The following is a 72,089-nucleotide window of genomic DNA, read 5'->3' on the forward strand; positions in this document are numbered from 1 at the left end:
TAAAGGAAAAGAATGCAGTTGCTGAAGTTGCGAGCCATGAAAAAGATTCAACAGAAGATAGAAACTAATTCATTATACGTTTTACGTCGACCAATACTTAAAGTAACTTTCAAGATAACAGTAAAAGCAAGATGTGTAGGTGAATCCACTACTAGAAAACTGACATATTTCGTCCAAGGCATACCGACCGAAATCGGTCGGAAACAAAACCGACCGAAATCGGTCGAAAATTGCTAAATTGATCGCGAAAGTCAACAAAATTATTTTTGACAAAAAATAAAATAAAAATTACGATCGATTTCGGTCGGAAATTGGTCAATATTTGACCAACACCTGGTCATACTTGTATATAATGTACAAAAATAATTTTTTATTAAAGTTTTTCCAAATTTCCGATTCGGTCGGAAATTTTGAAATTATTATTTCCCGCCCAAGACAATTGATTTTTAATATAACAAAAATTATATATATTTAATTAACCAACCAAAATAAGTTATAATTAAATATTTTCGACCGACTTCGGTCGGAAAAACGATTTTAAGATAATTAAAATATAAATTTAATAATATTACCGACCGGAATCGGTCGGTTTTTGTCACCCTTTATATAAATAGCTTTTAAATAAATAATATTTAATACTTATTTGATATATATATATATATATATAAAAGCTATATTCGATATAAGAAAAACTATATTCGATATTAAATATTGAATATTAAAATTTAGGATCTTAAATCAATTAAATATTATGTACACACACACGCATATATATAATATTTAATACTTATTTGATATATATATATATATATATAAAAGCTATATTCGATATAAGAAAAACTATATTCGATATTAAATATTGAATATTAAAATTTAGGATCTTAAATCAATTAAATATTATGTACACACACACGTATATATATATATATATATATATATATATATATATATATATATATATATATATATATATATATATACTATACTATACTATTGTGATGACCCAAAATATCATCTTTAAATTTAATAAGTAATTTTGTGTTCTAAGACCTCGTAAAACACCATTTATCATTCCTCGACTTACGTTCCCATTCCGTAAAATTTTTCGAAAAGTTTTCATGTGAAAAATGGATTAAAATGTGAAATAGAGCTTTAAAACTCAACTGAGTTGACTTTAGTCAACATTTTGAATAAACGGACCCGGATAAGTATTTTAACAATTCTGGTAGGTCCGTAACGTGATTTAGGACTTGGGCGTATACCCGGAATCGAATTCCGAGGTCCCTAGCTCGAGATATGGAATTTTGATGGAAAATTAAAAGCTTGAAAGATTAATGATTTTTAAGAAATTGCTGATGTTGGATTTATTAACTTCGGGTCCGTATTTTGATTCCGGACCCCGGTGTAGTTCCACTATAATATTTATGACTTGTCTGCCAAATTTGGTGAGAATCGGAGTTGATTTGATGTGATTCGGACGTCCGGTTGTAAAAATATAAGTTTTAAAGTTTTCTTGAAAACTTGCTTTGATTTGGTGTCCGATTCGTAGTTTTAGGTGTTATTTTTGGCAATTTGATCGTGCGAGCAAGTTCGTATGAGGTTTTTGGACTTGTGTGCATGTTTGGTCTGGAGCCCCGAGAGCTCGGGTGAGTTTCGGATAGGCTACATGATGATTTTGAACTTAGAAAATATAGTTTTTTTGCAACTTCAGGCTTCTGGTATTTCCTTCATAGCGTTCGCGAATGTACTCTCGCGAACGCGAAGAGCAAACTGGGTTGGCTGAATTTTTCTTCTTCGCGAACGCAAAGCTATAGGGACTTTACCCTTCGCGAACACGACCGGCTCAACGCGAACGCGAAGCTTTAGAGACCTGGAATTCACCCTTCACCAGATGGATGTCAAGAGTGCCTTCCTCAATGGCTATTTAAAGGAAGAAGTATTTGTCAAGCAACCTCCGGGGTTTGAAAGCAAGGAAAGTCCTCATCATGTGTACAAACTTAACAAAGCACTTTATGGACTCAAGCAGGCTCCAAGAGCATGGTATGAAAGATTATTAAAGTTTTTGTTTGAGCATGACTACAAGAGAGGTAAAATTGACAATACTTTATTGTTGAAAGAAAAAGGTAAAGATCTCTTGGTAGTTCAGGTATATATTGATGATATAATCTTCGGAGCAACTACTGATAAGTTAAGTAAAGAATTTGCTAAACTAATGAGGAGTGAATTTGAAATGAGCATGATGAGTGAGCTTAATTTCTTTTTAGGCTTACAAATTAAACAAAATTCAAATGGAACTATGATCCATCAGCAGAAGTATGTAAAAGAGTTGCTTAAAAGGTTTAAAATGGAAGATTCCAAATAACTACAACTCCTTTTGCAACAACTACAAAGTTGGATATAGATGAACCTGGTTCATCTGTTGATCAGAAGTTGTATAGGGGAATGATTGGCTCATTGTTGTATCTCACTGCTAGTAAACCTGACATTATTTTCAGTGTAGGCCTTTGTGCAAGATTTCAGGCAAATCCAAAGGAATCTCACTTGATTGCTGTCAAGAGAATTTTGAGATATCTAAAAGGCACCACTGATCTCTGTCTATAGTATCTAAAAGGCAGTAATTTCAATCTAGTCGGATATGCTGATGCTGATTATGCAGGTTTTTTAGTGAATAGAAAGAGCACCTCAGGTATGGCACACTTTCTTGGCTCATGTCTTGTGTCTTGGGCTACCAAAAAGTAAAATTCAGTGGCCTTATCTACTGTTGAAGCTGAGTATGTTGCTGCTGCTTCATGTTGTGCTCAATTATTGTGGATTAAAAAATAATTAATAGACTTTGGAATTGATGTTGGTTGTATCCCCATTTTTTTGATAACACTAGTGTAATTAGTATGACCAAGAACCCGATTTATCACAAGAGAACTAAGCACATAGATGTTAGGCATCACGTTTTAAGGGATAACTATGAAAAAGGTTTGATAACTGTGGAATTTTGTGCTAGTGACAAACAAATAGCTGACATCTTCACAAAAGCCCTAAGTAGAGATCACTTTGAAAGGAACATGTTAGAATTAGAGATGATTAAGATCACCTAAAAGGACCAATTCAAAATTCACAATTAAAAAAAAATTTGGTTAGAAAATCTATAAATTGTGTATATAATTAGATTAATTTTTGCTCAGTCTCATACTTTCAATAGTATACTCTTGTGACATGTGATAAAATGACTCATTAATCTCTAATAATATTTTCTCTATTTTGGCAAATTTAGACTTATACAAGAGAATTTTCAGTGAAGAACTTGGTTCATCAAGATCACTCGGTATGTTTTCTACACTCTGCATAATTTGAAATAAGAATATTTGGATCATGAGCAGAGTCCTACTTAATTCCAAACTCTTTTGGACTTATCCGTTACAAGTGAACCAGTTCCGTTCAAAAGAGTCCCAACCGAATTGAAGTACCTAGATTCTAGGGATACATTCCAAAGTCTTTTTAAAACTGAAATTCAGTTTGATTAGACTTATAAAAGTCTGAAAAGCTATCGTTACCCCATTAATTACTCCTCCTTAAATTGACCAGCTTTAGTGTATTCCTCACTTCATCTCTTTCAAGCCGTCAAAATACTCTCAATCTTCTTTCATCTTCCAAACACAATCCAATTCGCTTCTCTTCCATACCCAAGCACAGAAATGGCTAACACCTAACCCAAGGAAATCACACCCACACTATCTATCACATCTTCAACCACACCTCTGTCTAAGAAAGGAAGAACTAAGATGCTAGCTCGCAAGACTGCGGCAGGGAGCACATTATCCAAGAAATTAAATAAACAATTGAAGGATAGCCAGGTTCAGGAACCTCAGAAATATGAAGACTCATTTAAATCTGCTACTGAGGGGGGAAAACAGTTTCTTCTAAAACTGAACAGGTATCTTCTGGCCCTAAAGTTACTCCTGAGACAATATCTGAAGTTGATATAAATTTGGAGAATAGGTTTGTGCTGGTAGGGTCTATAGCAGGTGTTGAAACTACAGAGTCTAGAGAAGTTGGTGGTAAAAATAAAAAGGGAAAAGAAAAAGAGAGCAAGGGAGTTAGGAGTGCTGTGAGGGGAAAGGGTAAAAGAGTGGTTGATTCTTCACCCACTCTTGTTAGTTTAACCAAAGACACAGGTGCAATGGTTATTTGGGCAGAAAAATCTGCTGGAGTAGAGGAGAGTATAAAGAAAATAAGGGAAGTGGGTCTGGCGAAACTGCTGAAGGGCTGGTTCAACTTGGGAAAAATAGAGATGAACTTGTTTCATCCTGGTACATCCAAGAAGGTACCAGTGAATAGCAAGGTGTGAGCCTTGGTGCAAGAAAGTGGGTCTAAGGATGCTGAGATTGAGAGGCTGAAGAAAAGGCTGGCAGAGGTGGAGACTGAGAGAGATGCTCTCAAAACTGAGCTGGCAAGAGAAAAGGAGAAGAATGATGGCATTCTTCAGAATATGCTGAAACTCCTCCAAGCCTAAAACCAAGCACCTAGTTCTTCCCAGCCTTAAGCCTCCTAGCCTAGTGTAGATCAACCAATGACCCAATTCGGGATTTTTTGTTTCTTTTGCTCATGTTTCCAGTATTTTTATTTCTTCTTATGCTTTGTGGTAGAATCTTATCAATCATTAATGAAATTCACTGTCTTTTGCTCTAACTGTTTGTTTATATTTTTTTGATGGTTAAAATTCTTAGCTTGATCTATGATGATTAACCCATGATTGCATTTGAAGTAGCTCCAGTGGCCATGAGTAAGTTTTAAAATCTGGTTATCTTATTTATTTATGCAACTTTTCGATGATGCCAAAATGGGGAAAAAATGTTGTGCTTTACACTTTGAAAAAAATTAGGTAGAGCTCCGTCCAGAGCTCGAGCAGCTGCACCTGTTGTAGAACCTCAGGTAGACCTTCAGGAGGAGGTTCCAGTTCAGAATGTACTAGTTGAACCAGTTCAGGTCTCGGAATGATTCATAGCCACTTCAGTACTTCAGGACGCTCTAGTCCGTTTGATAAGTCTTATGGAGGGCGTGGCCCAAAATGGTACATTTCTAGGGCACCAGCCATCTCACAGGATGGGGGAGGAGCACAAACTCCCACTACTCCCGCTCCGGAGCAGATGGCTCCCCAGAATCAGGCTCCAACAGCCCCGCCAGTTGGGGTAGCTCAGCCAGTTGTTGCGGCACAGATCGATGATAGGCCCACCATGTATTTTGAGGCCTTATTGAGACTGGATAAGTTTACCAAGCTCTTTCTAGTTCACTTCAGTGGTACACCTACTGAGGACCCACATGATTATCTTGAATGCTGCCATGAGGTGCTGCAGAACATGGGTATAGATGAGACCAATGGGGTTGATTTTGCTGTATTTTAGATGACGGGTTCCGCCAAGAGGTGGTGGAGAGATTATACATTAACCCGACCAGTCAGATCACCTGTACTTACATGGGAGCAGTTCTCTTAGCTATTTCTGGAAAAGTTCCTCCCTATCACATTGAGAGAGGAATTCCGCAAGCAATTTGAGCGTCTACAGCATGGCAGTATGACTGTTACTCAGTATGACTGCCGTTTTGTGGATTTGGCCCGTCATGCTCTCCTTTTACTACCTACGGAGGGAGAGAGAGTGAGGAGGTTTATTGAGGGACTCACTCACCCTATCAGACTTCAGATGGCCAAGGAGACCAGAAGTGAGATTTCTTTTCAGGCGACTGCTAATGTCGCAAGGAGGATCGAGATGGTTCTTGCACAGGAGATAGGGCAGAGGTCCGATAAGAGGTCTCATCAGTTCGATGGTTTCAGTGGTTCCTCGCCTGGAAGCAGAGGTAATTTTGGTAGGGGTCATCCTCCCAGACCGTTTCATTTAGCACTTCAAGTATCTCCCGGTGCTTCAGGGAGTCATGGTCCTATTATGCCTTACTCTGGGCAGCCAGTATTCAGTGCACATTCAGCTCCTATCAGTGCATCACCACTCCAGAGTTATTACAGGGGTTATCCGGCCTATTTAGATCAGTTTCAGCAGTCATGGCATCAAGATGAGTGTTGTGAGTGTGGGAACATTGGTCACATCAGGAGGTATTGCCATAGATTGGCGAGTAACAAATCTCGGCAAGATTCTCGTGCCATCATACCGGCACCGATTGCTTCACCTCCTGCTCAGCCAGCTAGAGGTATGGTTCAGGCAGTTAGAGGTGGAGGTCAGGCTATTAGAGGTGGAGGTTAGGCCATTAGAGGTGGAGGTCAGACTGTTAGAGGTGGAGGCCAGCCAGTCAGAGGTTGTCCTAGGGACGCAATTCAGAGTGGTGGGGCCAAACCCCGATTTTATACTTTTCCAGCTAGGCCTGAGGCCAAGTCATCTGATGCTGTGATCACAGGTATTATTCCTGTTTGCCATAGAAATGCATCGGTTCTATTTGATCCAGGATCTACTTATTCCTATGTGTCCTTCTATTTTGCTTCATATTTGGTTGTGCCTTGTGATTCTCTGAGTGCTTCTGTGTGTGTATTTACACCGGTGAGAGACTCTATTGTAGTAGATCATGTCTATCATTCGTGTGTGGTTACTATTGGTAATCTTGAGACTAGTGTGGACCTTCTACTTCTTGATATGGTAGATTTTGATGTCATCTTGGGTATGGATTGGCTGTCCCCTTATCATACTATATTGGATTGTCATGCCAAGACAGTGACCCTAGCTATGCCGGGGTTACCTCGGCTAGAGTGGAAAGGAACTCCTGGCCATTCTACCAGCAGGGTTATTTCTTATACGAAAGCTCGACGTATGGTAGAGAAAGGGTATCTAGCCTATTTGGCTTGTATTCGCGATCCCAGTGTGGATGTCCCTTCTATGAACTCAGTACTAGTTGTTCATGAATTTCCAGAAATATTTCCTGCAGATTTGCCGGGGATACCACCCGACAGAGATATTGACTTCTGTATTGATTTGGCTCCGGGCACTCAGCCCATTTCTATTCCACCATACCGTATGGCCCCGCCATAGTTGAAAGAATTAAAAGAGCAGTTACAAGAATTGCATGATCAGGGATTCATTAGACCAGCGTCTCGCCCTGGGGTGCATCAGTATTATTTGTAAAGAAGAAAGATGGCTCTATGCGGATGTGTATAGACTATCGGCAGTTGAACAAGGCCACTATCAAAAACAAATATCCGTTGACAAGAATTGATGACTTATTTGATCAGCTTCAAGGTGCCAAGGTATTTTCGAAGATCGATTTGAGGTCTGGTTACCATCAGTTGAAGATTAGGGCATCTGATATCCCTAAAACATCTTTTCGAACTCGGTATGGGCATTACGAATTCCTAGTGATGTCATTTGGGTTGACAAATGACCTAGCATCATTTATGGATTTGATGAATCGGGTGTTCAAGCCTTATTTGGATTGTTTTGTGGTTGTATTCATTGATGATATCTTGATTTACTCCAGCAGTCGAGAGGAACATGAGCAACATCTTCGAAGTGTGCTTCACACCTTGAAGAATTACCAGTTATATGCCAAGTTTTCAAAATGTGAGTTTTGGTTAGACTCAGTTGCCTTTTTGGGGCATGTTGTATCGGCAGAAGGCATAAAGGTGGATCCTAAGAAGATTGAGGCTATTCAGAATTGGCCTAGACCTACTTTAGTTATAGAGATCCGAAGTTTTCTAGGTTTAGCAGGTTATTATCGTCGGTTCGAGGAAGGGTTTTGTGATGACCCAAAATGTCATCTTTAAATTTAATAATTAATTCTGTATTTTAAGACCTCAAAAAGCGCTATTTATCATTACTCGACTTGCATGTGCAGTCCGTAAAACTTTTTCGGAAAATTTAAGATGAAAAATGAATTAAAATGTGAATTAGAATTTTAAAACTCAACTGAGTTGACTTTGGTCGATATTTTGAGCAAACGGACTCGGATCAGTATTTTGATAATTTTGGTAGGTCCGTATCGTGATTTGGGACTTAGGCGTATGCCCGGAATCAAATTCCGAGGTCCCTAGCCCGAGATATGGAATTTTAATGAAAAATTAAAAGTTTAAGTTCAAATAGTGACCGGATGTCAAATTATGTGCAAACGACCCCGGAATAGAATTTTGATGATTCCAATAGCTCCGTATGGTGATTTTGGACTTAGGAGCGTGATCGAAATTTTATTTGGAAGTCCGTAGTAGAATTAGGCTTGAAATGCCGAAAGTTGAATTTTTGGGAAGTTTGACCGAGAGGTTGACTTTTTGATATCGGGGACGAAATCCGATTCTAAAAATTTTCATAGCTCAGTTATGTCATTTATGACTTGTGTGCAAAATTTGAAGTCATTCCGAATTGACTTGATGTGTTTCGACACAAGATATAGAATTTGAAAGTTCAAAGTTCATTGATTTTGATTTGAGGTGCGATTCGTCGTTTTGATGTTGTTTGACGTAGTTTGAAGCCTCGACTAAGTTCGTATGGTATTTTGGGACATGTTGGAATAATTGGTTAAGGTCCCGAGGGTCTCGGGTGAATTTCGGAAGGTAAACGGAATGGATTTCGGACAAAGTGCTGGAAATTTCTATTTGCAGAAATTTCTGTTGCAGAAATTTCGTGCGTGGAGCCAAGTTTGAAAGCTTATATCTCGCAATGAATAAGGAATCAGAAAATGTGCAAAACATGAAAGTTGTAGTCGTTGGATTATAGGTTCCAGAAAGTTAAACTATGCATTATTTGGACATTTGTATAAAAAGTTATGATAGATTGAATGAAGGCTGGTAGAGCAGTTTCGCCAGAAATTCTGATGCATGCAGCCGACTTTGGGAGTTTATATCTCGCAATGCATAAAGAATCGGAATAATTGCAAAACATGAAAGTTGTAGTCGGTGGATTGTAGTTTCCGTAGTTTCCAGAAAGTTAAACCATTTATCATTTGGACATTTGTACATAAAGTTATGATCAATTGAAGTAAAACTGGTAGAGCTATTTCTGGTAGACTTTTAGTGACGAAAAATAGACTTTTAGTGACGGATTGGCAGAAACTTAAGGACCAAAAATGCTCATTTCATTCATTTCGTTTTGGATTTTTGGAGCACGGTTTTTGGACGATTTTCACGAAAAAATATTGGGGTAAGTGTTCCTTATCCTATATTGATTATATTTCATGATTCCATACTCATTTACATCATGAATCCGTGAATTTATGGAAGAAAAATCAAGATTTTTGCAAAATCTTCCAAAAACGAAAATTTAAGATTTGGAGGTCGAGTTGTTATCGGATTTTGGTAAAATTAGTATGGATGGACTCGTAATTGAATGGGTTGTCGGATTTTATAAGTTTCGCCGGATTCCGAGATGTGGGCCCCACGAGCATATTTTGAGCTAATTTCGGATTTTTAATGAAAATGTAAAATTTTCTTATGAAATTGATTACTATAATTTTTGTTGACTGTATCAAATTAATTATGACTAGATACGAGTTGATCGGAGTCAGAAAATCGAGAAAAAAGCATAATACTTGATTAAATTGGAGCAAGTCGAGGTAAGTGACTTGTCTAACCTTGTGTGGGGGAAATTTCCCCTAGAATTGGTATTGATGTGATTATTGAAATGTGCTGAAAGTCGTGTGCACAAGGTGACGAGTGTGTACACGGGTTAATTTGCGAAAGATTATATTTTTAAATTGTGTAGATCACTGTTGCGCATTTATTAAATTATTTTATCTTGTTATATTCTTCATCATTGATGTGAGATATATACTTCAAATTTGTTTGATCTTTTCTTACTAATTGTTTTACCTGTTTAGTTGAAACTTGGTTTCTTTTATTCTGTGCATTATTTGAAGGTTGATTTTCTTTAAATTAAATATTATTAATATGAAGTATTTGACATTTTTAAACTTGATATTGAAGCAACGTAGTAAAAATTTTGAAATATTATTTTCCTATATTATTTACTCCTGAATATTTTTATACTCATTGTGAGGGAGCCGTGAGCTCTTTATTGTGGAAGAATATTATTGATGAATTATTTTGACATGAGTCGTGAGCTCTTTATTGTGGAAGAATATTATTGATAAATTATTGACATGAGCCATGAGCTCTTTATTGTGGAAAAATATTATTGATGAATTATTTTGACATGAGCTGTGAGCTCTTTATTGTGGAAAACTATTATTGATGATTTATTTTGGCATGAGCCGTGGGCTCTTTATTGTAGAAAAATATTGTTGAATTATTTTGGCAAGTTAAATTATTTGAGCACTTGAGGTGCAAATTGTGATATTTTGTGATATTGATACGCATGCGGTGGTATAAGGTCTGGGTGTTGAAACGCATGCGGTGAGATAAGGGTGGCTTGATACGCGTGGCTAGTAGGGGAACTACTAGAAGTCATGCGGTGTGATAAGGGTGGCTAAAACGCAGGATGCTATTTCCGAAAAAATATTTTCTTTAAATAAATTGTGAAGGCTCCCGCGGTGATATAAGGAAATGAGATATTGTGAATTTATTTATGATTTGGGACTACGAGGCGGTACCTCGGGAGTGCCCTTGTTGAAATTGATTTATGGCCGTAGTTGCCTTTGATTATTATTGTGATTTTCATAGATATTATTTGCAATTATTTGGTGTCATTAAATGTGACATACTATTTGATTCATTTTCAATGTCATTTTATTTTACTACATTGATAAACATTTTACCATGCCATTATTATATTCCAGTAGGGCCTCACCTGACCTCGTCACTACTTTACCGAGGTTAGGCTTGGCACTTATTGGGTACCGCTGTGGTGTACTCATACTACGCTTCTGCACATCTTTTTGTGCAGATCCAGGTACATTTTACCAGCCTAGACGTCATTGAGTTACCTACGCACGGAGACTTCGAGGTATATCTGCTAGCCCTTCTATCATTTTATGTTGCTTCCTTATATTTTATCTAGACCTTGACATATAGAGACATTAAGAATAAATTCTTAGAATCTTGTGACTTATTTGTACCGGGTTTTGGGAGTTGAAATTGTTTGAATTGTAGTTTATTTATTTCAGATATTTATTATTATTCCGCATTGATAGGCTTACCTAGTCTTAGAGACTAGGTGCCATCACGACATCCTACAGAGGGAATTTGGGGTCGTGACAAGTTGGTATCAAAGCACTAGGTTCATAGGTGTTATGAGTCACAAGGAGGTTTAGTAGAGTCTTGCGGATCGGTACAGAGACGTCTGTACTTATCTTCGAGAGACTATGGAACTGTTAGGAAATATTCATTTCTTTGACTCCTTATCGTGCGACATTGATTTAGCTTGAAACATATATATTATATTCCTTTGTATCCACTCGTGTATGACATTGCGCACTCAGTATCAATTGTGTGTCGACGGTTCATAATGCCGTATATGGACTATGAGGGAGCCAGGTATGCTCAAACATTGCCTCAACGTGTGGTTCCGACTGAAGATGCGGACATATTGAGAGATCACCTAGTGAATCATGTGGGGGTGCAACGGATGTTGGCGTCTGCTTAATTTATACAAGATGTGAAGGTTATTATTGAGGACCATTGGACGTTGTGACTTATGACTTAGCGCCGAGTGGGGGGGAGTCCACTACCAATGGGTGGATTGCGAGGTCATGTATTATATCAGTTTTGGCCTGAAATGTATATATGTGGTACTGAAAGGTTCCCTAAAATTTACACATGTTTAAGACATGAGATTTTGTGGAGGATAAGGTTAGGACTTGCGGTATGTACGCCTCCTTAATAATCCTATACTTCAATATCAAAGGAGTTATAGAAACAACACTAAATTTGTAGAAGGTCTACTCAGCGTGGACGTCATTGTTGCAGATTTTGGGGTGCTTCGGAGTAAGTACACTTGTTGACGAGAGTCTGGACTATGTGGTTCATGAAAAGATTTGTCTGTATGGAGCTCTACTTTTGTGATCGTTGTGTATAAATAGGGGTAAGGGTTACCCTAAAGAAGAGTCGAAGAGTATGTTAAGAAATTGGTCAGCTCAATAGTATAGAGTCAGTATAACAAAAGAAGAAATTCGCCTTGGGAGAGATAATTCTCCACCGGTGTTCGTGGCAAGCCTATGAAGAGAGCAGACTAGCCAATGCAACACCGCCCACTTGGGTCAGTTCTGAGAAACCCTTTTGAAAGAGTTTGTTTTCTGGACTCTCTGTAATGCGTGGCGCATAGGGTTTGAACGGTTGCATCATATCACCATTGACGATGTTAAAATATGCCATCAAGTTCAATAAGTTAGCCCATCATACTCCTACGTTGCTTCCTACAACCAGAGGGCGAGTCCACAGAATCATTAAAGGACTTAATTATGATCGTAAAATTTTGTACGACTCGGGAGCTACAAGCTGATACTTCATTTATGCTAGTTGTACAAATTGCCAAGATATTAGAATGTGTTCGGGGTGAAAAATAAAAGAAAAAAAAAAGGAAACTAAGGAGACCAAGACGTCTCAAGGTTCTGGGGGATTTAGTGGATTCTACTGTGCAAGTATAAATCATTATGGAGGGGGCTCGGGCAGTCGGCCAGCCGAGTCCGCACATCGGATTACTCGGGGTGCTCCAGTAAGTTCTTTTAATGCACTACCGACATGAGTTCCTACAATGGTTATTCCAGTTATCTGCACAGACTCAATATGAGCAGCCTAACCCGCAAAAGGGTTGTTATGAATATGGTGATACTAGGCACATCATGAGAAAATTATCCCAAACATGGGAGAGACATATTTCATCAAAGCTCTCAGGCTACGTGCCCCATTGCAGTTACTACACCACCCACACGATCAGTTAAGGGTGGAGGACAGACGGGTAAAAGGTGTCCTAGAGGTGGAGACCCAGACGTTGATATATTTATTTTACGGTATGGCAGAGGTCGCTACATCAGATGGTGTCGTTACAGGTACGACCTCGATTTAATATAAAGGAATAATTTCCTTAAGTTGATTCGGTTCTCAATATCGAAACGAGTCTTCCTATTGTGCTCCACTTATGAGGGAGCTTCATAATTCTATAATTTACTTATGTGTTTACCCCTGTTGGGAGATTTTATGGAGATAACTACGCCTATCATTTCGTGTTGGTCACTAATAAGAGCTGCGAGGCTAAATGTGACTTTCTGTTACTCATTTCGGTAAATTTTGATGTAAATTCTGAATAATTAATTACAAATTATGAATTATATGCCTTACCGGTATGGGGTTCATTATGTGTTGTGATTTGGTGTAACCGAAATTATTTAAAAGGAGAAAATGGAAATTTTCAATTGGCACAATGTGCATATTACTTGTGATTCAGAACCAAGGACGAGATCCTCGCATTTTAATATAAACTGATATGTTTAAACCGGGCTACGAGCTGCGGTGGAAGTTATATAAGGACGAGATCGTTGTGAGGAAAATTCTTGTGTTTAAGTTCTCTCTTGTGAATTTTAACTTGTACTATAGTACTAATAGGGAGTCATGCCTGTTAGGCTTATTTAAAAATTCTATATGAAATTCTCTGTGCATACTTGCCAATTTTGTGTTGTAATTATTGATTTTTAACCTACGAGGTAGGTTCCCTCCTAGGTGACGTTAAAGGTGACTCGTTAATTCGGGTAAATAATTATGAGGTCTTCATGTCTCGTATCTCGTTATCATTATTGTGAAGGTTTAAAACGAGATTTTTGTTAACATGAAGTTAATTGACGTTTTTGTAATTGATTATGAATAACTATTAAGACAAGATTGACCCAGAAGAGTGCTCCGTTCATATGGGCCGAGGAATGTAAGGAGAGGTTCCAAAAGTTCAAGACAACTTTGACTACAACCCCAATGTTAGTATTACCTACAGGTTCAGGATCTTATATTGTGTATTGTGATGCGTCGCGTATTGACCTCGGCGCAGTGTTGATGCAAGACGGTAGGGTGATTGCCTACACATCCAGACAGTTAAAGGTTCATAAGAAGAATAATTCGGTCCATGACCTTGAGTTAGCAGCTATTGTTCATGCTTTGAAGATTTGGCGGCATTATTAGTATGGTGTCCATTGTGAGGTCTACACCGATCACCGAAGTCTATAGCATCTATTTAAACATATGATCTTAATTTGCGGCAACAGAGGTGGTTGGAGTTGCTTAAGGATTATGACATCACCATTCTCTATCATCTTGGGAAGGCCAATATAGTGGCTGATGCTTTGAGTCTTAAGGCGAAGAGTTTGGGCAGCTTAGCATATTTACCGGTAGCAAAGAGGCCTTTGGCCTTGGATATTCAGGCCTTGGCCAACCAGTTTGTCATATTGGATGTTTCCGAGTTAAGCCGAGTTTTGCTTGTGTGGTTTCTCAGTCTTATCTTTATGACTGTATCATGGAACGTTAGTATGATGACCCCCGTTTGCTTGTCTTTAAGGACACAGTTCAGCATGACGATGCCAAGGAAGTCACAATTGGAGATGAAAATGTATTACATATGCAGGGCAGGCTATGTGTGCCTAATATAGATGGTTTTCGTGAATTGATTCTCCAGGAGGCTCACAGTTCACGGTACTCCATACATCCGGGTGCTGCAAAGATGTAGCAGGACTTGAGGTAACATTATTTGTGGAGGAAGATGAAAAAAGACATAGTGGAGTATGTAGCTCGGTGTCTAAATTGTCAACAAGTGAAATATGAGCATCAACGACTGAATGGATTGCTTCAGAAGTTAGAGATTCCAGAATGGAAATGAGAGAGGATCACTATGGATTTCGTTGTTGGGCTCCCACGGACTCAGAGTAAGTTCAATGCAGCTTGTGTGATTGTGGATAGATTGACCAAGTCAGCTCATTGCAATCCTATGATGACTACCTACTCTTTCGAGCAGTTGGCTCGAATCTATATTCGCGAGATTGTCAGATTTCACGGTATACCGGTATTTATCATCTTTGACCGGGGTATGCAGTTTACATCACGGTTCTAGAGGGTAGTACAACATGAGTTGGGTACTCGGGTACAGTTCAGTACAACATTTCACCCTCAGACGGACGAGCAGTTCGAATGCACTATTCAGATACTGGAGGATATGCTTCGTGCGTGTGTGATAGATTTTGGGGGTGCTTGGGATCAATTCTTACCACTTGCGTATCTTGCTTACAACAACAGTTGTCAGTCAAGCATTCAGATGGCTCCGTATGAGGCCTTGTATGGTAGGTGGTGCCAGTCCCCAGTGGGTTGGTTCGAACCGGGCGAGGCTAGGCTATTGGGTACAGACTTGATTCAGGATTGACTTCGTACATCCCAATCTAGATAGAAGAGTTATGCGAATCGGAAGGTTCGTGATGTTGCAGTCATGGTTGATGAGCGGGTATTGCTCCGGGTTTTGCCTATGAAGGGTGTGATGAGGTTCGGGAAGAAGGGCAATTTGAGCCCTAGGTATATTAGGCCTTTAGAGATTCTTGAAAGAGTTGGAGAGGTGGCTTACAGACTTGCGCTGCCACCTAGTCTCTCTGCAGTTCATCTGGTATTCTATGTTTCTATGCTTCGAAAATATCATGGGGATTCGTCTCATGTGTTAGACTTCAGTTCGGTTCAGTTGGACAAGGATCTATCTTATATTGAGGAACCAGTGGCTATTTTAGATAGGCAGGTTCGAAAGCTGATGTCAAAGAACATTGCTTCCGTGAAGGTTCAGTGGAGGGGTCATCCGGTCGAGGAGGCGACTTGGTAGACCGAGCATGATATACGTAGCCGTTATCCACACTTATTCACAAGCTCAGGTACTTTTTCTAACTCCGTTCGAGGACGAACGTTTGTTTTAGAGGTAGAGAATGTAATGACCCAAAATATCATCTTTAAATTTAATAATTAATTCTGTATTTTAAGACCTCGAAAAATACTATTTATCATTACTCGACTTGCGTGTGCAGTCCGTAAAACTTTTTCGGAAAATTTAAGGTGAAAAATGAATTAAAATGTGAATTAGAACTTTAAAACTCAACTGAGTTGACTTTGGTCGATATTTTGAGCAAACAGACTCGGATCAGTGTTTTGATAATTTTGGTAGGTCCGTATCGTGATTTGGGACTTAGGCGTATGCCCGGAATCAAATTCCGAGGTCCCTAGCCCGAGATATGAAATTTTAATGAAAAATTAAAAGTTTAAGTTCAAATAGTGACCGGATGTCAAATTATGTGCAAACGACCCCAGAATAGAATTTTGATAATTCCAACAGCTCCGTATGGTGATTTTGGACTTAGGAGCGTGATCAGAATTTTATTTGGAAGTCCGTAGTAGAATTAGGCTTGAAATGCCGAAAGTTGAATTTTTGGGAAGTTTGACCGAGAGGTTGACTTTTTGATATCGGGGTCAAAATCCGATTCTGAAAATTTTCATAGCTCAGTTATATCATTTATGACTTGTGTGCAAAATTTGAAGTCATTCTGAATTGATTTGATGTGTTTCGACATAAGATATAGAATTTGAAAGTTCAAAGTTCATTGATTTTGATTTGAGGTGTGATTCGTCGTTTTGATGTTGTTTGACGTAGTTTGAAGCCTCGACTAAGTTCCTATGGTATTTTGGGACATGGATGGACTCGTAATTGAATGGGTTGTCGGATTTTATAAGTTTCGCCGGATTCCGAGATGTGGGCCCCACGATCATATTTTGAGCTAATTTCGGATTTTTAATGAAAATGTAATATTTTCTTATGAAATTGATTACTATAATTTTTGTTGACTGTATCAAATTAATTATGACTAGATACGAGTCGATCGGAGTCAGAAAATCGAGAAAAAAGCATAATACTTGATTAAATTGGAGCAAGTCGAGGTAAGTGACTTGTCTAACCTTGTGTGGGGGAAATTTCCCCTTAGAATTGGTATTGATGTGATTATTGAAATGTGCTAAAAGTCGTGTGCACAAGGTGACGAGTGTGTACACGGGTTAATTTGCGAAAGATTATATTTTTAAATTATGTAGATCACTGTTGCGCATTTATTAAATTATTTTATCTTGTTATATTCTTCATCATTGATGTGAGATATATACTTCAAAATTGTTTGATCTTTTCTTACTAATTGTTTTACCTGTTTAGTTGAAACTTGGTTTCTTTTATTCTGTGCATTATTTGAAGGTTGATTTTCTTTAAATTAAATATTATTAATATGAAGTATTTGATATTTTTAAACTTGATATTGAAGAAACGTAGTAAAAATTTTGAAATATTATTTTCCTATATTATTTACTCCTGAATATTTTTATACTCATTGTGAGGGAGCCGTGAGCTCTTTATTGTGGAAGAATATTATTGATGAATTATTTTGACATGAGCCGTGAGCTCTTTATTGTGGAAGAATATTATTGATGAATTATTTTGACATGAGCCATGAGCTCTTTATTGTGGAAAAATATTATTGATGAATTATTTTGACATGAGCTGTGAGCTCTTTATTGTGGAAAACTATTATTGATGATTTATTTTGGCATGAGCCGTGAGCTCTTTATTGTGAAAAAATATTGTTGTTGAATTATTTTGGCAAGTTAAATTATTTGAGCACTTGAGGTACAAATTGTGATATTTTGTGATATTGATACGCATGCGGTGGTATAAGGTCTGGGTGTTGAAACGCATGCGGTGAGATAAGGGTGGCTTGATACGCGTGGCTAGTAAGGAAACTACTAGAAGTCATGCGGTGTGATAAGGGTGGCTAAAACGCGGGATGTTATTTCGAAAAAAATATTTTCTTTAAATAAATTGTGAAGGCTCCCACGGTGATATAAGGAAATGAGATATTGTGAATTTATTTATGATTTGAGACTACGAGGCGGTACCTCGGGAGTGCCCTTGTTGAAATTAATTTATGGCCGTAGTTGCCTTTGATTATTATTGTGATTTTCATAAAGTTGAAGGAAATTCTTTTTTGATTTTCATGAGATATTATTTGCAATTATTTGGTGTCATTAAATGTGACATACTATTTGATTCATTTTCAATGTCATTTTATTTTACTACATTGATAAATATTTTACCATGCCATTATTATATTCCAGTAGAGCCTCACCTGACCTCGTCACTACTCTACCGAGGTTAGGCTTGGCACTTACTGGGTACCGCTGTGGTTTACTCATACTACGCTTCTGCACATCTTTTTGTGCAGATCCAGGTATATTTTACCAGCCTAGACGTCATTGAGTTACCTGCGCACGGAGACTTCGAGGTATATCTACCAGCGTCCGCAGACTCCGGAGTCCCCTTCTATCATTTTATGTTGTTTCCTTATATTTTATCTAGACCTTGATATATAGAGACATTAAGAATAAATTCTTAGAAGCTTGTGACTTATTTGTACCGGCTTTTGGGAGTTGAAATTGTTTGAATTGTAGTTTATTTATTTCAGATATTTATTATTATTCCGCATTGATCGGCTTACCTAGTCTTAGAGACTAGGTGCCATCACGATATCCTACGGAGGGAATTTGGGGTCGTGACAGGTTTTCATCTATAGCAAGCCCATTGACCAGATTGACCTAGAAAGGTATCCCATTAAGATAGTCAGACGAGTGTGAGTTGAGCTTTCAGAATCTCAAGACCGCTTTGACTACGATTTCAGTGTTGGTATTACCCACAGGTTCAGGATCATATACGATATATTGTGACGCATCTCACATTGGGCTTGGTGCAGTATTAATTCAAGATTCAAGGTAATTGCATATGCGTCGTGGCATTTGAAAGTTCACGAGAAGAATTATCCTGTTCATGACTTAGAATTGGCAGCCATTGCTCATGCGCTGAAGATTTGGAGGCATTACCTCTACGATGTCTTGTGTGAGGTATTTACTGATCATCGTAGCCTTCAGTATCTGTTCAAACAAAAAGATCTTAATTGAGGCAGAGAAGATGGTTGGAGTTGTTGATAGACTATGATATCACCATTTTGTATCACCTTGGAAAGGCCAATGTGGTGGACAATGCTTTGAGTAGAAAGGCTGTGAGTATGTGAAGGCTTGCGTATATTCCGGTTGGTGAGAGGCCATTAGCTGCAGATGGTCAGACTTTGGCTAATCAGTTCGTGAGGTTAGATGTTTCAAAACCCAATCGGGTTCTAGCTTACACAGTCGCTCGGTGTTCTTTATATGAGCGCATAAGAGAGAGGCAGTATGATGATCCTCATTTACTTATCCTTAAGGACACGGTGCAGCACAGTGATGCCAAAAAGGTTGCTGTGGGGGAAGATGGGGTTCTGTGGATGCAAGGTCGTATTTGTGTGCCTAATGTGGATGGGCTTCGTGAATTAATTCTTGAAGAAGCACACAGTTCCAGGTATTCTATTCATCCAGGTACCGCCAAAATGTATCAAGATTTGTGGCAACATTATTGGTGGAGGAGAATGAAAAAAGATATAGTTGCATATGTAGCTCGGTGTCTGAATTGTCAGCAAGTTAAGTACGAGCATCAGAGACCTGGTGGTTTGCTTAAGAAGTTAGAAATTCCTGAGTGGAAGTGGGAGCGCATCACTATAGATTTTGTTGTTAGGCTCCCACGGACTCAGAGAAAATTTGACGTAGTTTGAGTTATTGTGGACAGGTTGACCAAGTTAGCACATTTCATTCCAGTGACAGTTACCTATTCTTCAGAGAGGTTAGCTGAAATTTACATTCGTGAGATTGTCCGCCTTCACGGTGTGCCCGTGTCTATTATTTCAGATCGAGGTACGCAGTTTACCTCACATTTTTGGAGGGCTGTGCAATGTGAGTTAGGCACGCGGGTGGAGTTGAGTACAACATTTCATCCACAGACAGATGGACAGTCAGAGCGCACTATTCAGATATTGGAAGATATGCTCTGTGCTTGTGTTATAGACTTTGGAGGTTCATGGGATCATTTCTTGCCACTTGCGGAGTTTGATTATAATAATAGCTACCAGTCGAGCGTTCAGATGGCTCCATATGATGCATTCTACGGAAGGCGATGCCGATAGCCAGTTGGTTGGTTTGAACCGGGAGAGGCTCGGTTGTTGGTTATCGATTTGGTACAAGATGCCTTGGATAAGGTCAAGATTATTCAGGATCGACTTCGCACAGATCAGTCTAGGAAAAAGAGTTATGCCAACCGTAAAGTTCGTGATATTGCATTCATGGTTGGAGAAAGCATATTGCTCCGGGTTTCACCTATGAAAGGTGTAATAAGGTTCGGAAAGAAGGGCAAGTTGAGCCCTAGGTATATCGGACCCTTTGAAATTATTGAAAGGGTGGGTGAAGTAGCCTACAGGCTTGCATTATCACCTAGTTTATCAGCAGTTCATTCGGTGTTCCATGTGTCTATGCTACGAAAATATCATGGTGATCCGTCCCATGTGTTAGATTTTAGCTCAATCCAATTGGACAAAGATTTGACTTAAGAGGAAGAACTAGTGGCTATTTTAGCCCGGCAGGTCCGATAGTTGAGGTCTAAGAGTTATCCTTCAGTTCGGGTGTAATGGAGAGGTCAGCCGATAGAGGCATCTACCTGGGAGTCCGAGTCGTACATGCGGAGTAAATATCCACGCCTTTTCTCCAGTTCAAGTACTTTTTTTCTAACTCCGTTCGAGGACGAACGTTTGTTTTAGAGGTGGAGAATGTGATGACCCAAAATGTCATCTTTAAATTTAATAAGTAATTCTGTGTTCTAAGACCTCAAAAATCACCATTTATCATTCATCGACTTGCGTGAGCTGTCCGTACAATTTTTCGCGAAGTGTTTATGTGAAAAATGGATTAAAAAGTTGAAATAGAGCTTTAAAACTCAACTGAGTTGACTTTGGTCAACATTGTGAGCAAACGGACCCAGATCAGTATTTTGACAATTCCGGTAGGTTCGTATCGTGATTTGGGACTTGGGCGTATGCCCTGAATCGAATTCCGAGGTCCCTAGCCCGAGTTATGAAATTTTGATGAAAAATTAAAAGCTTGAAAGCTTAATGATTTCTAAAAAATTACTGATATTGGATTTATTGACCTCGGATCCGTATTTTGGTTCCAGAGCCCAGTATAGGTCCACTATAATATTTATGACTTGTCTGCTGAATTTGGTGAGAATCGGAGTTGATTTGACGTGTGTCGGACGTCCGGTTGTAAAAATATAAGTTTTAAAGTTTTCTTGGAAATTTTCTTTGATTTGGTGTTTGATTCGTAGTTCTTGGTATTATTTTGGCGATTTGATCGCGCGAGCAAGTTCGTATGATATTTTAGGACTTGGGTGCATGTTTGGTTTGGGGCTCCTAGGGCTCGGGTTGGTTTCGGGTGGTTAACAGATCATTTTTGGACTTGGGAAAAACTGCAGAAATCTGCTTCTGGTATCCTTCTTCGCGTTCGCGAGAGGTGGCTCGCGTTCGCGCAGAAGAAACTAGAGGCAGATGAAAATTACTCTTCGCGTTCGCGAAGAGGGGGCCGCGTTCGCGAAGGCTTAAGGTACGAAACTTTGCGTTCGCGATCGAAGCCTCGCGTTAGCGAAGGGAAAGAGGCTGGCTAGGAAAATTAGCCTTCGCGTTCGCGAAGGGCATCTCGCATTCGCGAAGGCCAAGCCCGGTAAGCATTGCATTCGCGAGGTTGCCCTCGCATTCGCGAAGAGTAAAATTGGACAACACAAATTTGTGCTTTGCGAATGCGAGGCACTGACCGCGTTCGCGAAGGGTAAAAATCCCAGAAACAGAACTTAAGTTCTGGAAATGGGGTTTCGACCCATTTTCAACTCTTTTCCATTTTTTAGCTCGGGTAAGACGAATTTTGGGCGATTTTCACGGGAAAACATTGGGGTAAGTATTCCTTATCCTATATTGACTATATTTGATGATTTTATACTTATTTATATCATGAATCCATGAATTTATGGAAGAAAAATCAGATTTTTATAAAATCTTCTAAAAACAAAAATTTAGGATTTGAAGGTCCATTTGATATCGGAATTGGATAATTTTTGGATGGTTGGACTCGTCTCGGAATGGGTGTTAGAATTTCATAAGTTTTTCGAGATTTGAGATGTGGGTCCCACTACCGAATATTTTAATGACTTTCGAATTTTTATCCGAAAAATTTATAAATTCATATGGAATTAATTCCTATGATTAGTATTGAGTATATCGAATTGTTTGTGAATAGATTTGAAACTTTTGGAGACAAATTTAAAAGGAAAAGCTGTGGTCAAGTAATTGATTGAAATTTGCAAAGCAAAATAAGTGTCGTGGTTAACCTTGACTTGAGGGAATAGAACCCTTAAATCATTTGTTATGTGAAATGCATGTGAACGACGTATAGGCGAGGTGACGGGTGTCTATACGTCGTCAAATTAATTGTTTGCATAATTACTTGAAAAATCATAAATTATTTTAAATCATGAATTAATTATTATAATAATTATTTCTCTCCTATTCTTTGCCAAATATTAATTCTTGAATTCTTGCATTAATTGTTACATGCTACTTGAATTATTTGTCTTAATTGTTATTTGACATTTATCATATTAATTATTAAACTGCCTATTTTCTCCCTGATTTCTATAATAATTTGCTATTTGACATTGTTTGTTTCATGATTAAATCATAATTATTGTATGCTTGTTGTTTTATAATTTCATATTAATTGTTGCATTTATTGGGAAAATTTCTTCTATAAGAATTGGTAAATAAATATACTGGAGGAGCGGGTTGCACGCCGCAACAGAATTGATTGAAATGAATATAGTGAAGGATCGGGTTGCATGTCGCAACATACTTATTAAAAGTCCATATTGGTGGATCGGGTTGCACGCCGCAACAGACTTATTAAAAGTCCATATTGGGGGATCGGGTTGCACGCCGCAATAAACTTATTAAAAGTCCATATTGGAGGATCGGATTGCATGCCGCAACACACTTATTTAAAAGTCAATATATATATATATATATATATATATATATATATATATGGTTGCACGCCGCAACAAACTTGATTAAAATGAATATATTGGATGAGCGGGTTGCAAGCTGCAACAGAACCAAATGTGAATATATTGTGAGAGCGGGTTGCACGCTGCAACAGAATTGAATGTGAATATATTGTGAGAGCGGGTTGCACGCTGCAACCGAATTGATGAAAATGATAATTGGTTATAACTGCTGAGTTGGCTTCAATTATTATAAATGAGTTACCTGATTTATTTCTATTATTGTTGTTGTTACTAATATTGCGTACAGGTAATGTAAGTAACCCGCCTTAGCCTCGTCACTACTTCTTCGAGGTTAGGCTCAGCACTTACCAGTATATGAGGTCGGTTGTACTGATACTACACTCTGCACTTCTTGTGCAGATTTTGGAGTTGGTCCCAACGACGTACCATAGACTTGCTCGGATTTCTGCTACCAGAGGAGACTTGAGGTATAACTGCATGGCGTCCGCAGTTCTGAAGTCCCCGTCTATATTACTTTAGCTGTGTGTTTATTTCCAGACAACTTTATTTTATTCAGACCTTTATTTGTATTTATTCTAGAAGCTCGTGCACTTGTGACACCAATTCTGGGATGGTATTTAGACACCATTATTTTTATGGATTATTCGCTATATATCAAACTTTGCTTCCGCGTTTGTTTCTTTGATTATTAATAATTTAAAAATTATTTAAAATTGGTTAATATTGTTCTAACGTTGGCTTTCCTAGCAAGTGAAATGTTAGGTGCCATCACGGTCCGAAGGTGGAAATTTTGGGTCGTGACAACTACACTATATAGTATATATACAACTAATATACATCTTATATATATATATACTATATTATTGTTGTCGATTAATTATGGTTGAATGGCAGCAGTGTAATGCTGCCATTATAGGATGGATATTGGTTATAATTGGCAGGTGGTGTAGCTTAAAAACATGCATTTTCTGCCCAGTTTTTACCCAGAAAACTGACCGAAATCAGTCGGAAATTAATTTGTTTTTGCCTAGAAATTCATAATTTTTGACCGAATTCGGTCGGAAATTTCAAAATGAAATCTCTAGTTTTTTGAAATTTTCGACCGAATTCGGTGGAAAATTATGAATTTATATTTATTTTTTTAAATAAATTAACAAATTATTACAATTTACAAATATATATATATATATATATATATATATATATATATATCTCGTTATAAGATATATATTGGTTGTATATATACTATATTATTGTTGTTGATTAATTATGGTTGAATAACAGCAGTGTAATGCTGCAATTATAGGATGGATATTGGTTGTAATTGGCAGGTGGTGTAACTTAAAAACATGCATTTTCTGCCCAGTTTTTACCCAGAAAACCGACCGAAATCGGTCGAAAATTAATTTGTTTTTGCCTAGAAATTCATAATTTTTGACCGAATTCGGTCGAAAATTTCAAAATGAAATCTCCAGTTTTTTGAAATTTCCGACCAAATTCGGTGGGAAATTATGAATTTATATTTATTTTTTAAAATAAATTAACAAATTATACATTTGCAAAAGGGTCGTCATTCTCATATGGCAGGATAGATGGAGCTATTAGAAATTAATTCATCCATTTTATTGTCATTGTTTGAACTAATTAACAGAAATATTTCGCGTAAAATAAGCAAGAATAAATATATAACTTATGTAATGGAGAAATATACAGGTAATTTCCAGAATATTATAACTTAATAATATTGTATGGATTTGCATGAATTCTAACGTAGTGGTGGTACCAAAGGTATTTAACCAAAAAAGTGATAAAAGGAAACATAAATCCATAATAAAGCTGATCTTCCTTCTTTCTTATCTTTCTCGTGTTCCACTTTTAGTTGTTTAACTTTCTTGTGACTCAAGCACAGAATTTTGCACATCCAAGTCATGTTTTCTGTTAGAAATTTGATAAAGAAATTTAAAATAAGAAAATAATCGTACAAAAATCTTATGTGTTTCATTTATTGATCTCATATATATATATATATATTATATTTTATCGATCTACAATAAAATGGCTATAAAACTAAAATTGAATATACTTGTAATAATGTATACGGTCGAAATAGATTTCGGCCTTCGTACGAATGATCGAGTTCGAAACATAATCGATCGAAGTAATACTTCGAGATGGGTTCCGAAGATGGTACAAACGAGCTTCGAGTCCGAGGGGCCGATCAATGTACAACTCGATATTATAATCAAGCTCGAATCCAAATCGAGCCATGATGCAAAGTAAAGTTGTCGAGCTTATAATCCAGAGACCGACCAACATTGACCCCGAATCAATTCATGGGTCCGAGTCAGAATCGAGCTCAAGCCGAGATCGAAAGCTCGAGTCAAGACCGAAAACTCGAGTCAATATCGAGCTTATAGACAAGAGGCATTGCAGTCCCACTAGAGGAGAGAATCTTGGCAGGAATTATAGAAAAGCTGATCTATCATAGGTCTCCCACTACGTATTTTTAATTATATCTAAAGTAAGATCCCTCTACTATAAAGGGGATAGTCATCATTTCTGTAAAAGGCAAGTTTTATGCTTACATTGTAATCCAAGCACCATATTCTCCCATAGTGAAGAATTGTTCTTTCAAGCTTCTTAAATTAATTTCACTTGTTTAGTCCTAAAATTCATCATCTTTACAACCTTATCTATTTCGTATTCTTTGCAATCCATACTTGACATTTTTATTTAACCTTACGATTTGTATTAAAATTACCCCACATATCCTTAGAACTTCATACAAATTCAACTCTATCCGTTTTTCGGGTAAACAGTTTGACGCCCACCGTAGGGCTAAGGATAACAATGGTTATTTGATACGAATCTGAAAAAATACGCCATTGTGTTTTGCGCTTGTTTCCGAAAATATCTTGGACTTCGGATTAGCAACGACTAATTATCAATCAAATGGCTTCACAATCGACAACGGAGCCGGTCTTCAAGATGAGAACAATAACTTGACACCCAGTACCCAAAGACCACTTGTAAACGCCGTTGGAGCTCGAATCGGAGCGCTGATAGATATCAATTTGCATATAGCCATTGAGGCAAACCTACATTCTGAACCCGAAAATAGCATTCATGGTGGCACTCGGTCCGCAGCTCGAGATACCCATAATGTCTAGAAAAATGACGTTAGCTTGCGTATGATTTTCGAAATATTGCAAACTCAACAGGAAGCAATAGCTCAGTTGCAAAGCCAAACCCAGCTACAAAGCAGGCCGGAGCCCAATCCACCTCGAGAAATCACCCACATAATGGAGCCAGCCATAGTGAAGTCAAATGAGCAAGAATCGGGGACTATTCCCGAAATTTCTAAATTGCTCGAGGAACTCACAATGCGAGTCGAAGCCAACGATAAAAAAGTAAAAACTTATAACTCTAGAGTCGATCAGATCCCGGGAGCTCCACCAATGATAAAAGGGTTGGATTCAAAAAAATTTTGTTCAAAAACCTTTTCCCTCGAGCGCAGCCCCGAAACCAATCCCTAAAAAATTCCGTATGCCCGAAATTCCCAAATATAATGGAACGACCGATCCCAACGAGTACGTCACTTCTTACACATGTGCCATCAAGGGGAATGATTTGGAAGATGAAATCGAATCTATGTTGTTAAAACAATTCGGAGAAACCCTCTCGAAGGGAGCAATGATTTGGTATCACAACCTACCACCAAATTCCATCGACTCGTTTGCCATGTTAGCAAATTCTTTTGTGAAAGCACATGCCGGTGCCATAAAAGTCGCAAAAAGGAAATCAGACCTCTTCAAGGTAAGACAAAAGGTTAACGAGATACTGAAGGAGTTCGTATCTCGTTTTCAAATGGAACGAATGGACCTGCCACCAGTCACGGACGATTAGGCTGTTCAAGCTTTCACTCAAGGTTTGAACGAACGAAGTTCGACGACTTCATGACGGTTAAAGCATAACCTGATCGAGTACCCAGCCATCACGTGGGCCGACGTGCACAATCGATACCAATCAATAATTAGGGTCGAAGATGACCAAATGGGGGCTGAATCCACTGTTTGAAGGGATATTAATTGAGAAAAAGGTCTGATCGGGGATCGATACCGACTGTACAATGGAAACCGCAGAATCAGCGAATCGAGACATAACCTCGAACAAAATAACAAGAGAAGTGATCAAGGTCAAGGGTCCCGGGGGCTAATGAACATAAGTAGGTTCGATAGGCTTGCCGGATCTAAGGAAGTGCCTCAGTTATCGGAATATAACTTCAGCATTGATGCATCCGCCATCGTTTCGGCCATCGGACGCATCAAAGACACTAAATGGCCTCGACCCATGCAGACCGATCCTGCCCAGAGAAATCCCAATCAAATGTGCGAATATCATGGCATCCATGGCCACAGAACGGAAGATTGCAGGCAACTAAGAGAGGAAGTAGCCCGGTTATTCAACAAAGGACACCTTCGAGAATTTTTAAGCGACAGGGCGAAGAACCATTTTAAAAACAGGGATTTCGGCAAGCAAAATGAACAAGAAGAAACAAAACACGTCATTCACATGATCATCAGCGACGCCAATACCCCTCAGGCACCGATGCTTAAACACACTAAGACATCGATTGTGAGAGAAAAGCGATCTCGAACTTAAGATTACACACCCATAGGAACTTTGTCCTTCAATAATGAAGATGCAAAAGGAGTCATACAACCTCATAACGATGCACTGGTAATATCTATACTCATGAATAAAACTAAAGTTAAGCGTGTGTTGATTGATCCAGGTAGCTCGGCCAACATCATCAGATTGAAGGTCGTAGAACAACTCGACCTGCAAGACCAGATTGTACCCGCAACCTTGGTTCTAAATGGATTCAATATGGCATGTGAAACCACTAAAGGTGAGATGATTTTACCGATAAACGTGGCCGGGAACATCCAGGAAATGTTGTTCCACGTGATCGAAGGCGATATGAGATACAACGCCCTTTTTGGAAGGCCATGGATCCACAATATGAGACCTGTACCTTCGACCCTGCACCAGGTCCTTAAATTTCCAACATCGAGAGCAGTCAAAACAGTGTACGGAGAACAACCAGCCACAAGAGAAATGTTCACCACAGAGTAAGTGAAACCAATATCCTCACCTTCGCCAGTAAAGGGATCGGGCTCAGAAAGGGAACGAGATACCAAATAGCAATCACATACATCGGCTTTGACCCGACCAGATAACCAGACGACATAAAAAGATGATGAATAGAGGATCCCTCGATCCTTCATGATTCACGATGATTCCGACGCTACCAAATCAATGATTGAGGAATTGAAGCAAGTCAAACTAATCGAGCACTAGCCCAAATGGAAGGTATACCTGGGAACGGGGTTGATCCCCGAACTCAGGAAGAAACTTATTCAATTTATTATCGATAACATTGATTGCTTTGCTTGGTCCCATTTAGATATAACAAGGATCCCACCGGACATAACGACACATCGGCTAAGCTTGGACCCTAGGTTCAGACCGGTGAAGCAAAAGAGAAGACCCCAGTCCGAGGTAAAGCATGCATTCATAAAGGACGAGGTAATCAAACTTCTCAAGATAGGGTCTATTCGGGAGGTAAAATATCCCGAATGGTTAGCCAATGTTGTTGTAGTGCCTAAAAAAGGGAACAAACTTAGAATGTGTGTGGATTATAAGGATTTGAAGAAAGCATGCCCCAGAGATTCCTTTTCGCTGCCCAACATCGGTCGCATGATCGATGCCACGGCCGACCACGAGATCCTTACTTTTCTCGATGCCTATTCCGAGTATAATCAAATCCAAATGAACTCGGAAGACCAGAAAAAGACTTCATTTGTCACCAAATATGGAACATATTGTTATAATGTGATGCCCTCGGGCTAAAAAATGCAGGAGCTACTTACCAACGCCTAGTAAATAAAATATTCGAAAAACAAATAGGTAAATCAATGGAAGTTTATATTGATGGCATGCTAGTTAAGTCCTTGCACGCAGAGGACCATTTGACCCATTTGCAGGAAACATTCGAGATTTTGAGAAAATACAACATGAAGCTCAACCCCGAAAAATGTGCTTTCGGTGTCGGTTTGGGCAAGTTCCTCGGCTTCATGGTGTCAAATCGGGGAATCAAGATTAACCTCGATAAAATCAAGGTGATCGAGGACATCACCATCGTGGACAGCGTGAAAGCAGTACAAAGGTTAACAAGACTTATTGCAGTCTTGGACTGATTCATTTCGAGGTCGTCAGATCGAAGCCATAAATATTTCTCTCTACTAAAAAAGAAGAACAATTTCGCTTGGACCACGAAATGCCAACATGCATTAGAGGAATTAAAACGATATCTATCGAGCCCGCCATTACTTTATACTCCAAAAATAGACGAAAAACGTTGTTTGTACTTGGCAGTATCCGAAATTGTAGTAAGTGATGTCCTAGTTTGAGAAGAGCAAGGTACACAATTTTCCGTTTATTATATAACTCGGACCTTAGGGGAAGCAGAAACTAGATATCCGCACCTAGAAAAATTGGCACTTGCACTGATAAGCGCCTATAGAAAATTAAGACCGTACATTCAATGTCACCCCATATGCGTATTAACCACTTACCCTCTTCGTAATATTTTGCACAAGCCCAAACTATCAGGCCGATTGGCCAAATGAGCCGTCGAACTCAGTGGGTATGATATCGAATATCAACCCCGTACGGCCATCAAGTCTCAAATTTTAGCAGACTTCGGGGCCGATTTCTCGCTAACCCTCGTACCCGAAGTCAAAAAAGAAATCTTGTTGAAATCGGGTACGTCATCGGGGGTATGAACCCTTTTTACGGATAGGGCTTCGAACGTGAAGGGGTCCGGTCTAGGCATCATTTTAAAGCCGCCCACGGGTAACACTATTAGATAATCTATCAAAACTACTAGGTTGACTAACAACGAGACCGAGTATGAGGCCATGATTGCAAGTCTCGAGCTAGCTAAAAGCTTTGGAGCAGAAGTCATTGAAGCCAAGTGTGACTCTTTGCTGGTGGTAAATCAAGTAAACAAAACCTTCGAAGTTTGAGAAGATAGAATGCAAAGGTATTTGGACAAACTACATGTCACTTTGCACTATTTCAAACAATGGACTTTACAACATATTCCACGAGAGCAAAACTGTGAGGCTGATGCACTTGCGAATTTGGGATCATCGGTCGAGGAAGGTGAGTTGAGCTCAGGGACTGTCGTTCAACTCTCGAGATCCGTGATCGAAGAAGGTCATGCCGAGATAAATTCTATGAGCTTAACTTGGGATTGGAGAAACAAGTATATTGAATACTTAAAGAACGGAAAGCTCCCATCAGACCCTAAAGATTCAAGGGCTCTACGAACCAAAGCTGCTTGATTCATGTTGGCTTCAGATGGAACTCTATACCGAAAGACATTCGATGGACCATTGGCAGTATGCTTAAGTCCGGGAGATACCGATTACATCTTACGTGAGGTGCACGAGGGTACTTGCGGGAATCACTCCGGTGCCGATTCATTAGTCCGAAAAATAATCAGGGCAGGGTATTATTGGATCGATATGGGCAAGGATGCAAAGGAATTTGTTCGAAAATGTGACAAATGTCAAAGGTTTGAACCAATGATCCATTAACCCGGAGAGCAACTTCACTCAGTCCTATCCCCATGACTATTCATGAAATGGGGAATGGATATCGTCGGCCCTTTTCCATCAACCCCATGTAAAGCTAAATTCATTTTATTTATGACTGACTATTTTTCTAAATGGGTTGAATCACAGGCGTTTGAGAAAGTAAGAGAGAAAGAGGTTATAGACTTTATCTGGGATCATATCGTGAGTCGATTCGAGATACCGACCGAAATAGTGTGTGACAATGGGAAATAATTTGTCGGCAGCAAAGTGACAAATTTTTTCGAAGACCGCAAAATAAGAAGGATATTATCAATGCCGTATCACCCCAGTGGGAATGGACATGCTGAATCAACGAATAAAATTATCATTCAAAACCTAAAGAAGAGGCTGAACGATGCTAAAGGAAAATGGAGAGAAGTCCTACCCGAAGTCCTTTGGGCATATTGAACAACATCAAAATCTAGTACAGGGGAAACCCCGTTCTCCTTAGTATATGGCTCCGAAGCCTTGATACCAGTCGAAGTCGGCGAACCCAGTGCCAGATTTAGATATACTACAAAAGAATCAAATAACGAGGCTATGAACACTAGCCTCGAGTTATCGAACAAAAAACGAGAAGCTGCCCTCATCCAATTGGCCGCCCAAAAGCAACGAATCGAAAGATACTATAATCGAAGAACCAAGCTCCGCCATTTTAAGCCCCGAGACTTAGTGCTAAGGAAAGTCACCCTCAATACCCGAAATCCAAATGAAGGAAAACTAGGACCGAATAGGGAAGGACCATATCAGGTTCTCGAAAACGTCGGAGAGGGATCATACAAGCTCGGTGTTATAAACGGCAAACAACTATCAAGCAATTAGAATGTGTTGCATCTAAAACGATACTGCTGCTAAGGTACGACTCTCCCGTATTCGTTTACATTTCAAAACTAACCCCTGCAGAAGTATGATCAGGAGCTAAGATGGACCCTTCAATACGAAGCCTTAGGTCTGAAAGCACATGTTGCACTCTTTTTCCCTTAGACCGGTTTTATCCCAAATGGGTTTTTCTGCAAGGTTTTTAATGAGGCAACCAATAATCGTGCTGTACTTGGAAACAATACGACAGTATCCGAGGCCTCTTTACATTCGACCTCGAATAATGGGTGGGCATTAGCCCTTAAATATATCAAGTTCTGATGCAAGAAAGTTATTTCATAACAGGGTTCCAATAGGAAAAGTTGTAAGAGCCAAATGGTCAAAACAAACCATGCTCATGTAATTGGCTCGAGCCCTGATGAAAAACACGAACACATGTATAATGACTTGCAAAGAAAGTTCTCTTCTTTACCGATATCTTATATCCAAGAAAGATTCCTCTATTTCGAGATTTATTATGCAAACAGGATCGAGTTTGAGCAAGCACTCACTCAACCATTACGCCTACAGACTACATTATTTCGAGTTCGAATCATTCACTCGATTACTAAGCCTACGGGCTACTTTCATTTTGGGTTCGAGCAAGCACTCACTCGTCTATTACGCCTACGGGCTACATTATTTCGAGTTCGGATCATTCACTCAACTACTAAGCCTACAGGCTACTTTCATTTCGAGTTCGAGAAAGCACTCACTCAACTATTACGCCTACGGCCTACATTATTTCGAGTTCGAATCATTCACTCAACTACTAAGCCTACGGGCTACTTTTATTTCGAATTCGAGCAAGCACTCACTCGACCATTATGCGTATGGGCTACATTACTTCGAGTTCGAATCATTCACTCGACTACCAAGCCTACAATCTACTTTCATTTCGAGTTCGAGAAAGCACTCACTCGACCATTACGCCTATGGGCTACATTATTTCTAGTTCAAACCATTCGCTCGACTACTAAGCCTACAAGCTACTTTCATTTCGAGTTCCAGAAAGCACTCACTCGACCATTACGCCTACGAGCTATATTATTTCGAGTTCGAATCATTCACTCGACCACTAAGCCTACATGCTACTTTCATTTCGAGTTCGAGAAAGCACTCACTCGACCATTATGCCTACGGGCTACATTACTTCGAGTTCCAATAATTCACTCGACTACTAAGCCTACATGCTACTTTCATTTCGGGTTCGAGCAAGCACTCACTCGACCATTACTCCTACGGGCTACATTATTTCGAGTTCGAATCATTCACTCAACTACTAAGCCTACGGGCTACTTTTATTTCGAGTTCGAGCAAGTACTCACTCGACCATTATGCCTACGGGCTACATTATTTCGAGTTCGAATCATTCACTCAACTACTAAGCCTACGGGCTACTTTTATTTCAAGTTCGAGCAAGCACTCACTCGACCATTATGCGTACGGGCTACATTACTTCGAGTTCGAATCATTCACTCGAATACTAAGCCTATGAGCTACTTTCATTTCGAGTTCGAGCAAGCACTCACTCGACCATTACGCCTACGAGCTACATTATTTCGAGTTCGAATCATTCACTCAACTACTAAGCCTACGGGCTGCTTTCATTTCGAGTTCGAGAAAGCACTCACTCGACCATTATGCGTACGGGCTACATTACTTCGAGTTCGAATCATTTACTCGACTACTAAGCCTACATGATACTTTCATTTCGAGTTCGAGCAAGCACTCACTCGACCATTACTCTTATGGGCTACATTATTTCGAGTTCGAATCATTCACTTGACTACTAAGCCTTTGGGCTACTTTCATTTCGAGTTCGAGCAAGCACTCACTCGACCATTATGCCTAAGGGCTACATTATTTCGAGTTCGAATCATGCACTCGACTACTAAGCCTACGGGCTACTTTCATTTCGTGTTCGAGAAAGCACTCACTCGACCATTATTCCTACGAGCTACATTACTTCGAGTTCGAATCATTCACTTGACTACTAATCCTACATGCTCCTTTCATTTCGAGTTCGAGCAAGCACTCACTCGACCATTACCCCTACGGGCTACATTATTTCGAGTTTGAATCATTCACTCGACTACTAAGCCTATGGGCTACTTTCATTTCGAGTTCGAGCAAGCACTCACTCGAGCATTATGCCTACGGGCTACATTACTTCGAGTTCGAATCATTCACTCGACTACTAAGCCTACGGGTTATTTATTTTTGAGTTCGAGCAAGCACTCACTCGACCGTTACGCCTACGAGATACATTACTTCGAGCTCGGATCACTGGCTCAACTAATAAGCCCAAGGGCTACATCACTTTAAGTTTGAGTAAAGCCTATGTTCAGACAATCACTCAACTCGACCACTAAGCATACGAGCTACCTTATTTCAAGTTTGAGTAAGCGCTCACTTGGTTATAGAGGCTACAAAGTCCAAATTTGATTAAGTTATTTAAATCCTTGTGAAAATATTCATAACGCGTGAATAAAATCTTCACAAGACAGGAAACAAAATAGAAGCAAGTCGGCAAAAAGGGGATATGTTTATATACAAAAATTGTTTACATGATTGATTACAATCAAAAAATTAAGGACTAAGCTTCCTGGTCATCCCCAGGAGCGGTCTCTTCTCTATCGGGCTCCCCCCCATTCTCAGATCCTCTCTTACTCCCATCGTCATCATCATTGTCATCATCAACTGTCATCGAAAACCAAGGCTTCAGAATTGACTTCGGGTTCTCTGGCCCTTTTTATCTCTTCAGCGAGGTCGAAACCTCGAGCATGGATCTCCTCGAGGGTCTCCCTCTGAGATCGGCATTTAGAAAGTTCGACAACCCAATGTGCTCGAGTATCGGCGGTCTCGGCTGCCTCTCGTGCTTGTACCTGGGCAGCTTCAGCATCGGCCCGATAGATGGCCACGAGTGCATCCGCACCGGCCTTTGCCTTTTCAGCGTCAGATTCGGCCTTGGCAAGCACAGAGGCCAACCGAGCCTCGAGCTCCTCTATTCTTCTTGCTTGGACTGAGCTTTTCTCCTTCATTTTTTGAAGTTGGTTTTTGGCTAATGACAATTGGGCTCGAGCGGTTTCTTTCTCTGCAGCAAAGAGGTCCATTCCTTCTTTCCACTTCAAAGACTCCGCTCTTATCACATCGACCTCTTCACGGAGTTTTCCTATCATTTCAATTTTCTACTACAGCTGTGAGACCGAAAGATTAGCCATCATTCCGGTATCAAGCCCATAGGCTTTTAAAAGAATTATTACCTGCTTGGATAGATCGATCTGATCTTGGTGAGCCCTGGCCAACTCAGCTTAGAGGTCTTTTATTTCCTCTCCCTTTTGGCCCAAAAGGAGCTTTAAGGAGTTCCTCTCCTCCGTAACCCGTTGAAGCTCAGCCTCATATCGACGCAGCTAGGTTCAAGACCAAGAACATGATTCTCGATGAACTGTCGCGGCCTACAAAGAAAGAAGAAACGAAGTCATAAAATAATAGAAAACTTAAAGATAACGCTATATGATTTAAGGCCTACCTGATTCAAAGCCTGCTGCACTCCGTAAAAAAGATCTGATGCATCACTTGTACCGGCAGTGTCTTCGACACCAATGAATAGGTCACGAAAAGGATCCTCCCCATCGTGAGGCCTATCTAATTCGAGGGCCCCCAAAGCTTGGGCTTCCCGAATCGCCCCTGCAGAAAAAGCAGGAAAGGTGGGCGAGCCTTCGATTGCTACTGCCCCAAATGAGTCATCTAGGACATTCTCTTCGGTCCGAAAAGATTCGGGAAGAGCCCTTTCAGACACATCCCCCATCCGTCGGCTTCGATGGGAAACATCTTCGATCTCCAGCAACTCGGGGACTCTGCCCGAATCTCCCTCCGATATATCCTCAGATCGAGGCGGAGCCTTATGAACCACCATCAATCCAGTTGCCTGTGAAACGTCGGTGGTTTTCTTTGTTCGGGCCACCAGAGCAGACCCATCATTATCTTCTTCTTCTTCATCCCTCAGATGCAGAACTGATTCTACGGTTAAAGGAATGACATTCTTGTTCATCTTACGAGCCGTCCTGTTCTTCGATTTTTGATCTTCGAGGACGGGGGCTTTTTTCCTCTTATTATCTTTCACCGGCTTTGGGACAGAGGCCGAAGACTCTTCCTCGGCAGACGATGGCCTCAAAACCGCATCCTTGCCCATACCTACATACGAAAAGTTTTACTAAAGTATGTGAAAAACATCTTATTCGAATTACTAAAAGATACGAGAGAAGTGCTCACCGTGAATTTTGGCCTCCCATCGGCCCTTTGACAAGTCGTGCCATGAGCGCTCGGTATATGAGGAGGTCAAAACCAGATCTCATACCCAGTTCTTGAGATCGGGCACTACGCCAGGCATCCAGGGAACTACTGCATCACAAAAGGGCAATATTGGTGAGAAAAGAAATGAAAGAACAGCATAATAGGAGATAACAGCAGAACTACACTTACGCTTCATGTTCCACTCTTCGGGAAAAGGCATCTTTTCGGTTGGGATCAGGTCCGAAGTCCTCACTCGAATGAACCGGCCCATCCATCCTCGATCCTTATCCTCGTCTATACTCGAGAACAAAGCCTTAGTAGCTCGACGTTGGAGTTTTATTAACCCTCATCAAAAAAGGCGAGGACGGTATAATCGGATAAGATGATCGAGGGTGAAAGGTATCCCCTTAATTTTACTCACAAAATATCGGATCAAAATAACGATCCGCCAAAAGGAAGGATGTATCTGACCTAGGGTTATTAAGTATTTATGACAAAAATCTATGATAACAGGGTCGAGGGGACCTAATGTGAAAGGGTAAGTATACACACTTAAAAATCCTCTCACGTGAGTAGTAATATCCTCTTCGGGAGACGGCACTACCACCTCTTTGTTCTCCCAGTTACAATCTCTCTTTATCCGCTCGATGTGCTCCTGAGTTATCGAACAAATATATCTCGATACGGGATCACATCGGCTAGGGACCGGTGAACCTTTATCAAGTTTGAAATCGGAAGTAAGAACACACGCCGCCGGAACACACTCTTCAGGACGGGGATCAACCAGTGTTTTATCGGCGGCGGGTTGGGAAGAAGAAGCTTTTTCTTTTTGGGGGACAGTTCTGGATGTCTTCACCATTTTAGATTTAAAGAAGGTGACAAAGATTTGGTAATTCAGAAGAAGAATTTTGCAAAGACGAATCACAGATTTGCGAATAGACTCAGAAAACACGAAAAATGAATTGGGAAATTTGGAAGATTGAAGATGTAAAAGTGATAAATGATAAAAGGAAGGGTTATTTATAGGTAAGCAATGACGGTTCAGTATTAGCGGTGGCCGACCACCGCCTGACATGCACTAAATATCTTGAATGACTAAATCGACGGGACAGCTATCACGTGCGTCATGGTCGAGCCCAACGTAAATGTCAACTTATAATCCGATCGAGCCGTTGAAAAATCATATCGTTTCTCACCATATTCTTCCTGAGAAACGAGGGGACTATTTGTATACGGTCGAAATAGATTTCGGCCTTCGTACGATTGATCGAGTTCGAAACATAATCGATCGAAGTAATACTTCGAGATTGGTTCCGAAGATGGTACAAACGAGCTTTGAGTCTGAGGGGCCGATCAATGTACAACTCGATATTATAATCAAGCTCGAATCCAAATTGAGCCATGATGCAAAGTAAAGTTATCGAGCTTATGATCCAGAGACCGACCAACATTGACCCCGAATCAATTCATGGGTCCGATTCAGAATCGAGCTCAAGCCGAGATCGATAGCTCGAGTTAAGACCGAAAACTCGAGTCAATATCGAGCTTATATACAAGAGCCGTTGCAGTCCCACTAGAGAAGAAAATCTTGGCAAGAATTGTGAAAAAGCTGATCTATTATGGGTCTCCCACTACGTATTTTTAATTATATCTAAAGTAAGATCCCTCTACTATAAAGGAGATAGTCATCATTTCTGTAAAAGTTAAGTTTTATACTTACATTGTAATCCAAGCACCATATTCTCCCATAGTGAAGAATTGTTCTTTCAAGCTTCTTAAATTAATTCCACTTGTTTAGTCCTAAAATTCATCTTCTTTACAACCTTATTTATTTCGTATTCTTTGCAATCCATACTTGACATTTTTATTTATCCTTATGATTTATATTAAAATTGTACCACATATCCTTAGAACTACGTACAAATTCAACTCTATCCGTTTTTCGGGTAAGAAATAAGTCATAAAACCGAATTCCCCTAATAACTTCCTACCAAAAAATAAAACTAGATGTTTGCATAGTTTCTATGTAGTTAGTCACTAATTAAGTTGATAGTAACTTTATCCTTCAAAATTTAAACATATACAAAGAAAATAAAAGTTTTTTCCTTTCATGCAATCAGGGGCAGAGCCAGAGCGTGGGATGCGGGTTTTAATAGCTTTTATTCAAACCATGTATTTGTCTTAAGAAATCAATTGAACATATACACATTATTAATTTAGAACCCAATAACTTAAGGATTATAATTCCGAACCCATAAAATTCAAATTCTGGATTCGCCTCTGCATGCAATGCCACAGTTCTCACTTGTATATTGGCTAGTGTTAATTAGATTTTGTCATTCCGGGATAAAAAAACAACTTGCTCATGTAGATCCATCTAATTCTTACTAGAAGTACTATTTTATTAAAAATACCTTCTTTTGTTGTGTACAAATGGAAGATTTGTTCTATCCTGCAGCTTGTAACATGGATTTCCTGTCATTCAAATTTTTGTGTAGCATAAGTTACGGGATAGCTCTAGCCAGGAAGTTGATTTGTCTGGTTTTTGTATCAACTATCTGTATAACGCTCCAATTTTTACACATTTTATATACTTAATATTGTCCACAAAGATATTGTATTAAAATTGACTTAGATCAAAGATTAACATGCATTTTTTATCGAATAAATACAGGAAAAGACTCATATTGAAAACGTTCATAACTCAATTCCTTCCTTCATGGAGCTGGCCATGTATTCCGGGGCAGATTTACTGTATTAGTTATAGATTTATGTGAACTTAATAATTTTTGCTCAAATTTTATACATAAATTCACTAAGTATTTATAAATATTTGATTTTGTAATTATTTATTATTATAATATTAGTTAGAAATCGCTATAAAATTTGATAGACTTCAAATTCTAAATCTCTCTGCATGTATATATTCTAAATGATTCGAATCTTCGCAGAGCGAGCCTCCTATAGAGGGCAAGTGAAGCTAATGAGCTTCCTTGCTAAGTTTGACATCAGTGGCAAATCCAGAATTTTCATCAAGGGGTGTCAAAATATAAATAATTAGATACATCGAAAAGTCAAGAAAAGTTAACGTATAGTAAATCTATATAAAATTTAAAAAAACTTATCTAGCGATATAGTACTGTAATTTTTCCGGCGAAGAGGTGTCTCCGCCCCTGATTGATTGACATGTGTAATCATGATATAGACATAATAATCAAGATTAAGTAAAAGTACTAATACAGATTCATGCACATGCAAGACAATTGAGTTGCCAACTAGCAAAAATTGGCCATATAGACCCCTTGTTCACGTGCATTGGTTTTAGGGTTTATTTTGTTTGCATTCACCAATCATCAATTCACTTTCATATCTATATAACACCATACTTTTTGTACCAAAATCTCAACCTATTCCCTCTTTCTTTCCTTTCCTCGTAGGAAAATGGAGTCATCTAAAATAACATGTCTTCTTTTCATTTCCATGCTTTTCCTTTCTTCATTCACTCCCATTCTTGGTTGTGGATATTGTGGAAAACCCTCTCACAAACCCAAAAAGCCCAAAACTCCCTCTCCAAGTATTAAACCCCCTATCAATTTGCCACCCATTGGAATTCCACCAGTGACAGTTCCACCGATTGTAAAACCACCCATCAACTTGCCACCCGTTGTTCCACCAGTTATTAAGCCGCCTATCGGAATTCCACCAGTGACAGTTCCACCAGTTGTAAAACCACCCATCAATTTGCCACCTGTTGTTCCACCAGTTATTAAGCCACCTATCGGAATTCCACCAGTGACAGTTCCACCGGTTATTAAACCTCCTATCAACTTGCCACCCATTATTCCACCAGTTATTAAGCCACCTATCGGAATTTCACCGGTGACAGTTCCACCAGTTGTTAAGCCACCAATTGGTATACCACCTATTGTAAAACCTCCTATCAACTTGCCACCTATAGGAATTCCGCCAGTGACAGTTCCACCAATTACTGTTCCTCCAGTTACACCATCCCCAAAAGGAAAACCATGCCCTCCACCAACAACAACAAAGGCAACATGCCCAATTGACACACTAAAACTTGGAGCTTGTGTAGATCTTCTTGGTGGGCTAGTTCATATTGGAATTGGTGACCCCGCCGTTAATGAATGTTGTCCAATTCTACAGGGACTTGTGGAACTTGAAGCTGCTGCTTGCCTTTGCACAACACTTAAAGTCAAGCTTCTTAACCTTAAAATCTATGTCCCTCTTGCTCTTCAGCTCCTTGTTACCTGTGGGAAGACTCCACCACCTGGCTACACTTGCTCTCTCTAGATTTAAGTTAAGTATATATACCTTTTTCCATTAAGCTTAATTAATCTGCATTGACAATGTATAACTTTTTAACAGGCTAAGGTTACGAAGTAAAGGAAGTCCATTACTCCGTACTTGGCTTCTTGCCACTTGAACGGAGTTTAACAGGAGAAAGGACTACTGGAGATATATACTTTGAGAACCCTTTGTTACCTTCTTGTCACTTAAAAGTAAAGAAGAGATACACACTTTGGAAGTCCCTCCAGCTTGTCTGGTTAACCGGGCTCGCTTCTTCAAGTTCAAATCGGGTTAAAATTATTTATATAACAAAGTAATGACTGTTATGACAAGTTAAAATATATTAGTAGTATAGTCAATCATAATATTATTAGTATATGTAAGTTAAACTCGTAAGTGAAATCCTTTTCCCATAACCTCATCTTAAAAACTTCTGGCTGCATTGTATGCGCGTTTGCTTTTGTTCCTATTTTGAGGAAAAAGTTGATTGCATAACTCGACTTATTAATAAAGAATTGGTAATGCCAGTGGAAAAAAATTTTGGCCAAAAAAAGGATAGAAAATCATGTAGAATGATTGTTGTACGTTAGTACTATTCGATATAGTACAAGGTTTTAAGTTAATTATGCCTTGACAGTGTAAAAGAAAAACTTACACTATTAATGCAAATTGATTGATTAGTAGTAGATTTTTACTCTGACTTTACATAATAGTTATTACCTATTATTGTATTGTAGGTCAATTTACAAAACCAAGACCATTGGGACTAGGATAGTAATTATTTTCTTCATTTATATATAACTAGACTAGAAGCTAAATTTTTCAGTCAAGTGGATCTTAATATTAGGGTGAATTAACGTAGAGGTCTGAGTAGAAGTAACCTTATAATTTTAAGATTTTTTGTGAAGTAATTGTCGGCAATATTCTTCTTCTTCTTCTTCCTTTTTTTTTTTTTTTTTTTGGTCTTTTTGCTTCTTTTTTTTTTTAAAGTAAGGAACTTAAACTCATTAATCATAAATTCTGTCTGAATTACAGGTTCCAAGCTAAGATTTGAAGGATTAATTGCCTGGATCGACATGAGAGGATGTCGAGTTTCTTGATTTATTTTCTCTTCCTCTTCCCTCAAAATTGTATCTTTGTGGATTGTGCTATTGTTGAATAGCGATTTATTTATGAAATTATTTCAGTGTATTATTGTTTCAATGTCATTTGTTGCAAAGAAGTGAAGAACCAAGTAAATTTTTATCTTTAAGTGGACTTATTTTTCAATCTTTAATCTTGTCTAATTTAGTTTATTGAAATCGTTTGTTGGTCTGTGTTATAAGAGAAACTTTATGGAAAATGTTTTGTACATATTTTGTGAACTTTTTAATATAAATATAAAATTTAAACTAAAGTTGTTGAGTTTTACTGAACACACAGGTAATCGTCTGCCTCGAAGGATGCTATCGTATATTAACCCAAGTAAGATATTCAGGACAGTAAAATTTGAAGATTGTAACTTAAGATGTAGATATCAAACAAGAGAAAAATCGTCAAAATGAGACAAGTAGGACCATGGAATTTTGGACACATTATTGATTGAACCGAACAATCTAGTCCATACAATGTTCACAAATCACAGGTTATCGAGGGCGGAGTTACAAGTCAGAAAAAAGTAGGTAAAAATTTCAGGGGTGCCTTACTTGTCGTCCTATTTACCTTGTACCCAACAACAATAGTAACGTGTAATTCCACTAGTGGAGTCTGCCTGTCTGGGGAGGGTAGAATGTACGCAAACCTTACCTCTACCCAAAGAAGATATAAATGATATTTACATGATCTATTTAACTTGTATCCACTTTTAAAAAAATATTTAACTAGTACTCAAAATATATATAATTTCAGGCCTTTTCTTCCTCCTTTCTTCTTCTTCTTCTTCTTCTTAGTTGCTGCAAAAAAATTATAATTATATTCATTTTTTTATTTGTATTAGTACATGCTGATTTTGTAGGATTTTTTTTGACGGACTCCGGTTGGCCTGAAACTTTGTAGGTCCATAGAAAATGGCTTAGTGACTAATACTTATCGGTTCGTCATGACTTTCGAGTTTATTTTTTGGTGTTTTGGATTTATTCAAAACAAATTGATGATTATACCTAATTTTTTGTGTGTATTAGTAAATGCTAATTCTGTAAAAAAAAAATTGACGGATTCCGATTGGCCTGAAATTTTGTAGGTCCATAGAAAAAGGCTTAGTGAATAACACTCATCGCTTCACCATGACTAACATTGCATTTTGGCGTTTCAGGTTCATTTAATGACGCTTTGGGGTCATGCAACACCAAGTTGTAATTATATCCACTTTTTTATATGTATTAGTACATGTTAATTTTATAGAATTTTTTTGTCGGACTCTAATTGGACTGAATTTTTCTAGGTCCATAGGAAATGGCCTAGCGAGCAATACTCCTTGCTTCACCATGATTTTCAGGGTCATGGAATACGAATTTATGATTATCCACTTTTTTATGTATATTAGTACATGCTGATTTTGTAGAATTTTTTTGACGGATTTCGATTAGCCTGGAATTTTGTAGGTCCATAGAAATCGGCCTAGTGACAAATACTCGCCGCTTTTCCATGACTAACATCTATGTTTGGCGTTTTGGGTTTATTTAATGATAATTCGGGATCATGCAACACGAATTTGTGATTATATCCAATTTTTAGTGTATATTAGTACATGCTAACTTAGTAGAAATTTTTTGACGGACTCTGATTGACTTAACATTTAGTAGGTCTATAGAAAACAACCTAGTGACCAATACTCAATGCTTCACCATGACTTTCGAGTTCATTTATGGAGTTTCGGGGTCATGCAACACGAATTTATGATTATATTCGTTTTGTTTTGTATATTGTTGATACCCAATTTTGTCCTCATATTTTATAAATATCATGTATATTTTCAAAATATCCTTTTTTCATCATCACAAATTTACAAGAGCCATATAAGTATTTTCTGTAATATTTTCATAATGTTAAGGCTTTAAAATTAATTTTATTGCATTTAAATTGTTCAAATATTTATTAATTATCCTTTTAAAATATTTTGTGATGACTTAATCATCCAAACTTATTATTTACATCCACATACATGTTTATAATATTTTTACTTCATTTCATATAATTATATCTGCATTTTTGAGCTATTTACATAATTTTGAAATAATAGCCTATGTTCTACGCATAATTATATTTATTATATTATTCATGAAAAAATAGTATTTTTATATTTTTATAATGTTAAGCTATTATTTTAAATCATTTTACTGCATAAGTAATATTGTATTATTTATAAATTATTTTTATAAATTATTTTAAATAATTTTCGCATATTTTAGTTCATACCTCAATCCTAAGCCAATTTTCGGACCAAAAGATGGCCTAAACCGTAGCCCAATCTCCCCTGGCCCAAACCAAATGACCCTTTTATTCCAACCCGGCCGGAACCCGTTTTCTCGACCCGCCCCGTTCATCTCTTAAATCCTGGCCGTTGATCTCTCAAGATCAACGACCCTAGCTCACCCAAGCCCTTTAAATTAACCAAACCCGGAAACCCTACCTCATTTCCTACCTAACAACCGCCCCTAAACCCTCTCAAATGTTCTCCCTTCTCTGAAAGAAACCCTAGCAGCCGCCTTCCCCAGTCTTCACCAAATCCGATCAAGCCATGGATCTCCTACATGATTCACTTACCTTTTATGGATTATATCGTTGTTTCTTACAAGACTATGATATTACATAGTACTGGCCCCATTTTTGGCAAGTACCAATCACTCAAATCAAGTGCCATCGCCTTCGATTTTCTAGATTTAGACGATATTTTGTCCATATATACTCACTACTAGGCCATATGGGTCCGATTCAGTGAGATCTTTTGCTATTTTTTTGTTCTCCATCTTGAACTAGGTTTTACTTGATTTCTCCTAAATTGATTCTGAATCGATTTCGCATGCTATTCTTTCCTTTTTCTGTGTTTAATTGATTATTTTCCCTTGTTTGTGTGTTTAATTTTGCTACTATATAAACCCATCCCCCAACTCTCCTAGGATAGACCTTAACCACTGCTATTACTCTCTTACTCTCACTCGTTCTACTATTCTAAATTTTGAGACCTTGGCCGACTTAAAGCCAAGGCCACCAGAATTCAATTGTTTCTCTTTTCTCAGTGCAGGCACTGCCCGGGGTTCACTTCAAACCCTTGGGAACTCTGACGCACTGGGATTTCGGGAGTCATGCTGTTCTTTCTCTACTACAGCTGACTGAACTACTCTTGGCATTTGATTTTTCCTTTACTTGCTCGTTAATTTGTGACTAGTGAGTACCTTGACTCTTGCAATTCTACCATCTTTTACTTGTGTTCATGCTCTGTATATCCATGTTGTTCGAATTTTTTTTTGTGAACCAATATGATTTCGGTGTTGTGTTGTCTTTGTTTGCAATCTTATCCACTCTTGAAGTTAGTCTGCAGTCTTGTATTTTCTAGCACCCAAACCTGCCTAAATCCAAAATTTTTATATCTGCTCATTGTGTGTGACTTCTGATCATCTTAAACCTGCTTAGTCTACTATGTTTATGTATACATGAGTTTCCTATATTTATTGCTTGCCCATCTTCATGCCTTGCTAAAACTCCCAGGAAACTAATTCATGCCCAGAACTTGTTCGAATGTACTTCTTCCTTCTAAGTCTTTCATATACAACCTGCTACTTTCTTGAAATCAATCTGTGATCATGTGAATTCCATATGCACAGAGCTCTCTGGATTTCCCCACTAATCCCCTGCATGGCGCGTCGCCCCATGCAGCGCGCCTGTACAATATTTACAGAGTTATTTTCCTATTTCGGTTAGGAGAAGGTGATTTCATCTGGGTCCGACCCTACTTGGTATAAATACATGGAAAAATATTATTTCCTGGACTTTTGACACATATTCAACCTAAGGAGGGTAAGGAGGAGTTGGAAGAACACGAGCACAAGGATTTCATCATTCCTTCCTCACTCAAGACACGAGTTTGGATTGAATTTATGTTTTCTATTACTTTAACTATATTTGTGATGAATTGCTCAATATCTATGGAGTAGTTCTCTTTAGGGTTTGATGGATTTGGTGTATTGATGATTGTTTGTGGATTATAACTCTAGTTTTATGTATTGAAGCATTTTTGGATAATTTAATTATTGCATATATACTCACTTGTTCATGTAATCGAGAGAGGTATAACTTGTGATAACTTTGCATTATATTGTTGGTTGAGTTCATTAATTCTTTTTAGTAATCGAAACAGGCTAGTTGAATCATTGACTAAACCTAGTTAGGAAAATAATCGAAAGAGGTTTTACTAAAGACCAATCCACTACGCATTCTTGCATATCTTCATGTGCTTAGATTGGTTCATTTTGTGAGGTTAAAACTTAATCGAGAGAGAAGTTTTTGCTGAACGTTTGAACTAATAATTGAGTGAATTCGAGAGACTCACTTGAACATTAGAAGTGAATTACCTAGAGTTAGATCCCAAATAATTATCTTGCACCTATCCTATCAACCCCTATTTTATCCCATTGATAACTTCCTTGCTTATATTTGTTTCGATTGTCATTAGTCAATAGCTTTAGATTCTTAGTTAATTTTAGTTAAAAATCATATAAACCTCAATTATTGATTCTCTTGGATAGAGATCAAGCTAGAAACTACGAGAATATTGTTTAAATCCAATCCCTGTAGATACGATATTATACTATACTATATATTAATAGCGAGCATAATTTAAGTGTGTGTTTCGAGCTCGTAAAATTTTGGCGTTGTTGCCGGGGATTGACAATCAATAGTGTTTGAAATAGTTTGTACTTCTAATTCAGGAATTTTTCTTTTTCTCTTTTTACGTTTGGTATTCTTTGACTGTGCGCAAGTGACATGTTTAGAGTGGTGCATGACTCGAGCTTCTGCTAAAGAAGTGCTACCATACGAGCCAGAGATAGAAAAACAACTGTGACAGTTGAGGAAGGAGAGAAATCTCACTGAGACATCAGAAAAGGTTGGGCAATCCTCAACCAAAGAGAATATGGTTGGAAATGGTGATGATAATGTAGATTTGGCTGCAAGAGAAGCATCCCAACGAAGAGAATAAGCTGCACGGGATGCTGAGGAAGCAGCTATTAGAGATGCACAGATTATCTATGAAGAAGAGAGGGGTCGGAGAATTGCTCAAAATCAACCCTTGGCTATAGACCAGTTCGGAAATATAGCTCCTGGGCCTAGGAGACAACTTGGAGATTATGCTAGACCGGTCTACAATCAAGTTTTATCAAGTGTTAGACCACCTCCAATTGCAGCAAACAACTTTAAATTGAATCAAGGGTTGCTTCAAACTCTGCAGAATTGATGTGTCTTCAAAGGGAAGCCAAATGAAGATCCAAAAACACATCTACTGGACTTCGAGGAGATTATGAACATATTTCAATATAATAGGGTGTCACAAGATGTAGTGTACTTAAGGGCCTTCCCCTTTTTGCTCAAAGTTGATACAAAGTAGTGGCTTTGGAGCTTGCCCACGGGATCAATTAGAACATGGGATGAGATGACCAGAAAATTCCTTGATAAATATTTCTCCTCAGCTAAAACGGACAAGTTTAGAAGAGAAATCCATAACTTCTGCCAGAAAGATACTGAAACTATTTTTGAAGCGTGGGAGAGGTTTAAGGAGATTGTGCGAAAGTGTCAACATAGCAGAATTGAACTCTAGATGCAACTCCAGGACTTTTGGGATGGATTGACACCGGCCTCATGTAGAACATTGAGCAATGCAGCTGGAGGCCCATTGATGAAGAAGACTCCGGAGGAGATAGTCACAATCCTTGATTAGTTATCTGAAGATGCAAATCAGTGGCCCTTTGAGAGTGCTGAAAGAAAAAGATCAACTGGCGCTCACCAAGTTGATGCTACTACTTCTGTGCAGGTACAACTTGATGCTATGGCCAAAGAAATACGAAACCTGACCTTAGCCTCGATACAAAATGAGCCTCATATAGCATGTGATATTTGTGGAAAAGGTCACCCTACTCATGAGTGCCAAGCCTCAACTAAGGAAGTAAATGCTGTAGGGAACTTCAATTTTAATGCAATGGGTCAGAGGAACCCCGATTTTTCATGGAGTTCACCTGGAGGTACTGCGAATGCTTGGAAACAAAATAACTCTAGACTCTAGGGACAAGGAGCTCCAACATACCAAAATCAGTAGAGGCAACAATTTCAGCCTTATAAGCCCATTCAGGCTGGTCTAGAGGATTTAATGAAGGCTTTCATTATCAAGACATATGAGAGGCTGGACGCTCCTGGAGCATCTATCAAAGAATTGGGCACTGGTTTTCAAAACCTGGAGAGACAAGTGGGACAGATTGCAACAATATTATCCGAGCGGGATCCAGGAACTCTCCCTGCTGACACTAAAAAGAATCCCAAAGAAACAGTGAATGTTGTAACCCTGAGAAGTGGGTAAGTGTTGAAAGATCCCACCCCGATCCAAAATGATGTTAAACTCGAAAAAGAAAGTGGGGAGCAGCTGAAAAATGTTGATGATAAAATGAAGAAAGGCCAGATGAAAACTGAGAAGAAGAAGAAGGAAGAAAAATCAATAAGGGAGGAACACGATGAGAGCGAGCATATGCCTGCTTTACCTTTCCCTCAAAAGCTATATAGAGAAAAGCTGGACAAGCAATTTGAGAGATTTATAGATGTGCTGAAACAGGTTCATGTGAACTTACCATTCACAGAAGTGCTCTCACAAATGCCTGCTTATTCCAAATTCTTGAAGGAGATCCTTACAGAGAAGAGGAAAATAGAGGAGACCTCGGTGGTCAAGCTCACAGAGTATTGCAACGCGATATTGCAAAACAAACTCCCACAAAAGTGTGGAGATCCAGGGAATTTTACTATATCTTGCTCTTTAGGTTCTATAAATTTTGATAAATCTTTTATGATTCTAGTGCCTCAATTGATTTAATGCCTCTATCTATTTATAGGAAACTAAAGAAGTAGATTGGAGAGATAAGGTCGGTGCCAATATCTTTGCAGTTGGCGGACCAAACGACTCTAATACCCGAGGGGATAGTGAAAGAGGTATTAGTTTGGGTGGATAAGTTCATATTTCCTGTAGACTTTATAGTGGTGACGATGGAGGAGAACAAGGAGTTCCCCCTCATCCTAAGAAGACCATTCTTAGCAACGGGTAGAGCAATATTGGATATACATGAGAGGAAACTCATGCTTAGAGTGAGTGAGAGGACAATGACTTTTGATATGAATGTAGAAAAGGGGTGAAAAAAGAAAAACTAGCTGCGAGTGTTGAGTAGAAAGTGAAGGGCTGAAAGGAAAAGGCTGGAGTGAGCGAAAAAGATAAGTGTGGGGTATACCCCAAGAAGGTTGAGAAGAAGCTGTCTGCTTGGATGTGCGCATTAGTTCGAAGGTGAGGAATAGAGCCCGACTTCGACCCAGACTCCGACTAGATGTTCAGGAAAGTTTCCTTTACCTTATACTTTTTAATTGTGTGTCATTGGGACATGTAACAACTTAAAGTGTGGGGTGGGGGATAATTGTATGTTGTATGTATATGTGTTATTTTTGTTAGTTGTAGTAGTTGGAAAATTAAAAAATAAAACATAAAAATTTTAAAAAATTTTGATTTTTCTCGACGATGGATATTATCGACAGGTTTCTTGAGAGATTAAAGTCGAACAGAAAAAGACAAAAAGATTTTCTTTTGTTAGGTAGTGTAATAGTTCTCCCTTGGTTTTTCTTTTGTGCCGCGGTTCTTTTCCAAGGGTTTTGTTTGAACCGGGTGTAGTTACTTTTTATTTTTGTTAGGAGTGGGAAACCTTGTGTTGTGATTTGAATTGAAGAAAATATCTCTTAACTTTATTATACCTTAAGAATAGTGAGTGCTTTAGTTGTGACGCTTAGGTTCAGTTTTTGACTCTTGTATAAGTACCTTAAATTGTTTGATCTTAATTTTGCTTAACTGCTTTGAATAAAGTGCCTTGATAGTCCGATCCTGAGTGATTTATGTGCCATGTGTGTGTGAGGTTTTGTGTTATTATGTGCATTGCATTTGATGTCTAGAACTTGCCCCGTGTGTTTGCAAAGCGAAATGGTAGTTTTATTCAGTCTTGGAAGGGATATAGGTGTTTCTTTGTTGAGCCAGATATATGCTTTTGCCCACCTAATTGTTATGTATCGTATTTAACCCCCTTGAGCCTGTAATCCTGTTTCTTTGGCAACCACAATCCCTAACCATTTGTTTGAATTGACCATCTATTTGAACCGTGTACCTCTCGTGAGCACTTGAATTTTGTTATGAACTTTGTAAAAGTTGAAGTGTGAGGTGTTGGTTTGGCTTTTGAGTGGAACTATTGAACTAAGGAGAAAGTTACACTGTATTGAAAAAAATAAGAGCCACTTGAATTGAAAAAGAAAAGAAAAAAAATAAGTGTATGATTGTGAAAAATGTTCTTTGATAGTGGTAAGTTGATGTAATTGTGCTTGGAGAAGTATGGAGTTAATGTATATTAATGTAAAGGTGGAGTTTTGGTTGGATATAAGTGTGGGGTTTTGAATTTGTTATGAAATTTGTAAAAGTTGAACAATGAAATGTATGTATTAAAGTGCTTAGGGAGGTGTAGTCACCCTTATATCCAAATGTATCCTACCCATCCCGCTGCCTACATTACAACCAAATAAAGTCCTATTTGATCCTTGACTGAATGAGCTCAATTAGTAGAGTAGTACACTACGGGCAAGCTTATGGTACGTCTTTTGTGGCATATGAATGTTATTTCTGAGAGTGAGCTAATTCTTTTTATCTTGAGTTACTAATTGTTCTTAATTTCTGTTGCGTGTGGAACTATGCTCTATTGTTGTGTGAGGGCACTTGATTTACGAAGAAAAAGGTAATGCTTGACCTCTATGTTAGAGTAAGTGAGCGGGTTATAAATAATGCATGGTGCTTTTGAGTCAAATTTTGAGGCTAGGATGTTACAGTATTGTACTTAATCTGTTGTAAATATTCTTGGTGTGATGAGTTATGAGAGTTGTTGGAATATGTCGTGTCTATATAAAGTGTAGTTTGATTGCTCGAGGACGAGCAATGGTTTAAGTGTGGGGTATTGATGGTAGGCTATAATTGCGTATTTTTGTCACTTATTGCACTCTAATTCACTGGACTTTAATTGTGTTTAAGCTTTAATCGCTAGTGTTTTGTACTTATTATTTGCTTTATGCCTTGTAGTAGTGATTCCGAGTGATATAGATGTTGTGAAGCTAATTCGAGCTACTTGGAGCTTTGAAGTCTGAGTAAAAGCCCAAGGGATTAAGTCGGGATAGTGTTCGGGGATCGAAGACCAAGTCTGGATGTCAAAACGCAAGATTTGAGTCGTACTCTGTGAAATTTTCACTAGTGCGACGCAGGGTGCGAGGCATAGTGCGACACATCAGTGTATTTTTGCTGCCTGTTGAATTGTTGAGATCTCTGAATTTCCCCACTAATGCCCCGCATGGCGCGTCGCCCCATGCGGCGCACATGTGCAATTTTTACAGAGTTATTTTCCTATTTCGGCTAGAAGAAAGTGATTTCGTCTGGGTCCGACCCTACTTGGTATAAATACATGGAAAACATTATTTTCTGGACTTTTGACACATATTGGACCTATGGAGGCTAAGGAGGAGTTGGAAGAACACGAGCACAAGGATTTCATCATTCCTTCCTCACTCAAGACACGAGTTTGGATTGAATTTATGTTTTCTATTACTTTAACTATATTTTTGATGAATTGCTCCATATCTATGGAGTAGTTCTCTTTAGGGTTTGATGGATTTGTTGATGATTGTTTGTGGATTATAACTCTAGTTTTATGTATTGAGGCATTTTTGGATGATTTAATTGTTGCATCTATACCCACTTGTTCATGTAATTGAGAGAGGCATAACTTGTGATATCTTTGCATTATATTGTTAGTTGAGTTCATTAATTCTTCTTAGTAATCGAAAGGGGCTAGTTTAATCATTGACTAAACCTAGTTAGGAGAATAATCGAAAGTGGTTTTCCTAAAGACTAATCCACTACGCATTCTTGCATATCTTCATGTACTTAAATTGGTTCATCTTGTGAGGTTAAGACTTAATCGAAAGAGGAGTTTTTGCTAAATGTTTGAACTAATAATTGAGTGAATTCGAGAGACTCACTTGAATATTAGAAGTGAATTACCTAGAGTTAGATCCCAACCAATTATCTTGTACCTATCCTATCAACCCCTATTTTCTCCCATTGATAACTTCCTTGCTTATCTTTGTTTCGATTATCATTAGTCAATAGCTTTAGATTCTTAGTTAATTTTAGTTAGAAATCATATAAACCTCAATTGTTGATTCTCTTGGATAGCGATTATCCAATCCCTGTAGATACGAAATTATTTTATACTATATTTTATTAGCGAGCATAAGTTAAGTGTGTGCTTCAAGATCGTCACATGTTTTCCATGTTAACCTGGAAGTTGGCTCATTCTCATATGCCATGAGTTCTTACACTGTTTTTTATATTTAGAACCTCTCTGTTATGACTAATACCCAGCATGTTCGGTTCTTCATGCTCAGGTTGTTTGTTATACTGTTTATGATCATATTAGGTCCATGTTAGAGAATTTCATGAGAAAATTGCTATCCTCTTTGGCGGTGATTCTATTAGCCTTTTATAATTAGGACTCTTGTATCTAAAGTCTCTTTCAAGCTGGTATGGATCATGCTACGCTTTAAAATTCTACTTGGAATGTTTTGTGATCTTACAATGTTTAATCATGTCGCTGTAAACCTGTTTGTCCTGGAAAACAAAACATGGACTTGCTTCATATGTGTCTTGTGTGCCTTTCAATTTAGCATAATCCTATTTATGTGTCTTGGCTAGAGCTATTGATGGCTACAACTTTAGGAACTAAGTGTTTAAACTGTTCTTTGAGTATTTCGTCACTTGTATAATCTGGCATCCCTTTGGAAAAGTAACATATTCATTGGGCCTGGGATTAGCCCATGTGTGTTGTTGAACCTGGGAACTGGATTCAGGTGTGCTCTATGTTGATACCCAATTTTGCCTTTGTATTTTTCAAAATATATATATACTTTCAAAATAGTATTTTTGCATCATTATTTAGTTTACAATCCTATACAAACATTTTTTATAATTTTTCATAATTTTTAGAGCTTTAAATTAATTTTTTTGTATTTAAATTATATGTAAATATCTAGTAATTATCCTTTTAAATTATTTTGTAATGACTTAGTTACCTAAAATAATTATTTTGCACCGATAATATATGTTTTAAACATTTTATTTCATTCCATATAATTACATTAGCGTTTTTAAGCTATTTATTTAATTTTGCAATACTGGCCTATATTCATATACAAATGCTCCTTATTTATACTATTTGTGTCAAAAATAGTATTTTATATTTTTATAATGTTAAATCATTATTCTTAATCATTTTAATGCATACAAAATATTTCACACACTGTCCTGATTCTCTGCAATATCTGTCTTGCATGTACAATGTGTTGCAATTTGTATTAAAACCATTTTCTAGCGACTATGATCTTGCTTCCATGCTAATATGTTTCTAGTCTGTCTTTTGTTCATTTGATACTCTGTCTCTTCCAGTGTTTACCACAATATCTAAATACTTATTAGCATGACCCTAAGATGCATGCTTAGCTCAATCCGAACCTCTTAGGCCTTAATTGGTTTAATGTCATGAATAATAATCTATGTATATCTTGCAAACCTATTTCTTCCCTAATTTCTTTCAATATGAGGCTATCTATGTGGTGCTTTGCTGTCCTGCTGAACCTACTGGCCTATTTGATTAATTGCTCCATATGCTCAATTTGGCTATGTCTACTTTAGGATATGAATGTATCTCCTAACTTCTGTCCATTTTCCTCACTGGCAACTTATGCTATTTTGAAGTCTTCATTCTTAGCCGGCTGAAAGCCAATGCTACCTAGGTTTTATTATTGGCCTCCCTAGTGTGAGCACTGCTCGAGGTCCAATTGAGACCCTTGTGAACTCTGACACACTAGGGCTTGGTCCTTATTCACTCCCTCAATCTCAAACTATTCCTATTCACTCTACTTCCCCCTGTTATGTGCTATGTACTTGAATTTGCTGATTTAAATAGTGCAACATTTGGTGCCATGGTTGAGTAAACTGGTTCTGGACTCCTCTATGGACCCATGAGTCGTGTATTGAATGTGGCTCTTTGATGAAGGCCTGTGTATGCTGTGTAAGAGCTATTGAAAGCCCAGACAATGTTGGGTATTTATTAGGCCTGCTGTGGGCCTCTTTTCACTGTTTGTAACACCGTTACTTTTACTCATTATTGCGCATGTAATAATCTTTGTATAAACAATTGGGGTTGTTAGTAAAAGGGAATGAGATAGATTTTAATATTTACATGCGATGGTAGATAACATGCCTATAGGACTTAATAATGTGTTTGCTATATGTGCCGTTCACTCTCTATGTACACTATAGAAATCATGCCATTAGGAGAAGCACACACTCACACTACTTGTCTACTAGCAAAGCGTGGGCTCAAATGCTTCAATTATCCTTGCTGCTACATGTTATTAGAAAACATGCCCATAGAAAATAAATATCGTTGAACTTTCCTTCAATTTGCATTGCTACATCATATATACTAGAAATCATGCCTATAGGATTTGGATCACTTCATTTGCTACTGTATCACACTGTTCACTAGAAACCATGCCTATAGGACTAAGTATAACAATAAAATAAGTTCCAAGCATCAACCGTTAGAGATCCTGCCTATAGGGTATAATTACTCGTTCTATATTAATGATGGACCTCTAAAAACTGTTTACTGCTTGTTTATGCCACTGTCATCAAGCATAAGTAATTCTGGGCTCCTCCCAATGGTCTTTATTACTCCTTACTGCGTAAGTCACCTAGACACAACAGGGCTAATAACTAGAAACCTGTAATCTCAATAATCAGCGTGTATAATCCTATCTATGAGCAGTGCCTGGCCTCTGAAACTGCTTGTGTGCTTTGATGCCTTGTCATATAGAAATCATGTATATAGGGCTTAAGGTTCTTAATTCGGAATTTCCTAACATGAAAACCTGTCTTGCGTGCATTTCTTGCTTAAGTGTACATACAAACTTGAGCCCTTAATTGTCCATACTTGAAGTCCAATGTGTTTTTTGTATGTCGCCTAATTTTGACATTTCTGAGCAGCCTAAGTAAGGTTTAGAACCACCCAAATAGAGGTCCAACACCTCCTGGGCCACAGGTATGAGACGGGTAGTGCACGCATAGGGTACGACTTAGAATTGAATTAGAGCGCTTTTAGGGAAACAACTTTAACATAGTAATCGGGTAGCAGGAGATGATAGTTTGTGCCCGCTGAATAATATGAATAACTCCCTATCTCAAAGGAGTTGCGAAGTATTATTTATGTTGCACGGGGTGATCCTTTAGGCTAAAACACTTAGGACCCCCCCTCTCTTTATATGTTGTTATTAGATCTAAATAGTTGTATCCCTATATTCGCACTAAGATCTGTATTAATCATGTTGTAATAAAGTTCTTTGACTTCTGAATTCCCTTTGTTTATTTGATCACCTAGCTTAATCGTAATCCACATAATCTTAAGTTTGGCCGGGACACACAGTTATGGACCTCGAGGAGTGCCTAACACCTTCTCTTTGAGATAACTTGAGCCCTTACCCGATCTTTGGTGGCGTTGACTAGTCAAACAGAGTTATCTGCATAATAGGTGCCCTAACGCACCTTAAAAATAGTTAGGTGGCAACTCTTCTCCTTTAGCACTCAATCTCCCATTCTAAAAGGAGTTGTCATATGTCGAAGCCTGCTTTCGCGAGAAAAACGATGGCGCGACAGCATGGCGACTCTGCTGGAGATTTACACTTAGGTTCTTACCATAACGAATTTGGCTCATATGGATATGTCTTCTTTAATATAAACACGCTTCCCTTTTCCGTTTTTATTTGCTACTACATGCACATCCCTCTCCCATTTTCCTTTTATTTGTTTAAATTCGTTGTAATATGCACATCCCTTCCCTGCTCCACCTTCCTTTGCTTAAATTGGTTATAACATGCATATCCCTTTCCTATTCACCTTTATTTGCTCTAAACTTCTCTTCATTTGTTTAAAGATTGCTACATCATGTCTCTCCCGTCCCTACTCCCTTGTTCGCTTTATTGCATTTTCGCATATATTCCACGGAATAACTTCTTCCTTTGTCTTTCTTTTATGTTTTTCATGTTTTACCTTAATACTGTATTTACCGCTTTTTACATATTTATCATGCAAATACTTGGCAATGTGTTATTATCTTTGCATAAAGCATGCTCCACATCATACTCCACTTGTGCCAACTATTATCATAGCGGTACTTTATGAGTGTCCGCGCTGTTCCGAAAATTACCCTTTTAAATTGGAAAGGCTTATTTGCGGTAGACTAGTCGATCAGCGGTGCAATCAACGGTCCCATGCCTTTTCATATCAAGTTGTCCACTTGGGAGTACCAGTCTAGACCATTCTAGAAACCCTACTCCAACTTGAAATGTACATGCATCATGCTAAACTTAGTACGGGTTGAAGCGTTATTAACGTAAGAACCCGCTAAGATGAACCTCGTCCAAAGTCCGACGGGATTTCCACAATCCCAATGGACGCTATCATACTATGTATATTACTTGGAGAAAAATATGCCAACGTGTTGATCATTATTGTGTAAACATTTTTGGCATTAATGAGATGACGCAAATGTTGGCATCAATTTTCTCCAAGTCTACGTGTCGCTTAGGCCTACCTCAGGCATAATGAGGTCCCCAAATTAGGATGCGAATTATTGCATGACTTTGTGAAACATGTTTTAATATCGCAAACACTCTTTTAATATTCCTTACTAACTTGGTTACCTTTTTCTTTTTCTTTCTTTTGTTTATTCCCATTCCTAAAGGTTGGTTCATGCATACTGGCATCTTCTCAAGAACTGGACCGCTGCACCATCTCGGGCCTGTCGAGTTCCTGGGTAGCCTGGCAAATTAGCATGAATTACTTTAAAAAATAGTTTTGAGCATTTGAGACATTTTTCAATATTCTGTTTTGAAATAATTGCTCGAGCCATCAAGCCACACTTGTTGACGTTTTTAAGATTTTTTTAATGCATTACTGCTTTTCGTATTTATTATTATTTTTACATTTTTCTTTTCAGCGTTATTATTACTTATCCTGATGAACCTACGACTGTGACATGTACCGAGACAACGCACCATAAGAATAGTGATTTTGAGGATTTGGAAGAGGATATAATACCCGAGGAAATTGTCAGAGAAGTGGAAAATTTTGAAAACAAGCCTAAGTCCAATTTGGATGAGACTGAAACCGTTAATTTGGGAGACTCCGAAACAGTCAAGGAAACTAGTGTAAGCATTCACCTATCGCCGTCAGAGAAAGAAGAATACATCCGGTTCTTGAAGGAGTATGAGAATATTTTTGCATGGTCCTATGATGATATGACCGGTTTGACCACGTCCATAGTGGCCCATAAACTATCTACCAACCCTATGTGTCCGCCTGTAAAGCAGAAGCTCAAAAAGTTCAAACCAGATATGAGTCTGAAAATAAAGGAGGAAGTCACCAAGCAGATCAAGCCATGGTTCTCAGAGTGGTTGAATATCCGACCTGGTTGGCTAACATTGTGCCAGTTCCAAAGAAAGATGGGAAGATCAGAGTGTGTGTCGACTATCAGGATTTAAATAGAGCGAGTCCCAAAGATGATTTCCCTTTGCCCAATATACACATACTGATTGACAATTGTGCCAAGCATGAACTTCAATCCTTTGTGGATTGCTTCGCGGGATATCATCAGATCTGGATGGATGAAGAGGATGCCGAAAAGACAGCCTTCTTTACACCATGGGGAGTATATTGTTACAAAATGATGCTGTTTGGCCTAAAGAATGCTGGAGCCACTTACATGAGGGCCATGACAACCATTTTCCATGACATGATACACAAGGAGATAGAGGTGTACATGGAAGATGTCATCATCAAATCCAAGAGAAGCACATATCATATAGCAGATTTGAGGAAATTCTTTGATCGACTTAGAAGATACAACCTGAAACTGAATCCCGCAAAATGTGCCTTCGGAGTCCCTACTGGAAAGTTGTTAGGGTTCATCGTCAGCCGCGTAGGAATTGAGCTAGACCCGTCAAAGGTCAAGCCTTTTTGAGATTTGCCACCTCCGAAGAACAAGAAAGATGTGATGAGTTTCTTAGGGCGTCTCAATTACATCAGCCGTTTCATAGCACAATCAACTGTGATCTGTGAACCGATTTTCAAAATGTTGAAGAAAGACGTTGCAACAAGTTGGACTGAAGAGTGCCAGGAAGCCTTTGACAAGATTAAGGAATATTTATCCAAACCACCTGTCCTGGTCCCACCGGAACCTGGGAGACCTCTACTACTCTATTTATCTCTACTAGATGGGGCTTTCGGCTGTGTCTTAGGGCAACACGAAGAGACGGGAAGAAAGGAACATGCCGTATAAGCACGATATTCTTTGTTGGAACGCACCTGCTGCGCTTTGACATGGATAGCTCAAAAGTTGAGGCACTACTTCTGTGCCTACACCACACATCTCATATCAAGGATGGATCCGTTAAAATACATCTTCCAGAAACCCATGCCTACCGGAAAGTTGGCAAAATGGCAAATATTGCTGAGTGAGTTCGACATCATCTATGTAACTCAGAAGGCAGTCAAAGGGCAAGCATTGGAAGATCATTTGGCAGAAAATCCTGTAGATGGAGAATACGAACCATTGAAAACATACTTTCCCGACGAGGAAGTATCATTTGTGGGAGAAGACATCACTGAAGCATACGACGGTTGGAGGATGTTCATCGACGGAGCTGCAAACTTCAAAGGAATAGGTATTGGAGCCGTCTTAGTATCAGAGACAAGTCAACACTATCTAGTATCCGCAAAGCTTAGGTTTCCATGTGCCAACAATATGGCAGAATATGAGGCTTGCATCTTGGGACTTAAGTTGGACATTGACATGAACGTTCAGGAATTGCTGGTAATTGGTGACTCAGACCTTTTGGTACATCAGGTTCTAGGAGAATGGGCTACAAAGAATACCAAAATACTGCCGTATTTGTACTATGTACAAGAATTGATGAAGAGATTCACAAAGATAGAGTTCAAACATGTTCCGAGAATCCAGAATGAGTTCGCAGATGCATTGGCCACTCTATCTTCCATGATACAACACCCAGACAAGAATTTCATCGACCCTATCACGGTAGGGATTCATAACCAACCAGCTTATTGTGCTCACGTTGAAGAAGAAATTGATGCAAATACATGGTTCCATGACATCAAAGAATATTTGGCAAAAGGAAAATACCTGGAGCACACATATCATACTCAGAAACAAACACTCCGAAGGCTATCCAACCATTTCTTCCAAAGCGGAGGAATTCTGTACAGAAGGACTCCAGATCTGTGTTTATTACGGTGTGTCGATGCCAAGGAAGCATCCAAATTGCTCGAAGAGATACATGCCGGAACATTTGGACCACACTTGAATGGTTTCGTCTTAGCTAAGAAGATATTAAGAGTAGGATATTTTTGGATGACTATGGAAACAGACTGCATCAAGTATGTCCAAAAGTGTCATCAATGCCAAGTACATGCTGATATGATACGAGTGCTACCCAATGAACTCAATGCAACAAGTGCACCTTGACCTTTCTCCGCTTGAGGGATGGATTTCATCGGTCTAATCGAACCCTCCACTTCAAATGGGCACATGTTCATTCTAATGGCCATAGACTATTTCACAAAATGGGTTAAAGCCGCATCTTACTAGGCTATAACTAAGAAGGTCATAGCAAACTTTGTTAGGGATCGTGTTGTCTGTCGATTCGGGGTACCAGAGTCAATCATCACCGACAACGCTGCCAACCTTAATAGTGATTTGATGAGATCCATGTGTGAAACCTTCAAGATCAAGCATAAAAATTCCACATCATACAAGCCATAAATGAATGGAGCTGTGGAAGCCGCCAATAAGAACATCAAGAAGATACTAAGGAAGATGGTAGATAATCACAAACAATGGCACGAGAAGTTACCATTTGCCCTACTTGGATATTGCACCACGGTTCGCACATCAACTGGGGAAACTCCTTATTTGCAGGTCTATGGTATCGAAGCCGTCATTCCTGCCGAAGTAGAAATTCCTTTTTTGAGAATCATATAAGAGGCTGAACTCAGTGATGCATAATGGATACGAAGTCGTTATGAACAACTGTCTCTCATTGATGGAAAAAGAATGAACGTAGTATGTCACGGTGAACTTTACCAGAACAAGATGTCCAGAGCTTTCAATAAAAGGGCCAGGCCCAGACAATTCACACCAGGGCAGTTGGTGCTAAAGCGGATCTTCCCGCATCAAGATGAAGCCAAAGGGAAATTTTCACCCAATTGGCAAGGGCCCTACATTGTTCACAGAGTACTAACAAGAGGAGCACTCATACTCGCAGAAATGGACGGAGAAGTTTGGCCAAAACCTATCAACTCAGACGCAGTCAAAATATATTATGTTTAGATTGTTTGTTGTTCTTCATCTGATATAACTGAACTACGCTTGACCTAATTCCCATTTAAGAGGGGATACGTAGGCAGCCCCGTGGGTTCGGTCACATCTCAATAAGATCTTAATTTTGCCATGGTCAGAAACTGGGGCAGAATTTTGAGGAGGACCCACAAAATTCTGAAGCACGTCCAGCCAACTTCGTCATACACAGAACGGTCAAAGAATTTCTTTTAAACTAGGGCAGAATTTGAGGAGGACCTTAAAAATTCTAAAGCAAAGAAGTCGCAATGTCTCTAAAATATGTTACAGTCATTGGTTCATCTAAATTACTTGATATTGCATACTACTGTATTTAAATAACTACATTCATCAAATGTACACATATGTTTCGAAAACTTTATTTTTATAAACAGCCAGATGCTGCCCAGGGTAATTCAAACATGATCTCAAGACAGGAGCAAAAGCAAAGAGAGAAGGCGAAAGCACAGACCAACCTCCCCCACAAAACCCACAATTTTTTTATTTGGATGCAGGCACAGTAAGACAATAATATCTGCAGATACATCAGGTCACTCCCTTCAAGATAGCAAATCATCTATCCCAAGCATCTCCAGCTTAGAAATACTCTGCTTTTTCATTATCACTCATTGTTTTCTTGCATGTGGCTAAGCCCTGCCTCCTTAACTGCATAAGGCTAAGCACTGCCTTTCTTTGCATGAGACAAAGCATTGTCTCCTATTTGCATGAGGCTAGGCATTGCCTCCTTAACTGCATAAGGCTAAGCATTTCCTTTCTTTGCATGAGACTAAGCATTGTCTCCTATTTGCATATGGCTAAGCCCTGCCTCCATAACTTCATAAGGCTAATCACTGCCTTTCTTTGCATGAGACTAAGCATTGTCTCCTATTTGCACGAGGCTAAGCCATGCCTCCTTAACTGCATAAGGCTAAACATTTCCTTCTTCGCATTAGACTAAGCACTGTCTCCTATTTTGCATGAGGCTAAGCATTGCCTTCTTAATTGAATAAGGCTAAACATTGCCTTCTTCGCATGAGACTAAGCATTGTCTCCTATTTTGTATGAGGCTAACCCCTGCCTCCTTAGCTGCATAAGGCTAAGCACTGCCTTTATTTGAATGAGACTAAGCATTGTCTCCTATTTGCATGAGGCTAAGCATTGCCTCCTTAACTGCATAAGGCTAAGCAGTGCCTTTCTTTGCATGCGACTAAGCATTGTCTCCCACTTGCACGAGGCTAAGCCCTGCCTTCTTAACTGCATAAGGCTAAACATTGCCTTCTTCGCATGAGACTAAGCATTGTCTCCTATTTTGCATGAGGATAAGCCCTGCCTCCCCTTATTGCAAACGGCTAAGCACTACCTTTTCCTCAAGATTAAATACTATCTTCATTATGCTATTTAAGACCTAGTACTGTCTTTTATTCGCCTGCGGTTAAGCATTTCCTAAGCTCTGTTTCGTTTTACATACGACCTAGCATCATATCTTTGCATCTCATGGGCTGAAACACCGCCATCTCTGTCCAAAAGGCTTCATAGTCCGAAGGCATCATCCTCATAACCGGAAGACACCATTCCATGGCCTGAGGATCTCTCAGTATTGTACATCATTATTCAAAGGCGTCATGGTTCAGAGGCACCATTTTCATGGCCTATGAATCCCTTATCACATGATTCATGACCCAGGATATCATGGTCTAAGGACATCATCCTCACCGTCCAAAGACAACTTTCATGGTCCAAAGGGAATTTGCATCATGTTTAAATTCTCGCAATAATCCATATATACTTGCATGCATCATGTTTTAAGTTTTGCAGGTAATCTAAGAAGTAACCGTTCTCCTAACCTGAGCAATCTTCACTCCGGTTTTCGTTCAACGTTCACATCCTGCAATTATTTCAAACGCAACCAACCACCATCAGTTACCCACTTTTACTTGATAACCGTTCAGATACTCGTTTGATATACATCCATAACATTTCAAATTCACATTCATGATTTCGCGCAAATTCATCTGATATTGTCCTACCCAAAAGAACCCTTTCCGAAGCATACGACCGTTCCTATAAAAACTCCATCGGTTCAGTTTAGCGTTGGATCCAGAACTACACACGACCTGATTCCCGTAACACCAGGGATATGTAGGCAACTCAGGAATCAGGGTTCGACCCCCATTTTTACAAATCACACCACCCCTCACTCAGTTCGGCCAAAATTGGTCATCATAATCGTTACCCGACAACTCTTTCATCATTCTCGGGTAAAGATGGGCACCTGTTGATACCTAATTTTACACTCATATTTTTCAATATATATATATATATATATATATATATATATATATATATATATATATATATATACATATACATACATACTTTCAAAATAGCATTTTTGCATCATTATTTAGTTTACAAACCTATAAAAGCATTTTCTATAATTTTCCATAATTTTTAGAGCTTTAAATTAATCTTCTTGTATTTAAATTATATGTAAATATCTAGTAATTATCCTTTTAAATTATTTTGTAATGACTTGGTTACCTAAAATAATTATTTTGCACCGATAATATATGTTTCAAATATTTTATTTCATTCCATATAATTACATTAGCATTATTTAAGCTATTTATTTAATTTTGCAATAATGGCCTATATTCATATACAAATGCTCTTTATCTATAGTATTTGTGTCAAAAATATCATTTTATATTTTTATAATGTTAAATCATTATTCTTAATCACTTTAGTGCATAAAAAATATTTCACTCCTTTACTAATTATTTTTATAAATTAGTTTTTGCTAAATTACACGTGTTTAAAAGGCTGGCCAATTATCTAAGTGATTTTTCGGACTAAATTAGCCCAATACCTAAGCCCAATAACCCCAGCCCAAATCAAACAAGCTTTCTAACCCAACCCGGTCGCGACCCATCTAATTAACCTGCCCCAATCCCTCTTTAAATCCTAGCCGTTGATCTCTAAGATCAACAGCCCACAACTAACCTACCCTTTTATTTGCCCAGCCCCCAAACCCTAATCCCCATTTCCCTCTCACCCACCGCCCTGGAACCCTCCCCCTTCTCTGAAGAACTCTAAATCGCCGCCACTCCCTAAATCCCTTCCTAATGGGATTCTCCTCTCATTTACTTGCCATATCTGTGCTTTTCCGCTACTGGTTGTTCCCCCATGGTATCACTTAGTACTTGCCTAAACACGACAAGTACTATCTCTCCGATTCTGTCCTTTAAATTTCAATCATTTGAATCTGGGCCATATCTCATCTACATACGTTCAATACTATATTGTGTGAGTCCGATTTCGTTTGGATTTTTGCTGATTTACACTTTCCCTAAAAAACTAAGGTTTACCGAATTTCTCTCTTAAATCGATTTCAAATTGATTTGCATGTTTTCTTTCCTTATTTCAAAAACTAAGGTTTACATTCTTTCCTTATTTGTTGTTTTCTTTTCTTTGACTGCTATATAAACCCCCTCATTTTCCCTTCTGGGGGGGGGGGGACTAAAAAAGAATCGATTCTTACTAAAATTTGGGATTTTTGCTACTCTCTTACTTGGTATTCTGTACTGGCCAGCTGGAAGTCAAGGCCATTAGCATTTTGTTACCTTTTCATGGTGCGAGCATTGCCCTGAGTTCATCGAAGCTCTTGGGAACTTTGACACATCGAGGTTTCTGGGTTCTTGTGGATCTTTTGTTCTTTATTGTTGTCCGTTAACTGGTAAGCTACTTGACTCTTGCAATTTCATCCCTATGTGCCTTTGATTTGCATGTGTTATCGCCTTTGAAATTCCTGGCTTAATATGTTTTTCTGGATTACTTTTGTGCATGATTTTGTTAATTCTACTTTGTTCTAAGTGTTTTAGCATCTAACTTCTTCCTAATGCTACTAGTTTTGAGTATGCCTAAGTCCAACTTAGATAATCTGATCCTCTTAAGTGTATGGGTGTCTGGACATTTCCTAATACATGCTTACCTGCTTTGTCCTTAATCTCTATAGTGAATGCGTCATACTAGTGTTAGAACTTCCTGTGGTAATTGTGACATGTTCACCTGCTCTTTTGTCACTCAGCATGCTCCCCCTACCCCATTAGTGATTGACTAAGATCTTGACAGTTATCTCAACTTCATCTCTCTACCCGGTTTGAAATATTTTGCTTTATGACATAACTTAGATCTTCTCTAGTAGATTAGTCTATTATATCAATCCTAGAATACCTACATGTGTTTGCTATCACACACTGTCCTGAATCTCTCTAATGTCTGTCTTGCATGTACAATGTGTTGCAATTTGTATTAAAACCATTTTCTAGCGACTATGATCTTGTTTCCATGCTAATATGTTTCCAGTCTATCTTTTGTTCATTTGATACCCTGTCTCTTCCAGTGTTTATCACAATATCTAAATACTTATTAGCATGACCCTAAGATGCATGCTTAGATTAATCTGAACCTCTTAGGTCTCAATTGGTTTAATGTCATGAATGATAATCTATGTATATCTTGCAAACCTGTTTCTTCCCCAATTTCTTTCAATATGAGCCTATCTATGTGGTGCTTTGCTATCCTGCTGAACCTACTGGCCTATTTGATTAATTACTCTATAAGCTCAATTTAGCTATGTCTACTTTATGATATGAATGTATCTCCTAACTTCTGTCTATTTTCCTCACTGGCAACTTATGCTATTCTGAACTCTTCATTCTTAGCCAGCTGAAAGCCAAGGCTACCTAGGTTCTATTATTGGCCTCCCTAGTGTAAGCACTGCTCGGGGTCCAATTGAGACCCTTGTAAACTTTGACACACTAGGGCTTGGTCCTTAGTCACTCCCTTAATCTCAAACTGTTCCTATTCACTCTACTTCCCCCTATTATGTGTTGTGTGCTTGAATTGGCTGATTTAAATGGTGCAACACTTGGTTCCATGGTTGAGTAAACTGGTTCTGGACTCCTCTATGGATCCCTGAGTCGTGTATTGAATGTGGCTCGTTGTTGAAGGCCTGGGTATGCTGTGTAAGAGCTATTAAAGGCCCAGGCAATGCTGGGTATTTATTAGCCCTGTTGTGGGCCTCTTATCACTGTTATGTAACACTGTTACCTTTACTCATTATTGGGCCTGTAATAATCTTTGTATAATTGGGGTTGTTAGTAAAAGGGAATGAGGTAGATTTGAATATTTACATGCGATGGGTAGATAACATGCCTATATGACTTAATAATGTGTTTGCTATATGTGTCGTTCACTCTCTATGTACACTATAGAAATCATGCCATTAGGAGAAACACACACTCACACTACTTGTCTACTAGCAAAGTATGAGCTCAAATGCTTCAATTATCCTTGTTGCTACATGTTATTAGAAAACATGCCCATAGGAACTAAATATCGTTGAACTTTCCTTCAATTTGCATTGCTGTAGCATATATACTAGAAATCATGCCTATAGGATTTGGATCACTTCATTTGCTATTGTATCGCACTGTTCACTAGAAACCATGTCTGTAGGACTAAGTATAACAATAAAATACGTTTCAATTGTCAACTGTTTAGAGATCCTGCCTATAGGGTATAATTACTCGTTCTATATTAATGATGGACATCTAAAAACTGTTTACTGCTTGTTTATGCCACTGTCATCAAGCATAAGTAATTCCGGGCTCCTCCCAATGGTCTTCATTACTCCTTACTACGTAAGTCACCTAGACACAATAGGGTTAATAACTGGAAACCTGTAATCTCAATAATCAGTGTATAATCCTATCTATGAGCAGTGCCTGGCCTCTGAAACTGCTTGTGTGCTTTGATGCCTTGTCACATAGAAATAATGTCTATAAGGCTTAAGGTTCTTACTTCGGAATTTCCTAACATGAAAACTTGTCTTGCGTGCATTTGTTGCTTAAGTGTGGAGGAAAACTTAAGCCCTTAATTGTCCATACTTGAAGTCCAATGTGTTTTTTGTATGTCGCCTAGTTTTGACATTTCTGAGCAGCCTAAGTAAGGTCTAGAACCACCCAAATAGAGGTCCAATACCTCCTGGGCCATAGGTATGGGACGAGTAGTGCACGCATAGGGTACGACTTAGAATTATATTAGAGCGCTTTTAGGTAAACAACTTTAACATAGTAATCGGGTAGCAGGAGATGATAGTCGCTGAATAATATGAGTAACTCCCTATCTTAAGGGAATTGCAAAGTATTATTTATGTTGCATGGGGTGATCCTTTAGGCTAAAACACTTAGGACCCCCCTCTTTATATGTTGTTATTAGATCTAAATAGTTGTATGTAATAAAGTTCTTTGACTTCTGAATTCCCTTTGTTTATTTGATCATCTAGCTTATTCGTAATCCACATAATCTTAAGTTCAGCCGGGACCCACAGTTATGGATCTCGAGGAGTGCCTAACACCTTCTCTTTGAGGTAACTTGAGCCCTTACCCAATCTTTGGTGGCGTTGACTAGTCAAACAGAGTTATCTGCATAATTAGGTGCCCTAACGCACCTTAAAAATTGTTAGGTGGCGACTCTTCTCCTTTAGCACACTATCTCCTATTCTAAAAGGAGTTGTCATATGTCGAAGCCCGCTTTCGTGAGAAAAACGGGCGCGCGACACTCTAGTTGTCTTGTGAGCTTGTTGCTTGGGCTTATTGTTTGTCCGGAGAAGGCATAGGGATACCCTTGGGTTACTTTTGCAATGTGCATGTAATGACCTGTAGTAACAAACAATGGGGAAATTAGTAAAAAGGGGAGGCTGGGGTATTCTAATGCTCGCACAAATGGGTAGAAAACAATCCTATAGGGTTTAATTGCCTTGTTTGATATTTTTTTTGACGTGCTTTGATTCTACACACTAATAGCAATCATGTCTATAGGAATCACACACACTTCACTTAACTTGTCTAATACTAGTACATTATCCTAAGCATGTTAGCTTAAGTAATTGCTACACTTGTTTCCATAACTACTACTGAACGCTTTAGACAGCATGTCTATAGGAATCAAACGCCTTGCTTAACCATTAGACAACATGCCTATAAGATACAATAATACACGCCTTTGGTAATACTCATCTAGATACTATGACTATAGGGTTTTAAAATAATTAATCAGTTGCTTTTTGTTACTTTTATACTACCTCACTTAAATGACATGCCTATAGGGATAAAGTGTTATAAAATCAAGTCTAATTGTCAATTGTTATAAATCTTGTCTATAGGATATTTTCACACGCATAAGAAACCGTTTCCAAAATCAACGTTGTTAATTCTGGGCTCTCAAAGCTATTTTACCGCCTCATTGTGCCATAATTAGATATCATGCCTATGGGGTTTGTAACCTTTATAAGCTGCAAGTTCATTAATTTTAGGCTGTGGTACTACCCGTACGATGCTGGAAATCAGAATCATATAGAAACCATGCCTATAGGATTCAGCGACTCTAATGCATCTTAACTGTCTACTGCCTAAATCTGCCCGCGTGCATTTCTTGCTTATGTGTGGAGGCAAACTTGGGCCATTTATTGTCTTTATGTGAAGTCCTATATGATTTGAATGCGTGCCTAGTTTTATCATTTTGAGCATCCTAGATATAGTCTAGAACCACCCAATAGTAGGTCCAAAGCCTCCTGTATCATAAGCATGGGGCGGGTAGTGCACTCATAGGAGACGGTCTAGAATTGAATTAGAACGCTTTAAGTAAACAACTATAACATAGTAATCAGGTAGTAGGAGATGATAGTTTGTGCATGCTGAATTATATAAGTAACCCCCCTGCCCTAAGGGAGTTACGAAGTATTATTTATGTTGCACGGGGTTATCTTTTAGGCTAAAAAACTTAGGACCCCCCTCCCTTTATATGCTTGCTGTCCACTCTTAGTCATCAAATATAGACCAACACAGTTGTATCCTTGTAACCTTTGAGACTTGTATTTATATAGTTTAATTCTTATGCTATTTTCTTTAGACTTCCTTATATTACAATAGAACCTTGAAATTCCACGTCTTTCTTCACTTATATGATTACCTAGCTTAATTATAATTCAATAATCCACATAGCGTAAACTTTAGTCGGGACCCACAGTTGTGGACCTCGAAGTATGCCTAACACCTTCTCTTTGAAGTAATTTGAGCCCTTACCCGATCTTTGATAATGTAGACTAGTCAAAACAGAGTTATTTATAAATAGGTACCCTAACGCACCTTAAAATCATTAGGTGGCAACTCTCCTCTTTTAATACCCATTTAAAAGAGTTGTCACATGTTGAAACCCGCTTTCGCGAGAAAACAGGGCGCGACAGCATGGCGACTCTGCTGGGGATTTACATTTAGGCTCTTACCATAACGAAGTCGACTTATGTGGATTATTTGATGACATGTACATCCCTTCCTTTATTTTCCCTTGTTTAGATTGCCATGACATGCCTTCTCTTATTTTCCTTATCTTTTTAGATTGCTATGACATGTACATATACCCTCACCTTATTTCTTTTTATTTTCTATGACATGCACATCCTCTCTCCGTTGCTTTCATCTTGTCTAAGACTTCTATATCATGTCTCTCCCGTCCCTATCTCCCTATTTGCTTCATTTAATTAAGTTCTCGCATATTTTCATGAGTTAAACTGGCTCCTCTCTCTTGTCTTTCCTTTTTTCTTCTCCTGTTCATCTTTACCATATTACTTACTGTTTTTTTACAAACTTTCATCACACAAATATCTGTCAACGTGTTACTATTTTTGCATAAAGCATAATTTCAACAACATACACCACTCGTGCTTATTATCAACATAGCGGCGCTTGATGAGTGTCTGCGATTTCCTGAAAACACCCTTTTAAACCGGAAAGGCTTATTTGTGGTAGACTAGTCGATCAGCGGTGCAGTTGACGGTCCCGTGTCTTTCCCTCTCAAGTTGTCCACTTGAGAGTATCGGTTTAGACCTTTCTAGAAAACCATGCTCCGATTTGAAATGTACATGCATCATGCTAAACCTAGTACAGATTGAAATGTCATTGACGAAACAACCCGCTTAGATGAACCTTGTCCAAAGTCCAATGGGATTTCCATAATCCCAAAGGACACCATCATATTATGTGCATTACTTGGAGAAAACGTGTCAACATGCTGATCATTATTGCGTAAATAGTCGAATTTGGAGGGGGAAAGGGTTACTTTTATTTATTTGCAGAAAATGAAGCACAAAATCCCTAGGTTTGGTATGGTCCAGAATATCCCGCCTCTGCTAATTGACTGGTGGAATGACCTTGCGCCCTATGACAGAAATCATGTGAGAAGGGTATTAGGTAACCTGCCATTTTTGCTGAACATTCAACCAAACAGGGAATTAATCGAGGCTGCAACCATGTTCTGGGATGAGAAAAGAGTAGTTTTCCGATTTGGCAATATAAAAATGACTTCTCTCATGGAAGAAATAGGGGGTTTGACCAAATTACCATGGGATAGTCCAGGACTATTGGTATCAGAGAATTGCACTCCATGCGATTTTCTAATTGGGTTTTATGAAGAATGATGAACTGGTCTATCTGAAGAAATCATACACCCCCTTTGAATTTCTCTATGAGTGTTATGGGCATAGAAAATCATATCGCCTTTATCATGAGGAGCTAGCCATTACCTCTTTGGGATGGGTGCACCGCCGGGTTTATGGTTTCATAGTCTATTTCTTGGGTTTGTTGATCTTTCCGATGCAAAGGGAAAGAATTCATACTCGCTTAGCCATGGTCATCAGGACCTTAATAGAGGGTATCGAGGGGTAAACGTACACTATCATCCCGATAATCTTAGCTGAGATACCGTGCTCTGGATCGGTGCAAGCATGGGTCCAAACACTTTGAGGGTTGTAATATCTTGCTACAAGTTTGATTGCTGGAACACTTTCAGAGGGGTGAGTATCGCCAGGAGCTTCTGCGAAGGCCACTGAATGACTACATAGCCAGTCATCATCCAAAGAAGATGACATTCATTCCAAACAGGTTTGCAAAGCCTTGAAATGCTGTAGGCTGGGTGCGTTTCTTTAGCGATCTGACAGACGAGCAAATGCATTGAATGTTTGAATGGTTTCCTAGTAGTGAGTTTATTATCAGATCCAAAGGAACTACTCACTTAGTACTAATCGGGATGCGAGGCATCTACCCTTATACTCCTATAAGGGTAATGAGGCAAGCTGGAAGGAAACAAGTCATACCCCGAGTTTCCAACATGGTTAAGTATAAGGTAGATTTCAAAGGGGATGTCATCCCATTCAAGTTCGAAGAACAACACATGTGGAACCAAAAGATCATCGTGGAAGGAGAGACTATTGAACCGGGCAGGTATCACCCCAGTCATATGTACTACTATCTCTCATGGTTAGAGGACGACATAGCCGGGGATGTCAAACCAGGAGTCAATTTGAAAGATAGGATCATAGATGAGGTGGTTGAGGCATAGGTGAAGTATAAGACGCTACACAAAAGGGTGTTCTAGTCCGAAGCTAAGAATCTGGAACAACATAAAGTGAACATGGAGGCGACATGGGAATGGAAGGAGATTGCCAATAAGTCGACAGAGAGGTTATAATACCTAGAGCAAGGATTGATGGAGATAGAGGGGAAGATGAGAAAGAGGCTTTGGGATTGCCAAGGCATGGACGATGATGAAGGAGGGAAGCTGGAAAAGGCTTACTTGCTACTGGACATGCGCGATCTAGGAAATGTGATTGATGGGGTTAAGAGAGCCAAGCATGGAGAAGGTCCTTCAGGGACCAAGTAGATTAGGAAATAACGTCCTTTACTGCTTTCTATATTATATTAGATTTCGATGTAATAAGGCTTAATGCCATTAGTGACTTTATAATTATTGTCGATTTAGTGAAAGATTGATTTGGCTTATTTTCGCACTAATGGAATGAGGCAAACATTGGCATGAATTTTCTCCAAGCCTATGTGTCCCTAGGCCTACCTCAGGCACAATGAAGTCCCCAAAATTAGGACGCAAATTATTGCATGACCTTATGTGATACATGCTTAAATATTGCAAACACTCTTTTACTTCGTTTTACTGACTTGATTACCTTTTTTGTTTTCTTCTTTCTTTTGATTACTTCCATTCCTAAAGGCTGGTTCGTGCATTCTAGCATCATCAGCTTACCACACCATATCTAGAGGTCCTCCACTTAGCGATCCGAAAAATAAAGGCAATCGGGGGGCATCTCGAAGAAGAAAGTAGTGGGTGCCGTGATGGTAGCCCAGGGCCCTAAGTCTCCCCTTACGTACCAAACACCTCCACCCATATATCAACCATCACCTCCAAAATACCAATACCCTACCACCACCTACCACACCTATAACACCCAAAATGCATATTACCATTCACCTCCACCCTCCCACAAAAACTACCCAAATCCACGACCAAAGTTTGACCGCAGAGCTCCCAAACAATACACCCCAATCGCCGAACCCATAGCCTAACTATATGAGAGACTAAAGGTCGCTGGTTACATCGCCCCTTATTCCTGCTGTTGCTATTAAGAACCCTTCCTAGTGGGTTAACCCGAACAAAACTTGTTCCTACCATTCGGGCATGAAGGGTCATACCATCGAAGAATGCCGCATGTTAAGGATAAAATTCAGACACTAATTGACACCAAGGTTATACAAGCAAAGGAAGCCGCGCCAAATATCCGTAATAACCCTCTCCCAGATCATAGGGGTGAGGGAGGTGAATGTAATAAAAACTGATGAGGAATGGGATCAGGAGGGATCCATCAGACTTATTCGAGAGGGGGATACTGCTAAAGCATCTCATGTCACCCTCTCACCGATTGTGGTGCAAACCCTAGCACTTTTGAGGTCGAGGTAGCTACGCCTTTCACTGTGATGGTAGCTCCCACACCGCCTTATAAGTCTGATGTCATCCCATGGGATTATGTTGTGGAGTCAAGAAGAAAGGGAAAAGCCAAGATGGAAGAAACATGTTTTGCGCAAGGTATGACTAGAACTGGCAGAGTTTACACACCTGAGAATCATTTAGGAACAAGCAATGAAACTGCATCAAAGCCACATGTCATTGAGACAGGCACTGGCAATCTTTAGAGGAGGGTACAGGCAAGGGAATACTCTGTTGTCGATCACCTGAATAAGACTTCCACCCAGATATCCATTTTGTCGTTGTTGCAAAATTTAGACGCGCACAAGAATGCCTTGATGAAAGTGTTAAGCGAAGCTTATGTACCCGCTGGT

The 72,089-nt window shown here is 38.8% G+C and overlaps 1 protein-coding gene and 1 non-coding gene across 2 annotated transcripts; one reads left to right on the forward strand and one right to left on the reverse strand.

The window, feature by feature from the left end:
* Nucleotides 1-39,171: 39,171 nt before the first annotated feature.
* On the forward strand, nucleotides 39,172-41,321 carry LOC104106875 (36.4 kDa proline-rich protein). Its single transcript, XM_070177053.1, has 2 exons — nucleotides 39,172-40,078; nucleotides 41,105-41,321. The coding sequence occupies exon 1, from the start codon at nucleotides 39,203-39,205 to the stop codon at nucleotides 40,070-40,072; it is 870 nt and encodes a 289-aa protein (XP_070033154.1). The 5' UTR covers nucleotides 39,172-39,202; the 3' UTR covers nucleotides 40,073-40,078; nucleotides 41,105-41,321.
* Nucleotides 41,322-46,739: 5,418 nt separating this feature from the next.
* On the reverse strand, nucleotides 46,740-46,846 carry LOC117279335 (small nucleolar RNA R71). Its single transcript, XR_004509746.1, has one exon. It is a non-coding gene; the product is annotated as a small nucleolar RNA R71 (small nucleolar RNA).
* Nucleotides 46,847-72,089: the final 25,243 nt, after the last annotated feature.

Source organism: Nicotiana tomentosiformis, chromosome 6 (genome assembly GCF_000390325.3).
Source record: "Nicotiana tomentosiformis chromosome 6, ASM39032v3, whole genome shotgun sequence".
NCBI lineage: Eukaryota > Viridiplantae > Streptophyta > Magnoliopsida > Solanales > Solanaceae > Nicotiana > Nicotiana tomentosiformis.

Coding starts and splice junctions, on each gene's coding strand:
- LOC104106875 (XM_070177053.1), top strand. CDS start 39,203: ATGGAGTCATCTAAAATAACATGTCTTCTTTTCATTTCCATGCTTTTC.